The sequence below is a fragment of the Dipodomys merriami genome, unplaced genomic scaffold (genome assembly GCF_024711535.1).
Source record: "Dipodomys merriami isolate MVZ:Mamm:240054 unplaced genomic scaffold, mDipMer1.0.p SCAF_249, whole genome shotgun sequence".
Classification (NCBI taxonomy): domain Eukaryota; kingdom Metazoa; phylum Chordata; class Mammalia; order Rodentia; family Heteromyidae; genus Dipodomys; species Dipodomys merriami.
This window is the reverse complement of record NW_027203926.1, coordinates 1,041,883-1,106,858: the sequence shown is the minus strand read 5'-3', so window position 1 is coordinate 1,106,858 and position 64,976 is coordinate 1,041,883. Positions and strand designations below refer to the sequence as shown.

At 39.4% G+C, this 64,976-nt stretch overlaps 1 protein-coding gene across 1 annotated transcript; it reads left to right on the top strand.

Annotated features, from left to right (window-relative positions):
- Window positions 1-24,752: 24,752 nt before the first annotated feature.
- Window positions 24,753-57,338, top strand: LOC138836113 (cytochrome P450 2C25-like). Its single transcript, XM_070034603.1, has 9 exons — window positions 24,753-24,973; window positions 35,291-35,453; window positions 35,639-35,788; window positions 37,851-38,011; window positions 39,656-39,832; window positions 43,524-43,671; window positions 47,307-47,494; window positions 48,563-48,704; window positions 56,837-57,338. Exons 1-9 carry the CDS (start codon window positions 24,806-24,808, stop codon window positions 57,016-57,018), a joined length of 1,479 nt encoding a protein of 492 aa, XP_069890704.1. The 5' UTR covers window positions 24,753-24,805; the 3' UTR covers window positions 57,019-57,338.
- The last annotated feature ends 7,638 nt before the right edge of the window (window positions 57,339-64,976 follow it).

Sequence of the window (64,976 nt, the reverse complement as noted above, 5' to 3'; positions counted from 1 at the left end):
AAATGAACTGCAATTGTCCTTGAAGAATAATTCTAGAGGTTAGAATGAGGTAGAAATGAAGACATTGGCCTGCCTCCTCTCAAAATTGAGTTTTCTTTTTAAATTAATTTTATTTATTTTTTATTATATGGTACCTAGGAATTGAATCGAGAGCCTCATGCATGCTAGGCAAACACTCTACCACTAAGCTACATTCCCAGCCCAAAGCAGGATTTCCTAATGCTGTCTTTTAAATTCACCACTGATTTTAAATCTTTCACATGATTTTCTTCAATTTGGATTTTCTACAGTTCCAAACATTATAAGGGGATAGACTTTTATGAACTTGCACTTTAATTATCCATGGGGAAATAGTTGACACAGTAATTATTTAGTTTCAAAGAACTTGTTTAAAATTCAATTGAGACAATGTGATTAAATAATAATTAACTACTATTTCGGAATATATTTGAATTGAAGTTCTTTGCAATACTGAGTTCACATGTTACAAAAACCTTTTAAAAATGTTTATCTTGCCCTTTTTTTTTCTGCTTGATGTGGTATTTTTTTTTAATTGTGAAAATACCATACAGAGAGGTTACAATTACATGGGCAAGGTAATGGGTACATTTCTTATCAAGAAGTGTTGCCTCCTCCTTTGTTTCCCCTTCCCATTCCTTCCCACCTTCCATTCCCCCCACACCCACCAAAGTTGTAAAGTTCATTTTTCGACATAACTATTTGTACATCTCATTGTTGCAATGGGTCCAACCGTATCCCTATTTAAACAATTTGCTTTTTCCCTTCCCCTCCACAAATTCTACCAACATCGAATACAGTGAAAACAGGGGTTATACCGTGGGGGAGGGACATACAAAGCAACAAAGAAATCATCTTATCAATATGTTAGAAACAATCTCAAAGAAAAACCATTTGAATCCTTATCTTGGGGTTCATTTTGCCTCACATCAACTTATCTGACTGTTTCTGTTTGTCTCAGACATATACTAGTTATTGCAAATAAGGGAAACCATGGGACCTATGTTTCTTTGGGCCTGGCTTACTTCACTTAATATAATTTTTTCCAAGTCTTTCCATTTCCTAACAAATGGGGCAATGTCATTCTTTCTGATGAAGGCATAGAATTCCATTGTGTATATGTACCACATTTTCTTTATCCATTCATCTACTGAGTGGCATCTGGGTTGGTTCCATATCTTAGCTATGGTAAATAATGCTGCAGTAAACATAGTTGTGCTGGTACTTTTAGTATAGTATGTGATAAATAATAATTAACTACTATTTCAGAATATATTTGAATGGAAGTTCTTTGCAATACTGAGTTCACATGTTACAAAAACGTTTTTAAATATCCTGCCTTAATGTGGGGATTACAGGCATATACCAGTCAGTATACTTGGCTCTCCATGTCCATTAATGGAGTGAATTCAAAATGAAAATGTGGCATATATATACAATGGGATTCTGTTCAGAAATTTGTGAAATCTATCCTTTTCAACATGGACAGGCCTGGAGGACATCATATTAAGTGGGATAAACCAGTGCAGAAAGCCTCATATGTGGTAAATTCATTTATAAGTAGAACCTAAAAAAATGAAACAAAACATCACAATGTGCCAAAGAAATATGTATAAATACTATTCTTCAGTTAGAAAATCTAAAAATAAATTGAGCGTTTTAGGAGAAATGGTGTAGAGTGGTGTTTTGATTTTATTCAGCTGAGATCCTGATCCATTATGTATCAGGTTTTATCTGTGGAACCTGATACAGTGGTATTTCTAGTGTGAGGAGTTTGATGTGGATAGTGATGAAAACTGAAGTGAGGAATGCATATGCCATTTGCTTAAACCTACAAACCAGTAGTTATTTGTCTTGTGTATGTGCCGTGATGATTTATTTTTATGTCGATTGTCAACATGACTGGACCCATTTACTTGGTAGAACATTCCTTCTGGGTATGTCCCTGAAGATGTTTCTGGGAGAAATTATCATTTCAATCAGAAGACTAAGTACAGCAAATCCACTATCACCGTATGAATGGACAACATTGAATCCACTGGGCTCTCAGGTTCTAGGACCCGTATATCTTCTCTTGCTCTTGGACATTGGAGTTCTTGTTTCTCTGGCCTGTTTTGTTTTGTTTAATTCACACAAGGACTAGAGAAATAATTCAGCCATAGTTTGTTTTGTTTGCCTTCCATGTATGAAGCCCTGAGTTTAGATCTTGCACACACACACACACACACACACACACACACACACACACACACACACACACACACCATATACACACTCCTCACAACAAAACTTTCTAGTCTGAATTTACACCATCAGGCCACTCTTTTCCTCTTCTCAGACTTTCAGCCATGGACAGAAACTGACACCATTGATTTCCTGGTTCTCAAGCTTGCAAATGGCATCTTGCATGATTTTCCAGCCTCTACAACTCTTGAACTTGTCCCCATAATAAGCTTTATCTTACACCCACACACACACACACACATACACACACACACACACACGCACACGCACACACACACACACACATATAAATGATATCTTCCCTGTTGATTTTGTGTTGAGAACTCTGAGCAATATCCCTCTCAGAAATTAGGCAAGGGTGCCTAGAAAGTAGATTCTGCCCTAGAATGTGTCTATAATTCTCTATTAGGCATTTTTATAATAACCCAGTGTAAAGAGAACTTTTCAAAAAAAGTTTATTGAAGTTAAGTGATTACATAAATTTCACAATATTGGGGAATAGTGATACTTAGCTAAAGTCACAAACACATTTTAACCTTTACAAGTTGAATTGCCATTATCATGGTCTATAAAGCTTGTGAATTCTACAAACTTTGACAATGTAACTATTTCTTCCAAATCGGATATATATATTTCTTTCCTTTTCCTTAGTGTAAACTGTTCCCTCTTTTCCTCTCATTCCTTTCCTCCCATTGCTGCCCTTGAGTTGCTTAGTTCATTTTCATCAATGTAATCTCATCAATCTCCAGTGCAGCTGATGGGCCCTTTTGATTCTGTATCCCTCTGATTCTGTGCCCTCCTCCTAGCTTCCCTCATATGTACACATGTATATACCATATGTGGGGTCAAGAACTTAGAGTCATCTAAAAACAATACGACAAATTAAGAAGAGTTACTTGAGTCTTGTTTACTTTGTCATATCTTGTTGCATTTTGAATTTAACATCCACATGCCAGGGAGACCAGGTGCCATTTGTCCCTTTGATCTTGGCTTATTTCACTCAACATGATTTGTTCTAGTTCCATCTACGTCCTTGTGAATGCCATTATTTTGTTTTCTTTTCCAATGGCTGTATAATATTCCATTGTATATAGGTACCGAATTTATGGATCCATTCATGTGTAGTGGGGCATCTGGGTTGTTTTCATATCTTGGCTATTTTGAACAGTGCATGTGTCCTTGTATCCTGGTTCCTGTTGCTCAGGATAGATGCCTACGAGTGGTATGGCTGGGTCATATGGAAGGTCTATGTTTAGTTCTCTGAGGATGCTCAAGGCTGTAGAGTTCCTCTTTCTCCACATCCCTGCCAGCATTTGTCATTGTTTTAATTTAGGATATAGGCCATTCTGACTGGAGTAAGGTGGTATCTCTGGATTGTTTTTATTTACATTTCTTTTTTTCTTTTTTAATTTTTTTTATCATAAAAATACTGTACAGAGGGGTTACAGTTACATTTCCTATCGAGCATTGTTACCTCATCCTTTGTTTTTCCCCTATCATCCCTTCCTTCCCCACCTCCCCAACTCCTCCCTCCCCTGCCACCTGCCAAATTGTAAAGTTGGTTTTCAACATAGTGCCTTGTAACTCTCATTGTTACAATGGGTCAACCTGTATCTGTAGTTAAGCATTTTGTTATTTCCCTTCCCCTCCCCAAATTAGAAAAATGTATATACAAGATACAGGGCACCGACATCAAATACAGTGAAAACAGGGGTTATGCTGTGGGGGAAGAACATACAAGAGAAACAAAAAAATCATATAGTACATTTTAAATACATTCAAAACAATAGCAAGGAAGAAAAACCACTGTGTCCCTATCATCAGATTCATTTCCCTTACTATCATCTTATATGGTCGTAAGTACATAGCTTTTGACCTTTTCTGCTTGTCCTAGACTTACACTAGTTATTGCAAATAAGGAAAACCATGGGACCCATGTTTCTTTGGGCCTGGCTTACTTCACTTAATATAATTTTTTCCAAGACTTTCTATTTCCTAACAAATGGGGCGATGTCATTCTTTCTGATGGAGGCATAGAATTCCATTGTATAAGTATACCACATTTTCTTGATCCATTCATCTACTGAGGGGCATCTGGGTTGGTTCCATATGTTAGCTATGGTAAATAATGCTGTGATAAACATAGTTGTGCTGGTAGCTTTTGTATAGCCTTGTTTGTGATCCTTTGGGTAAATGTCCAAAAGTGGGATTGCTGGGTCCTAGGGGAGCTCTATGTGTAGTCTTTTGAGGAACCTTCATACTGCTTTCCAAAGTGGTTGAACAAGTTTACACTCCCACCAACAATGCAGTAGAGTTCCCTTTTGGCCACATCCCCTCCAGCATCTGTTGTTAGTAGATTTCTTGATTATAGCCATTCTAACTGGGGTGAGGTAGAATCTTAATGTTGTTTATGGCTAGAGAAGTTGAGCATTTCTTCATGTGTCTATTGGCCATTCTTCTTTCCTCTTCAGAGAAGTTTCTCTTTAAGTCTTTAGCCCACTTATTTATTGAGCAGTTATTTCTTTAAGGATTTGTTGTTGGGAGATTTAATTTTTTGAGTTCTAAGTATATTTTTTGATATGAGACCCTTGTCCATTGTATGGCTAGTGAAGATCTTCTTCCAATTTGTAAGCTTTCTATTGATCTTGCTAGCTATGTCCTTTGCCATGCAGAAACTCTGCAGTTCCATGCAATCACATTTGTCCAACCTTTATTTGATTTGTTGTGATTCTGGGTCTTTATTAAGAAAACTTCAGCCTCTGCCAAGGAGCCCTAGAGTTTCTCCTATTCCTGTAATGTTTTCAGGGTGTCTACTTCGACTTTCCATTTGGAGTTGATTCTGGTGCAGGGTGATATATAAGGATCTAGCTTTATTTTTCTACAGGAGTTTAACCAATTTTGCCAGCACCATTTACTGAAGAGGCTGTCTTTCTTCCATTCTATTTTTTTTTGCTCCCTTATTGAAGATTAGGTGGCTATAGGTCTATAGGTTCATTTCTGGGTCTTCAGTTCTATTCCATTGGTCCTCAGGTGTGTTGCTGTTCCAGTGCCAAGCTGTTTTGATTATTGTGGCTTTGTAGTAGAGTTTGAAATTTAGTATTGATATTCCTCCAGCACTGTTCTTTCTGTTAAGGATCATTTTTGCTATTCGGGGTCTTTTATAGTTCCATATGAATTTTGGGGTTGCTTCGTCTATTTCCTTGAAGAATGAGGTGTGTCCTATGTGTCCAAGAGCCCTTTCCCAGGACTCTTGTGATTATCGCAGGAGACACAGGCCCAGGCATCAGCATTTATGTTTGTGGAGCTGCAGGTCAGTATGGGATCTTTTTTCAGGTCCCATCTAATAAAATCATAGGTGGTACTGGCATTGTTCTATACACTGGAATCATAGGCATCAGTTTCCAGCCAGAAGTGTATGGTTCTCTAGGTTCATGAGATGGCTGCAAAATAGTACTGGGGTTTGTAGCACTGTGAACTGTTTTTGTGGAACCTTCTTCAGGTGCTAGGGAAAGACCCTATGTGGTATCATAGTTTTGCATGAGCAGCCATTTTCCAGGGTCCTTTGGTCACGTTCCACAGGTGAGGGCAGGGCCCTGAGATCCACACCCCTTGAGGTGTAGGACACGAGAGAGCCCCTTACTAGGTTGTATGTATTGAGCACTTGGGGTTCTGGGGCTTGTGAGTTTGGTATCTGTGGCCTTAGTTGGGTTGATCATAGGTGGATAAGTCTATAAATTTCTATCTAGAAGATTTTTTTTCCCTAAGGCATGAGCAGATGGCAACAAGGTAAGATTGTAACCAAATAACTTGGTAGATTTGCCAAGAATCACTTTCCTCTATTTGTGAAAATCTCCTCTTGGCTTTAATTCATTTATCACCTTTGTACTCTACCATCAATTATCACAAAGACTTGGTTACTTATGAGTCCCAGAAGACTTGAAGATAAGTTCACTCTACTCAGCCCTCTAACCTTCTTCTCCCTCAGTACACACACACTCTGCCAGCCACAGGCTCAGTGCTTGGGCTCCACCATGACTAAGGGCTTCCGACCACTGCACCCTTGACTGCTTGAGCCGCTGAAACTTCACGGTGGGCCCATGACAGGCCTTCTCCCTATCTACTACCAATTCTTCTGTTCATATTTCACCCAAACACTATTGCAAGCTATCCAAAGATTCCTTGATCTATGACTATTTGTTTTCAAGCCTGTAACAAGCTCAGTCTCAGAAGATTGTAATATTATTATTCCTGACAAATTAATAATAATACATACATATATATGTGTATGTATGTATGTGTGTATACATATATATATATATGTATATAGTGTGTGTATGTTACATTAACTCAGCAGGGGTTCTTATATTGTTTATTGTCTGCTGATTCTCTTGCTGGTTTTTCCATAGTTAGAGGAGTCCTTGCATGGAATGTACTCAGGCTTCAGTGCCCATTGTGTGTGCTTTGGGGCTTCTATCTCTACAGTCTATGGATCTATGTTTTCCTCAGTATGGTCTCACTCAGGACTCTTGATGAAATCAAAAGCACTAACACTCTTTCTTTTAGAGGGGCCAGCCTTATGCCTCAAAGTAGTCACTACTTCCCCAAATCCCCACCTTGGGTTTAAGGTTTGTGGAAGAGGCATGTTTAGTATGCAGGTAGAATTGTCAAGCTTGCCAATGCCATCTGTCTTTCTTTGTGATTGCATCTGGATTCTTCTAACTCTCTTGTTGGAACTATGAATGGTGCCCAGAAGTATTTTCTGATTGTTTTTATTGGGTTGTGTTTTTCTTGTGTCTTGTCACTGAATACATGAACGTATCACCCTTGTCTTCAATTCTTGATTTTCTGTCTTTCACTTGATCCTGCCTATTGGTAGGGCTTTCAAGCAAGTATTTTCTCTTATTTGATTTATTGTTCTTTTAACTTTTCAAGCGTTTTTAAAACAAGGTTCACATCTCTTAATTGCGTTACTCTTTGTATCAAAAATTGGCTTCTTTATGTAATGCAGCTGCTTATTTTATTCTCTTTGATCTCATTCATTTATTCATAGCCCCTTTGATTTCACTGACAATAGTTATAATCATTTTTTATTATTGTTGAATAGTTGTACAAAGGAATTTTCATGTAACCTGTCCCTCTTTGTGTATGATGCATTTGATGTTACCCCTTCCATCTGTCTCCCTATTTTTCTTATCTATCCAATTTCCATGATTCTCCTCCAGTTTACTAGTTCCAGTTTCAGTGAATAACATGATTGCATTCACTCAACATTCCTATCTCCACATGACTGTGCCTCCCATTAGATTATTGTACCATGGCTCAGACAAGCCAAGTTTCAGATTTCAAGTATTCACTTCGTTGAACAATTTGTTAAATATTCAAAGGAGTTACACCATGCAAACCATGCTTTTTCAGTTTGATTGTGGATATATGTATATATTCCTGTACATGCTTTAATATATGTTTACATATTAAGTGTAACTTCCATGTATTAGAGAAATCATGCACTCTTTGTCTGAGGCTGATTTAACTCATTCAATATGAATTTTTTCTAGGTCCATCTATTTCTCAGTAAATGATGTAAACTTATCTATGTTTCCCTCAGTATGGTCTCACTCAGGACTCTTGATGAAATCTAAACTACTTTCCCACAGCACTCACTTTCATAGCAGTTTTGTCAAGAATTAGGTGTGATAATATAGTGTGTGTTGTGTTTGTGTGTGTGTGTGTTTGTGTGTGTGTGTGTGTGTGTGTGTGTGTGTGGAGAGAGTCTATAAGAAGAATAGTGAGTGGTATTACCCACCATCATCTTATCTCTTCTTTCTATTATTTTGTGTGTGTGTGTGTGCCAGCCCTGGGGCTTGAAGTTAGGACTTCATGCTATCCCTGAGTATTTGTGCTCAAGGTTAGTGCCCTATCACTGGAAACAAAGCTGTAGTTTCATTTTTTTGTTAGTGGTTAATTAGAGATAAGAGTCTCAATGAAGCTGGGACCCAGTGGCTCACACCTGTAATCCTAGCTACTCAGGAGTCTGAGATCTGATGATTGCCGGTTAAAAGCCAGCCTGGGCAGGAAAGTCAGTGAGACATCTCCAATTAACTTATCTCCCATTAGCCACCAGAAAACTGGAAGTGGTGTTGTGGCGTAAGTAGTAGAGCGCTTACCTTGAGCTGAAGAGCTCAAGGATGGCACCCAGGCCCAGAGTTTAAGCCCTATGACTGACAAAGAAAAAATGTCTCATGGACTTTGCTTCCCAGGTTTTAAACAGTAATTCTCAGATCTCAGCCTCCTAAGTAACTAGAATTACAGGAGTGAGCCACTGATGCCCAGCTCATCTCCTTCTTTTGCATATATATACGCACATATGTATGTATGTATGTATGTATGTACGTATGTATGTATGTATGTATGTATGTATGTATGTATGTATGTATGTATGTATGTATGTATGTATAATACTGAGGTTTGAACTCAGGGCCTTACAGTGGCTAGGAAAGCTAGTGATCCATATACTCAAGCCTCTTTAAATTTAGTTTTGAGAATAGGTCAGGTAAGAACTATCCAAAACAACAAATAGATAATACCTCATCCCCATAAGAATTATTATTCTCAATAAGAAAATAGATACTATTTTGGATTAACTAGAACTCTTGTATATACTGGTGTGAATATGAAGTAATGTTGACCTTCTCCAATATTGTCTGTGAGCTCTGATTTTTTTTAAAAAAGGTCAATGATAGGATCAAACAATCCCAATGCTTCTAAATTTCACAGAATAGTAAAACATGTTGATGGCATAACTGTAACACATAGTAGACCTAAGACAGAGACATCTTGCACAAGCACCAAAAGATAAAACAGTAAACAATAGGCTACATGTTTACAATATACTACTACACAGATATACAAACATAATCTTGTTTGTGAAACATACAGAAGTGGAAACATTGAAATGGTCCAGGCATAAACATAATTATTGGATTATTAGATCATTGGACTCCTTGAAATTGAGTGTAGCATGGCAATGGCTTGAATCACCAGCCTCTGAGTAGCCTCTAAGTACAACCTATATGAAAAGTTGAGGCTTCTCTTCCCTAGATGAAAAAGTTCTGCTGGTACCTGAGTATGTCCCTTTAAGGTCTGGCATAATGTCTTCATGTTTGGGGAAGGTGACCCCCACCCTCAGGTGACAGGCATGTGTGGATCCCTGGAGACAGGGGTAGGCACTTGGCTGATAGGTTAATAAACCTGTCAGTCCAGTTCCTGGGACTGGGAGTGTCCTGTGACCCTGCCCCCTTGCTTGACCATATTTAGGCATGGAACAGCATAGGCCATTGTGCTGTGCCATGTGTCTCCAAGTCTCAAGTCTCAGTGTTCCTGACCTGTCTCCCATCTCCAGTCACCCTGGCTTCCCAATTCAGTGCTCCATTGGAGCTGAATTTGTTGGTATTGTTTTTGTTCTTTCTTTCCTCTCTGGCTTGTTTCCTAACAGTGTTAAGTGTATTTACCACTGCAGGCTTTTGTAACAATTGGCTGCCTGCAAACTGCAATAGCTCTAATAAAGACTCCCAAACTCGACCTTTCAAAATGTGGTTTCTCTGAATTTTCCCCTTACAACGTCAGCTGGGTGCCAGTGGCCCATGCCTATAATGCTAGCTACTCAGGAGGCTGAGATCTGAGGATCATGGCTTGAAGCCAGCACAAACAGGAAAGTCTGTCAGACTCTTAACTGCAATTAACTACCAAGATCCCAGAAGTGGAGCTCTGGCTCAAGTCCTAGAACAGTGCCTATGCCCTGAATTTAAGCCCCTGGATCAGTACAAAAAAATCACAGAGATAAAAATTGAAAATATCTAACACACAGTAGTGGAACTTGGTTATGATAATAGAGTGTTTATTTTCCAAAGAGAGAAAAAATGACTGTGAATGATTTACCACAAAGAAATTATAACAAGTATAAATGCAAGGACACAAATATCTTTTACCTGATATGAACCTCATACAATGCATATGTACTTCAAAAAAATCCCAAAATATACCATAAGTATAATTTTTCAACATATCAGTTGAAATTAACTTAAATATTAAAAATGTGTCATATTTTTATGATCTTGAAGGTTTTCCTGGCATATAGTTAGTGGTCAAACAGCATGCTGTACAAAGCTCATGCATTAGGAGCTGTAAAGAATTCTGTAAAGACGTATTTATAAAACCATATCTATAAAGAATATGTATAATATGTGTATCTGTGTCTGTGTACTTATGTACATCTAGATGCACATATTCACATACACAAATTATTTCAAATTGCCTGACAAAGTTGTTCTCATTGGAAGAGGGGGAAGTGGAGTGAGAAGTTACTTTCACTTAATATTTCAAGATGAAAGGCAAGGAAAAGAATTGCCATCATGTTTTAGATGTACACTTTGCTTATACTCTGCAGTTTCATGGGATAATGACTTCAGGTTCTTGCTATCATCATTTATATTGAATGCAAAACAATATGTGGAAGGTAGAAAAATAATAGAAAAGGAGATGTTTTCTGGGATTTTTGTCTTGTTGGGGACAAAGAAGAATCAAGAGATATGAAGACTAACACTTTGAAATATGGAAGCATAAATTCACACATGGTTCTAGGTTGGCTAAATAATATTTCAAGTTTTCTTACTTGTTCACAGTAACATCAAAACAGAGTCATGAATTCTAACCTTAATGTAATGACTCATTCCCAAAAGGATGAAATTTCTACTTTCATCCTCACGTTTGTTTCCTCAAAGGGTTAGTGTTTTCTAAAGAATTCTCTGTATTGAAACAAATTGAATTAGAACAGGTTTAGGCCTGCTTTTTGGACTTGTTTTTAGAAGAGCATACCTGATATTTTTTTTTTGGGGGGAATGGGGCTTGAACTCAGTCTGGGCACTGTCCCTCAGCTCTTCAGCTCAAGGTGAGTGCCCTACCACTTGAACCACAGCACTACTTCCAGGTTCATTGGACATAAGAGTCTCATGGACTTTCCTGCCCGGGCTGGCTTTGAACGTGATCCTCAGATCTCAGCTTCCTGAGTAGTTAAGATTACAGGCATGAGCTGCCAGTGCCCGGCCTCACCTAATTTTTTTGTTTTGGTTGTGGAGCCTGAACTCTGGGCCTAGATGCTGTCCCTCAGCTCTTCAGCTCAAGGGTAGCACTCTACCACTTGAGCAACAGCACCACTTTCAGCTTTTTTTTTTCTGCTTATGTGGTGCTGAGGAATGGAACCCAGGGCCTCAGGCATGCAAGGCAAGCGCTCTACCACTGAGCCACCTTCCCAGCCCCACCTGATTTTTTGTACTGTTACTCAGGTTATGTACAGAGAGATTACAGTTGCATAAGTCAGGTAGAGTATATTTCTTTTTGGACAATGTCACCCTTCCTGCTCTCTCTCTTTCAGTTTGTTCCCTCCCATCCTCATCCATAATTTGTATAGTTCATTTAAAACATAGAGTCTAGTGAGTACCATTGCTGCATTTGTCCACTGTTTTGATGTTTATTTTTAAAAGTCCTATAAACATGTGCTCTGGGAATTCACCCTTAAAACAAAATATAGCATTTGAATTCATTGGAAAATTGACCCCCACCCTGTTTTCCCAGGTGAATACAGAAACAGGCAAGCCACCAAAACTATGTGCAGACTGCTTAACATAGGCAGGGCAATCACCTAAGCCTGGCTGCAAGCATTCCACTGTGGGCCCAACTGAAAAGCCCCCTGCTCCCCTTCACCAGATGTAATAGCTTTTTCATTAACCTCTGCATCCTTGCTTAAAGATCATAAAATCCAACTTCAGTCCCAATGCTTTGCACAGTTTACAAGCCTGCCCAAGATTGTGCCCTTTGCTGCACTATCTCAATAAACACTCCTTGCCTGTGGAAGATCGAGTCCACCCTGTTTCCTTCCTTTCTCCTCCATTTTTGTAAAATCCATAATCTACATGAGTTGTGTGGAATGTTCAGTGACAAACTGGAGGGGGAGGTGGGACAGGCACAAGAGCTCACACTCTTGAAGAAAACATGAGCAGGTGTAGATGGTTTTGCAATACTAGAGTGATTAGAACTTCAAATAGATTTTGAGGACGCATTGCCCTAATCTTTGCCCGTATTCTCAGAAACAGCTCCACTGATTGCATGCATCATGTGTCTCATTGGAATTGTCACTGCTCTGTTTTTGGAAAGTAGGACTAAGTGATTTCCAACTGAACTCTTAGCTTCATGATTTCTTTATCAGCCTGGTTTTCTGTATGTATTATTTCCAGGCCACAACCATACTGACATCTCTAACATCTGTGCTACGTGATAACAAGGAATTCCCCAACACAGAAATATTTGACCCTGGCCACTTTCTAGACAAGAGTAGCAACTTTAAGAAAAGTGACTGCTTCACGCCTTTCTCAACAGGTATCAGTCTACCATTAATCCATTTGCCTGTGTATTACCCATTCCAAATTCCATCTGACGACCATATTCTCTGGGGGCAGATGCAAACACAGGGCTTAATATTGTAACAATTACATACCAGGAGTAACTACACTCTGGAGGATTTTTGTTTCTGTAATAAAATGGATGTGTGTAGGAGAGGGTCTGGCCCATATGGAGCTATTTTTATTCCTGACTACCATTCTATAAAAATTTAAACTAAAATCTCTAGTTGACCCAAAGGAGAGCCTCACCATCCCAGAGGCCAATGGATTTGCTACCTTTCCACCCACTTACCAGCTCTGCTTCATTCCTGTCTGAGGAGGTGCTACTGTGCCAGCACCTCTTCTGAGACCCTGGCTCCTTCTTTACCTGTGCAGGATGGCTTCCCTCCCCTCAATGTTCATATCACCTCTTGTGTGAAAGATCCAGGAAACCCATTCACCACTCTATAGAGTTAGCAGAGGAGGAGTGGTCACTGCACAAACACACCTGCTATTCCTCGTGTTTTATTGCAGTTGTCTTGACCATGCTAATTTACAGTGCACAGCTACAGCTGGTGTTTTGTATGTTATGACTGAAAAACAACAAAATGATTCACAGATGTTATTTTGGAGCCATTTCTCCTCTGTATGTTTTTGATAACAAGTATTCTTGATTGTTCTGACTGTTCTTAGATTTCCTTTCCTGTGTCAAGGAAGATAAAACAAAACAGAAATGCAAAGAGGCTCCTTTTCCACTCAAAGAAAAGCTAGAGAATTTAAGGGGAGGATGGTTAACGATGGAATAAGCTGAGTGTCACTCAATGTTTCCAGAGGATTTAATTCAAAACAGAGTGATAATTATCAGAAGCACATCCAGCCTGTAGGGAAACAATTGGAATGAGTCACAAGAATGACATTATATGAAGGTGAGAATTCATGCCCCTGTTTTGATGTTACTGTGAACAAGTAAGAAAACTTGAAATACTATTTAGCCAACTTTGAGCCCTGTGTGAATTCATGCTTCATATTTTTGAGTGTGATTCTTCATATCTCTTGAGTCTTCTTTGTCCCCAAGAAGACAAAAATCCCAGAAAAGATCTACTTTTCTATTATTTTTCTACCTTCCACCTATTGTTTCATAGTCACTCTAACTGAGGATGGCAAGAAACCGAAGTCTTCTTTTCCTTTCCTTTCCTCTTAAAATATTAAATCCAAAGTAACTTCTCATTCTACTTCCTCCTGTATTCCAATGGGAACAACTTTGTCAGGCAATTTGTAGTTAACATTAGTGTCTTTTGTGGATTTGTACATCTGGACACACATGAGAATACAGACAGAGATCCACATATTATACATATTCTTAATATGTTCTACAAATACAATTCTTTGAAGCTTATAGTGCATGAGCTTTGTACAACATGCTGTTTGGCCAATATATGCCAGAAAATACTTCAGGATTATAAAATCATGAGATATAATATTTTTTCTCATCCTGGGGACTTGAACTCTGGGCCTAGGTGCTGTCTTTGAGCTTCTTTGGGTCAAGGCAAGCACTCTACTGGTTAAGCAACAGTGCCACTTCCGGTTTTTTTGAGTAGTTTATTGTAGATAAGAGAGACACAGACTTTCCTGCCGGAAATAACTTTGAAGTGTGATCCACAGGTTTCAGCCTTTTGAGTAGCTAGGATTAGAGCTGTGAAGCACCAGCACCTGATGAGATAAGTTATTTAGTAGTTAATTTCAATTTATAGATTAAAAAGTTATCTTAACTTATTGTATTTCGTGGTGTTTTTAAGCAGATATATTATATGAAGTTCATATCAGGTTAAACATATTTCTTGTGGTAAACCATTCACAGTCATTTCTTCTATATTTGGAAAATAGACACTATATGATCATAATCAAGTTCCTCTACTATGATTTTTATACATTTTTATCTATATGGTTTTTTATGTACTGGTCCAGGAACTTGAACTCAGGGTCTGGGTTCTGTCCCTGAGCTTTTTTACCCAAGGCTAGTGCTCTACCAATTGAGGCACAGCTCCACTTCTGGCTGTTTGGTAGTCAATTGGGTTAAGAGTATATGTTTCAAGCACCTGGACTGGCATACACACAAAAAGAAAAAGAAAAAAGGAAAAAAGAGATGATAATGGTTTAAATTGCTCATTATTTTTCATATAAATACACTTTATATACACTCTATATACTCACACCTAATTCATGAGAAAACTGCTATGAAAGTGAATGCTGTGGAAAAGTAGTTTTGATCTAATCAATAGTCATGAATGAGGCCATACTGCAGGCAAAGTAGATCCATAGACTGTAGAAGTAAAAGACCCAAGGCACACACAGTGAGCTCTGAAGCCTGAACACATTCCATGCATGGACTCCTCTAACTCAGAGGAGAAACCAGCAAGAGAATCAGCAGACAATAGACAGTACATACATAGGAACCCTTGCTGAGTTAATGTGATTCACACACACACACACACACACACACACACACACACACACACACACACACACACACACACACACACAATGTATTATTAATCTAAGAGGAAGAATGATATTACATAATTTACAAAAAATGTATGGGCCTGGAAAAGAATTCATATTGAGTGAATTAAATCAGCCTGAGAGAGACAAAGAGTGCATGCTTTCTCTCATATATGGAAGTTACCATGTACACTTAAAATATAAACATGTTAAAGTGCATATAGGAACATATACATATAGACACAATCAAAATGAATGAAGCCTGGTATAACTCCTCTGAACATTTAACAGGCAGTTCAACAAAGTGCATACTAGGAAGCTGAAACATGTCTTGTTTGAGCCGGGGCACAGTCTAATGGGAGGAGCAGTCATGTGGAGAGAGGAATGGTGAGTGAATGCTGGCCTGTCACTCACTGAGAATGGAACCAGGAAACTGGAGGAGAATCATGGGAATTGGATAGAAAGGAGAGAGAGAATGAGGAAAGTGGTAACTGATCAAATGTATCACATACATAAAGGGATGGGTTACATGAAAACTCCTTTGTACAAGTATTAGAAGGTAAAAAATGATTAAAACTATTGTCAATGAAATTGAAGAGGCCAGGAGTAAATGAATGAGATCAAAGAGAATAAAATAAACAGCTGCATAATATAAAGAAGACCATTTATGTTATAAAGAGTGACTCAAGTGGTGCTGTTGCTCAAATGGTAAAGTGCTCATCTTGAGGAAAAGAAGTTCAGAGATAATGCCCAAATCCAGAGTTCAAGCCCCAGGACTAGCCAACAAGAAATAATCAAGCAAGCAAGTAAGTAAGTAAGTAAATAAATAAATAAAGATTGACTCAAGAAATGCAACAATGTAATTGAAAACAGAAAATTAAAGCACAAATGAAAATGATCTGTACAACTTGGGGAGGGGACCAGAGGAAGGGAAGGAGGGAGAAAAATGGGGGAGTGTTCACAAGTTCGACAAGAAGTGTAATCATCACCACCTTACTTATGTAACTGTAACCCCTCTGAACATCACCCTGACAATAACATTATAACTTTAATAAGCACAATAAATTAAATAAAAGAAAATCTTGGTTGAAAGCCCTACCAGGATCAAGTGAAAGAAAGTCAAGAATTAAAGACAAGGGGGATGAATTCACAGATTCAGTGACAAGACAAGAAAAACACCGAGAGATGGACACAATAGAAAAAATTAGAATATAGTTCTTGGCACTGTTAGTAGTTCCAACAAGAGGGTTAGAGAAATCCAAAGCTGCAATTACAAGGTAAGTCAGATAGCATTGGCAAGATTGACAATTCTAGCTGCATACTAAACATGCCTCTTCCACAAACCTTAAACCCAGGATGGGGATTTGGGGAAATAGTGACTACTTTGAAGTGTAAGGCTAACCTCTCTAAAGAAAAGTGTGTTCTTGCTCCTCTGTCTCAAGGGGGTTATAACAAAGGGCAATCTGCTGAGAATGAGTTTGTTGCAGGCTTGAAAACAAATAGTCATAGCTCAGGGAATCTTGGGATAGCTTGTAACAGTGTTTGGGTGAAATATGAACAGAAGAGTTGGTGCTGGACAGGGAGAAGGCCTGACATGGACCCACAGTAAAGTTTCAGCAGCTCAAGCATTGAAGGGTGCAGTGGTTGGAAGCCCTTAGTCATGGTGGAGCCCAAGCACTGAGCCTGTGGCTGGCAGAATGTGTGTACTGAGGGAGAAGGTTAGAGGGCTGGGTAGAGTGAACTTATCTTCAAGTCTTCTGGGACATGTAAATAATCAAGTCTTTGTGATAATTGATGGAAGAGTATAAAAGTGATAAATGAATTAAAGCCATGAGGAGATTTTCACAAATAGAGGAAAGTGATTCTTGGCAAATCTACCAAGTCATTTGGTTAAAATATTACCTTGTTGCCATGTGCCATTCTTTAGGAATTTTTTTAAAATTAAGACAACTTGGTCTTGGGGCTGGGAAGGTGGCTTAGTGGTAGAGCGCTTGCCTTGCATGCCTGAGGCCCTGGGTTTGATTCCTCAGCACCACATAAGAAAAAATCCAGAAGTGGCGCTGTAGCTCAAGTGGTAGAGCGCTAGCCTTGAGCTGAGGAGCTGAGGGACAGTGCCCAGGCCCAGAGTTTAGGTCCTATGACCGGACCACCCCCCCCAAAAAAAAGACTACTTGGTCTCAAAGATCATTCATATCTTTTTTATTTTCATTTTTGTTTATTTTTTATTTATGCACAATGTTACAGGTAATTTTTCCAATATGTCACAATAATACAGTGATAATAATAATGACACCAATAACAACATTTCTTCTTGTAAGGTGCTTACTGAAACTTTCTTATTTGTTCTAAGTATTATTTACTTTAATCTTCACTACTGCTGTGATTTAAGTATTTCCTTATCCCCATTTTATTAGTGAGCCAATTAAGGCTTTTAGAATTTGTTATTTTTCCAAATTTACACAACTAAGTCTAGGTTTCTGGACACAAAATCTGTGGTAGTAATTTTTTTAAACCAGCACCCTTAGTTTACTACATATGTCCTGAAAAATTCTGTGGAACTGTCGTAAAAGAAAACATAGTTCTTCAAGGCAAGGATGCCCACTGTCTCCACTCCTCTTCAATATAGTCCTAGAACCCTTAGCCAGGGCAATAAGGCAAGAAAAAGACATTAAAGGGATCCGCATAGGGAAAGAAGAAGTTAAACTATCCCTTTTTCCCTTTTTGCAGATGACATGATATTATACCTCCACGATCCCAAAAACTCCATCCCCAAACTCTTAGAAATCATAAATCACTTTGGCAAAATAGCAGGATACAAAATAAACCCACAAAAATCAGTTGCCTTCCTATACACTGATAATGTACAGGAAGAGAGGGAAATAAAGGGAGCAACCCCATTCACAATAACCTCCCCCCCCAAAATATTTAGGAATTAACCTAACCAAAGATGTAAAAGAACTATTTAATGAGCACTATAAAAAGTTAAAGAAAGAAATTGCAGAAGACACTAGGAAATGGAAAGACCTCCCATGCTCCTGGTTAGGCCGACTTAATATAGTAAAGATGGTAATACTTCCAAAACTAATATACAAATTCAACACAATTCCTATTAAAATCCCAATGACGTACATCACTGAAATACAGAAAACAGTCCAAAAATTCATATGGAACAACAAAAGACCTAGAATAGCCAAAACAATTCTAGGGGATAAAGACAATATGGGAGGGCTATCGATGCCGAACTTCAAACTCTACTACAGAGCTATAATAACAAAGATAGCATGGTACTGGCACAAAAACAGACCCGAAGACCAATGGAACAGAATAGAAGATCCAGAAATAAATCCACAGGCCTACAGCCAGCTGATATTCGACAAAGGAGCCAAAGACATACAATGGAAGAAACATAGCCTCTTCAACTGCTGGTGCTGGGAAAACTGGGCAGCCACATGCAGAAAACTAAAAGTGGACCCCAGCCTATCACCATGCACCAACATCAACTCAAAATGGATTAAAGACCTTAACATTAAACCTGAATCTCTGAAACTACTGCAGGACAGAGTAGGAGAGACACTTGAACTAATAGGCACAGGAAGGAACTTCCTGAACAGAGTCCCAGGGTCACAAGTTGGAGAGAGACTCGACAAATGGGACTACCTTAAAATAAAAAGCTTCTGCACAGATAAAGCTATCGCAACCAAGCGAGAAAGACAACCAACTAATTGGGAAAAAATATTTACCAGCAATATATCAGACAAGGGGTTAACATCCTGTATATACAGGGAACTCAAGAAACTAATCCCTCCCAAACCTAACAAACCAATTACTAAATGGGCAAGGGAACTAAAGAGGGACTTCTCAAATGAAGAAAAAAAATGGCAAAGAAACACATGAGGAAATGTTCATCATCCCTGGTGGTGAAGCAAATGCAAATAAAGACAACCCTGAGATACCACCTTACCCCAGTCAGAATGTCCCACATCCACAAATCAGCCAACGACAAATGCTGGAGGGGATGTGGAGAACGAGGAACCCTATTACACTGCTGGTGGGAATGTACACTTATACAACCACTTTGGAAAGCAGTCTGGAGGGTCCTTAGAAAGCTAAGGATTGACCTCCCTTATGACCCAGTCATACCACTTCTAGGCATCTACCCTGAACAACAGGAACCAATATACAAGGACACGTGCACCTCCATGTTTATTGCAGCACTGTTCGCAATAGCTAGGATATGGAAACAACCTAGATGCCCCACCACAGATGAATGGATCCAAAAATTGTGGTATCTATACATACACAATGGAATATTATGCAGCCATTAGAAATGGCACAATAATGGCATTTGCAGGGAAATGGATGGAGCTAGAAGGAATCATGTTGAGCAAGGTAAGCCAAGAATGAATAGACAAACAGTACATGGTCTCCCTGATAAGTGGATGCTAAATCCAAAATGTTAGGTGATATGACAAAACTAACAGGACTTAAGAAACAAAGAACTCCCACTCATCTGGTTGAACCACTACCAAATATCCCCATGCTGCTGATCACATATATGGTATATAACATGTGAGCACCGTTACAGACTGTGATAGACAATTTGCTCCAGGAAAGTTAGAATGAACTCGTGACTTTAAATGAGCATCATTATTCCACAATACTGTGAATTTCCGGAAATTATGTAATCACTTAATCACAATCAAAAAAAAAAAAAAAGAACCTCGGGGAAGGGAGGGAGGGAGGGGATGGCAGGGGGAAAACAATGGAGGGGGTAACAATGTTCAAGAGGAAGTGTACTCATTACCTCACTCATGTAACTGTAACCCTCTGTATAGTATCTTTACAATAAAAAATTAAAAAAAAAAGAAAACATAGTTCTTGCAGTTATTCTTTACAGAGTTTCATCTCAGACAACATACTAATGTAACAAATTGTTAAAATTCAGCTTTTCAATAATACACATTTCTTGCAACTTTTCTTTTTAATGGGTTACTCTTCTGTTTACATGTGTGTTAGCAATTCTGAGCTACTTTATTAACATTTCTGTCTCAAATTTTATATCCCTACAAATCTCTGAAGCTATTGATGCATGGTTGTGTAAAGAATGTATGCTATAACCCAAATAAGTATCTGCTGAGACACAAATGCCACTGGCCACTGACTGGTTCCAAATTTGAAGAATGTACAGTAAGAGAGTAAAAGAATCTCTGTAAGGATCATGATGACTAATTTCAATGTCATAACACATTTCAAATTTGTGATATGTTTGTGCACTCTCAAAACACTCAGGTTTCCTATAGTCTACTTAAGGGACTTTGGGGAAACACAGTCCCTTGACTTTATATTTTGAGATAATTTTAGATTTATAGAATAATAACAGAAATATTTCAAAGAGCTACTTGTCATTTATCAGCATCTGTTAAGGCTGAAAACCCACAGAACTTTAGTAAAATTACCAAGAGATGTAATGCTTTAAATTAAACTGCTCTAGTTCATTGTCTTTATTAATATTAACCAGCATTTTTTTTTTTTTTACTAATACTGGATTTCCATTACAAAATCTAATCTAGTCTGCTTAGTTATCCTGTCTACTTAGTTTACCTAGTCTGCAACAATCCGGTGTCTTTCTTTGTCTTTCATTAACTATAGCCTTGAGGCTTTCAAATATTAAGTATACAAGTGCAAGCCTGGAACAAAGTCTTCCAAGAAAATGGCTTTCATGAACAGGCTAGGGTAGTAATACTAATATCAGATTAAACATGTTTCAAATCAGAAAAAACAAAGAAGGGCATTTCATATTAATAAAGCCAATTCTTGATTATGTTTCTGTCTGAAGTGGTTCCCTGGTCATGATTATTTTCTTTGGGCTATATTCCTCCATTTAGTTTTTTTTTGTAGTGCTGGATTTTTGTTCATTAATTCCTTTATTTTTCTTTATTATTAAAAATTTTAGTTTCTCCATTGAATGTGAACGCTAGTTTCGCTGGATATACCAGTCTGGGTTGGCAGTTATTGGTTTTCAGAGCTTGGATGGTACTTTTCCGGGGTCTCCTTGTGTTGAGGGTTTGTATGGAGAGGTCCACAGTGATACTAATTTTCTTTCCATTGTTGTATAGCTACTTCTTTGATTTTACAGCATTTAAAAATCAGCTCTGCAATTCAGGTCTACAATGTGTCTAGAAGTGTTTCTTCTAGGATGCTCGGTGTTTTGTATGCCTCTGTTATGTAGGTGAGGTTTTCTCTTTTGAGATTGGGGAAATTTTCTGTAATAATCTTATTGAATAAGTGTTGTATCCTTCTATTCTGGTATTCCTTTCCTTCATTGATCCCAATTATATGAAGATTAGATTTCTTGGCATTGTTCGCCCGTTCTTGAACTGTATTTTTTTTATTTTAATGAGTTTTTTTTATTGTGAAAATACTGTACAGAGGGTTTACAGTTACATGAGCAAGGTCACGAGTACAATTCTTATCAAGCATTGTTGCCTCCTCCTTTGTTTTTCCCCTACCAACCCTTCCCTCCCACCTCCACAACCACACTCCCATCCCTGCTCCAGCAACTTGGTTTTATCTTTAGCTCCTGATAGTCTATTTTCCATCTCATCCAGTCTGTTACCTGTGGCTTCCATGGTTGGGGCAGCGTTCTTCGCGTTTTTCTGCCTTTGTGCAAGTTTCGAGGGCTTTGGTTTTCTTTTCCTTTTTTCAGTTTCTGTATTTCTGTGGGTTCGCCTTTTTGTTTTTGCCAATCTCTTGGGGGAACTGTGTGTGGGAACCCGAATACTCTATTTCCTTGGAGACAGCTGTGGTATTTCCCTACTGGTTGGTGGCCATCCTGGATCCTCTCCCTCTCGTTCAGCTCATTGTTAAGAGGAAAAGTTCATGTGGGATCCTCATTTCAGCAGAAAGAAGACCAAATGAAGAAGGGACATTTATTTCTCAAGGCGTAAGATGACGCTAGTTTGCCATCAAAACCACTGAGCTAGTTTTCTGCAGTCAGGTGGTGTGAATCTTTGTTTCATTGAGAGCTATGTGGGTGGGACAGCATGTTTTACATAATGTTTTACAGGCCCCGGGTTCACTCAGATTCTAAAGGTTATAAATTCAGACTTTTCTGCCCTCTGTATTAATTATTAATTAATCCCATGTTTATTTGAATGTCACTGATTAAGAACAAAAATCAAGTAGTTAGCCATAGTACACAGTTTCCAAATTATTTGTAAACCCAATTGAACTGAATGTCTTCCTCAGGGAGAATAGTAGAAGATGTAGGAAATGTGTGTTTTAGCCTCAGCTCTACCAATTGCTGTTTGTGTTTTTCACCAATGTCCTTAGTATCTAAGACTCAAGTATCTTTCTTTCTTTTTTTTGGGTCCAGTCGTGGGCCTGAACTCTGGGCCTGGGCGCTGTCCCTCAGTTCTTCAGCTCAAGGCTAGCGCTCTACCACTTGAGCCACAGCACCACTTCCGACTTTTTTTCTTTTTGCTTATGTGGTTCTGGGGAATCGAACTCAGGGCCTCATGCATGCAAGGCAAGCCCTCTACCACTGAGCCATCTTCCCAGCCCTAAGACTCAAGTTTCTCAGCCCTAAAACGGGACAATTTAATGGCAGGCAAATAAAAATCAGAGAATGGAAATGGTTTTGATAGCCACATATGATCTTAGAATCCCCATATACCAGGCTTCTAAAATGGCAGGTAATTGGATTTTAACAAGTCTTAATTTTCCATACAAAGGAAGGTAAGAGGCCAAGTACTATGGCTCAGGCCTATAATCCCATCATAGAAGGTAATTGCTACTTAGGAGGCAAAAATTCAGAGGACTGCAATTTGAGGCCAACTTGAGCAAATAGCAAAACCCTGCCTCAACTAACAGGCCAGGCATGGGGGTCTGTGCTTGTAGTTTTAGCTTTGGTGGAAGGATAGACAGGAAGATTAAAATCCCAGATAGCTTTAGTAAACATAAATGTCAGACTCTATTTTTAAAATAACTAAAGCAAGGATGGAGGTGTGTCTCAAAGGTTATAGCACCTTGCACTAGTAAGTTCAAGGCTTTGAGTTCAAACCCCAGTACCACCAAAATTAAAATTTAAACTATCTGCCATTGTTAACTTAGAAAAAAAATATAATGTCCTTACAAATATACCTTAACTTAAGCATTACTTTCCTAACAACATGTGTTATCTTAGTAGTATTTGAGACTTCCAGGTTTGCATTCTGTGGTGGTTTTTTACTTGAGTTTAAACTTCTTTATGACCCATGATGACTTGATAATGCTCTCGATACTGTCCCTTCTTTACTGTGTATTTTTTTTATTGGCATCAATGCGTTATACAAGAGGCTTTCATATTGATATATGCATTTATGCAAACATTGTATCTAGTCTTATTTTCAGTTCCTTAAAATAAGAGATCAAAAGCCAGACACTGGTGGCTCATGCCTGTAGTCCTAGCTACTCACGAGGCTGAGATCTGAAGCCAGCCCAGGCAGGAACGTCCATGAGACTCTTATCTCCAATTAACCACCAGAAAACCAGAAGTGGCATTGTGGCTCAAGTAATAGACTGCTTGCCTTGAGCTGAAGAGCTCAGGGACAGTGCCCAGGCCCAGAGTTCAAGCCCCACAACTGACAGAAAAAAAAAGATTAAGATCAGTATAACAGCTTTTCTTATTGTGAATGTAAAATAGAGAAGCCATCATTCTTCATGCCTCATGACTAAGTCACATGAAGACTTTCCCCTTGGTTTTACTGAGCAAGTTTCAATGCTGCAGTGTTGGGAAGAGAATTCCAGGACTGTTCTTCAGGAAAGTATCGGGATTACAATGGCCACCAGACAATCTCCCTGATAGCCTAACTCTTCTACCTATGAGCCACTCAGCATTGAGATTTCCCGCTTACTCCTGATTCTCCCTTACCTCATTATAATTGTAACTTTCCATTTATTTTTTCCTGTTATACAGTGTTCAAGGACCTGAAACCTTTGGTCAGTACTCAATATATAGTTTGCTTTTCAGAATGTTTGATTACATTTAGTTAGAAATAAAAATCAATGAGTTTACTACCTTGTTGAGGAGTCCCATTAGTGACAACACATCTCGAAGTGTTGTATAGAGCAAAAAACAAATTTAAATGTACATTTCATAGAACATACAGAATATCCTCAAATCCATAACTTCCCAACTTGTTACTGATCTGAGAATCAAGAAATGTCTTCGTTATCTGACTTACATAATTGTAATCCCTCTGTACATCTACCTTTATAGTAACCCTTTTTTTTTGAGTAATGGTCTTATATATTAAGTCATAGATTTTAGTACTTCTTAATCATGGCTGTACATTGAACGCATGTAGGTTTGTATTTTACATTAGCAATATTTGATTGCCAAAAATTGCAACTAAAATACATTCTCCGATGTGCCCTTTGGGAAGAGGGACACGTGTACAGCTCATTCTACTTTTATCTCTATCATTGGGACAAAGTCTAATCAGAAGAGATGGGAAGGTAACACCTACCTAATTCATGACTAAAACATCAAAGAAGCACACACTAGAGTCTCAGGGAGCATTATAAAAGGTCAGCACTGCAAGCTCACACTACTCTCAGAAGAAAAGGCCTCAATGGGTCCAGTAGTTGTCCTGGTGCTGGGTCTCTCCTTTCTGCTTCTCTTTTCAATATGGAGACAGAACTCTTGGAGAAGGAAGCTCCCTCCAGGCCCCACTCCTTTCCCAATTATTGGAAATATACTGCAGATTGATACTAAAGACATCACTAAATCTTTAACCAGTGTAAGTACTCTTCATGTTTGCCCAGTGGTCTCTGACAAGAGATAAATTAAACCATATTATAAATCTACTGTTTAAGGTATAATAGCATGATTGAGTCTTATAAAGCAAAATTCTTGTATAAAGTGTTATATGCCTGTGACTGTTCCAGTTTGTTTTTCAATCATGGAATGAAGTAATGTATTATGTGAGTGGGTTATTTTCCATTATAGTCTCAGTCACAAAATTGTAAATGTTATGGATCTTAGTTTAACAGCTATGTTTATGTTTTTTTCCCTGAAGATTCATGGTAAGGAAAGTGTTGTGATTAAATGTTCAATTAAAAAACTCAGAGCATATTACACATGGGTTTTTATTCAGAATCATCATGGAAGTTAACTTATCTGAGAGGTTGTGGAAATATCTGTGAAGATGAGATAACATAAAGACATGAGATCATTTAGGGCAATACTGATGGTGTCAGAATCCACCTGGATTTTTTCATAAAATATTTGTCTGGGGCAAAGAATGCTGCTGGGGAAGAAATTGTATTGGAAGGTATTTCGTGTACTGGGGAAGCCTCTGTGGAGTCCACCCTCTGTTTCTAATGCCAATTGATTCCAAACCATACTGGCCTATAGAAGCACCTGTGCTGATTTAAAACTGCCAGTTTCTCATTTGTCCCATGAAGTGAGATCTCAACAGTAAGAGCTTCACAGGTTATCTGAAAGTAGTTATCTGGCTATTGATTTGGTGTGCAAATGAGAATTGAACATATCTCAAGCAAGGAATGTTCAATAGGCAGAAGTTCAACTATGAGTCTTCTATTCATTACCTATGCGGCTCTAGAAATGAATTTAGAATTTACAGACGTCTGTTTCTTTCTTTGTGAAACATGACAAGCCTGCTGTGCGTTTTCATGTGAGGATGATTTACAATGGTGTATTGACCCATCCAGCAGGTTCAGTTATTCGTTAGGCTCCAGGAGGCACCTCCTAAAAACCAATGGGGGGTGAGAGAGAAACGAGACCAAGCGCATAAAGAAAGACAGTCAGTCTGAGTCGCATCAAGGTCTGCTTTATTGAGCTCGGGGTAGGGTTTTTATACCCACAGGGGCAGTGGGAAGGGGAAGAATGAAAAAATTTTGCAGAAGCAAGGGTGAGAAGTCCCGGGGTCAGGGATGGGTCATGCTTTTCCTTTGGCCGTTGTGCTAGTCTTTCTAAGAAATATTTATGGTTAGCCAGGCGCCATTTGCTTAGGGCTGGAGATAAGAGAAATGTTTATGGTTAGTCAAATGTTGTCTGCTTAGGGCTGGAGGAATATTTATGGTTAGCCAAATGTAGTTTGGTTAGGGCTGGAGGAATCTTATCTTTCCATACACTTTCTTGGCTCCCAACAAATCCCCCTTTCTTATTTAGAAAATTGACCATCAATTGTTGGCTGCTCTTTTTAAGGGGGTGACAGAGGCTCTGTTCCTCTAAGGGCCCAGGGTTTTTCTCCGCTCCTGAGCAAGCGTCCTCACTTGGGGAGGGGAGTTTTGCAGGCCTTCGCATGTTTTTTGAGTAGACAGCTCGTGGGTATGCATGCCAACCGTCATGCACCAGAGCTTGCCACTCAGGGGTCTTGGGTTTTGGGATCTCACGGATCCATCCCCCTGCAGTCTTACCTGCACCCTTGATTAGAGCATTTTTTCTTCCTCCCATAGGTGCATCCTCCCCCAAGTGGAGGGGCCTATAGGAGGAGGGGCGAACCTATCCCTTATGGCAATAGGTCTTGCCCGTTGAATGGTCAGAAGTTATGAATAAGAAGAAAGATTTTCTAAATAAGAAAAAGAAAAGGGGGGCTGTTTCCCACTGGAACAAGCTCACGGCAAAGCACCAATTAAAAGCCTGGGGTAAATCCTTGATCTCAATGCCTTAGTCCGTCACATCGAGGTGATGGTGATGAACCTGTATGGGCTTAGAAGACCAGAGATTAATCTGTTATTTAATAAATTTAAACAGGAGGGTCCATGTCTGGAGTTCTAGCTGCATCTGTAAGAGAAAAGGCATCATCCTCGGGGGGAAGGTTTCCCCTGGGTTGTGGTAAGCCATTCACCTGTTTTATCAACAAATTTTCCAAAGGTAGGTTATGAGAAAACATCCTGTCTTAGGCTACTGGCTACATGCCTTGTTGAGCCAGCCTGTACGGCCTCTGTATGTAGTGCTATCCAGGGTAAGCTCCATAATACTCCCATCATTGGATGTTTTCTAGCTTTTTGGGAATCATTAAGGAAGAAGTGTATGGAATTGCAGTCTTTCTCTAGGGGTGACTGTGGTGTGCCCCGTGGGGTCCTCCTGAGCCTCTAAGCGATGATAATGCACCAAGACCGAATTTTTTGAAAGGGCAGAATCTATTTGATTTTTTATAAAGCACGTAAGGCACTGAAAAGCCCAAGGGCCAAAGGAAATAAGCAAAAGTAATCCAACAAGGGGACCCAGGATGGGAAGAACATAGGGTAAAAGTCCCCCCCAAGCAGCCCAAATAGGGCGCTCAAAAAACTCATGTTGCCGTCTTTCAATCTCCTCCTGATGTTTTTTAACTCGATCTCTTACAATGCCAGACTTATTGGCATAAAAACAACACTTTTCCTGTAAAGTTAAGCAAATGCCACCTCTGTCAGCAGTTAAAAGATCTAAACCTCTGCGATTTTGTAAAGCCACCTCAGCTAATGAATCTAACTGATCCTGAAGATCTTTAACAGATTGATAAACTTTAGTAATATCATCAGCTAATTGTTGTGAAAGCTTGGAGTATGAGGAGACAGCAGTGGCTAATCCTGCAGTCCCAGTGCCTAAAGCACCAGCCACTCCAAGTCCTATCAGTAGGGGAATAAATTGTACCACCCTTTTATGTCGGGGAACAAAATAATCAAAGGCAGGAATGGGTACTGGCTCATCTCCGGAAATCAAGTCAATGTCTGGGAGCAAAATACCTGGAATACAGAGCCCTGTCCAATTTTGGGGAAGTACAGTGTAGGCCATTTTATTGCCACAAACAAAAACCTGGCTCTGTTGTGAGCATAGGGAGGCAGAAACATTAATAACATTGTTGCACAGGGAAAAGGAGGATATCCCAACATCAATGTCATACTACCTGGGGAAGTTTATAACACTCTTTGCAATAAAACAATTAGCGCGGATCATCAAACTGAGGTAGTCACTCTGGGAGGTAAAGGTTAGGAAATCTACAGTGTTACAGGCTTGTGATTGATTAACACTTGGCCTAGTCTGCTGGGCTCATCAAATGGCCCTTATCTTGAGCCCCCTAAATCGGGAATTTTTACACAGGAATGCAGAGGAACATACTCTGTGTTCCTTATCTTGGGTCCCATTTGGCCATTTGGGGAATTTACTTGTTAGCCCTTTATTTACAACTACAGAGCTTGTCCCACGGCCGACATCTAGACTCCAAAACTTTTTATATATCTCCAGGGAGGGGAAGGGTCAGTGCTAGCGCAAACAAGTTTACAGAAGCAAAACCAGCAGCTAGCAATTCTAAAATGTAACTGCCCATATCAAGCATTGAAATAGAAACAGCAATAAGAGACCTCCCAGCTAAGAAAAGTCCAGGACCAGATGGTTTTACAGCGGAATTTTACAAGGCCTTCAAAGCAGAGCTCACACCAATACTCCTCCAACTCTTCAATGAAATTGAAAGAGAAAGCTCACTACCGAACACATTCTATGAAGCCATCATAACCCTCATCCCAAAACCAGGCAAGGACTCATCAAAGAAAGAGAACTATAGACCCATTTCTTTGATGAACATTGATGAAAAACTTCTCAACAAAATTTTGGCCAATCGACTTCAACAATTCATCCAAAAAATCATACACCATGATCAAACAGGATTCATTTCAGGGATGCAAAGCTGGTTCAATATACGCAAATCAATTAATATTATTCATCACATCAACAGGAGCAAGAATAAGAACCACATGGTTATCTCAATAGATGCAGAAAAAGCATTTGACAAGATCCAACACCCCTTTATGATGAAGGTTCTGGAAAAATTAGGAATCCATGGAACATTCCTCAATACAATAAAGGCTGTATATGACAAACCTACAGCCAGCATTATACTCAATGGTGAAAAACTAAAGCCATTTCCTCTTAACTCAGGAACGAGACAAGGATGCCCACTCTCTCCACTTCTCTTCAATCTAGTATTAGAATGCCTAGCTACAGCAATAAGACAAGATGCAGACATAAAGGGGATCCAAATAGGGAAAGAAGAAATAAAACTCTCCCTCTTTGCAGATGACATGATCTTGTATTTAAAGTATCCCATGGACTCCACTCCCAAATTACTCAAGCTGATTCAAAACTTTGGCAAAGTAGCAGGTTATAAAATTAACCCCCAAAAATCAATGGCTTTTCTATATGCCAACAATGAGAAAAGTGTGGCTGAAATTAGGAAAGCAACTCCATTTGTAATAGCCCCACAAAAAATAAAATACCTAGGAATTAACTTAACCAAAGAAGTGAAGGACCTCTATGATGAAAACTTTAAAATCTTGAAAAAGGAAATCAACACAGAACTTAAAAAATGGCAAAACCTCCCATGCTCCTGGATTGGACATTGGGCATTTACCCAAATGTTTACAAACAAGACCACACTAAAGCTACCAGCACAACTATGTTTATTGCAGCATTATTTACCATAGCTAAGATATGGAACCAACCCAGATGCCCCTCAGTAGATGAATGGATCAAGAAAATGTGGTATATATACACAATGGAATTCTATGCCTCCATCAGAAAGAATGACATTGCCCCATTTGTTAGGAAATGGAAAAACTTGGAAAAAATTATATTAAGTGAAGTAAGCCAAGCCCAAAGAAACATAGGTCCTATGGTTTCCCTTATTTGTAATATCTAGTATATGTATGAGTCAAGCGGAAAAGGTCAGATAATGTGATGTCAGGAAAATGAACCCTTAGATGTGTATTTTAATGTTTCTTTTCTTTCATGCATGTGTTTCTAACGCATTTATAAGATTATCTCTTTGTTGCTTTGTATATCCCTCCCCCACAGTATAACCCCTGCTTTCACTATATTTGATGTCAGTATAACTTGTGGAGGAGATGGGGAAAAACCAGTTGTTTAAGGATACAGGTGGACCTGTTGCAACAATGAGAAGTACAAGTTGTCATGTCCAAAACTAGCTTTACAACGTCAGTGCGGGGGGGGGGGGGGAGGGGGAAGGGGGGGAAGGAGAAGGATTGGGATGGGGGAGGGGGGAGGCTGGGAAGGGATGTGAAGGGTAAACAAAGGAGGAGGCTGCAATGCTTGGTAAGAAATGTATGCATTATCCTGCCCACATAATTGTAACTCCTCTGTACAGTATGTTCACAAATAAAATTAAAAAAAAAAAGGCTAAGAGTATTACCTTCATTGATAAAACACTTAGGTTATTACCATACCAGAGTCAAACTAGGCTGTGACCCTAGAGTGGATTTTTAGTCACTATGCACTGAAGTGACTAAGGCAAGCAAGCCAGTGATATTCTTGTCCCCAGTACCCACTGTAGGAAGAGAGGGTTTCTGGATATCACCCAAAAGAATGTCCCACAAGATCTTAGATCTTAAAAACCTGCTGGTTTTTAAGATCTTTAAACAATAGCCCAGGACAATTTACCAAAATTACAACCTTTTTTTTTTTTTTTTACTAACCAGATATTTTTGTAAAATAAACACAGAAGGCTCAGAAGGCTTAGTACAGATGCAGTCTCCACACCTTGCACACTGACAACTGTTAACACTATTTTTTATGCCTTTTTTTTTCTATTTTGCCTCATTTTTCCAAAATTTCTGACTCTGGACCCTTGATCTTAAAAATGGGGGTAGAAGGGCAAAGGTCCATCTTCCGTAACTTCTTCAAGCTGACTTTAGGGGCGTTGATCTTACCTAGGCAGGAACCTATAACTTTAGCCTATTTTACAAAGAGACTATCAGGGTTAGATGTCATTAAGAACAATATTTTAACTTTTGACAACTGCACAGATCTTTTCTCCGGCTACAGCAGTGTAGCTTGTTTAGCACTCTGGTTTGCAAAAACATCTTCCTAGATGGCTTAGGAATGTGATCTCTAATGATCCCAAATAATGTCTAAGTTACCTTTGCAGGCCTTGAGACAGATATCAATAGAAACGCTCTCTCAGGTTTACAAACTTTTTCCTGAGCAGATGAATTTCCTGTAACTAGTGTCAGCTCAATTAGAGCTGCCAATTAGAGCTTTTGGCACATAAAGGGGTTGAGATTTAAACTATTCCCCACATTTTATAACATTATCTTTTTACTATTACAGAGGACTGGCAAGTTTCTGTCCCTTACAAGGTAGATGGTCATGGACATTTGGCATGCTTACAAACTCTTTTTATGACCTCCCGGCTCTGACCAGTTTTGAAGGGCCACAAAATGACTCTAGGATCTGACATTTCTGCCATCCAAGCAGTGGCCTGCCTCTGGATGCTCCTCCATTGCTTTTGTCCCAGGAGTGTCTTCTCCACATTGGGATAAATGCCTCATTGGTATTTTCCTTAGCTGGTTGCTGGACTTGAACTCGGGGCCTGAGCACTGTCCCTCAGCTCTACAGCTTAAGGCTAGCACTCTGCCACTTTGAGTCCCAGACTCGGGGCTTGAATGCTGTCCCCTAACTCTTCAGTCCAGGGCTAGTACTCTGCCACTGTGAGTCTCGAGCTTGGGGCTTGAGTACTGTCCCCTGACTCTTTAGTCCAGGGCTAGTACTCTGCTGGCTGAATAGAGGTGACAGTCTCACAGGAACCTTTTTGTGCCCGGGCTGGCTTTGAACCAGTTTCAGATCAATGAGTCTTATAGAAGGCCTCTTTACTCCAATTAAAAGCAACAAGGTGGTCAACATAGAAGTAGCTTTTAAGCATGCTCTTACCTGAAACTTATTAAGAGTCAAAGTTACATCTGACAAACTTGTAAGAATCCTCTGTGCTTTGCTCTGGACTTGCTGGAAACTTAAAAAACCTATAAGAGCAAACTAGAATAGCAATTATTTTGGTAATCCTAATTTTTCCTTTGTGCACATTGAGGCCAATGTTAAGAACACCTTTACAGTTAAACTTTATATCCAAAAATCCATTTCTAATAATTTTTTTAAAACCTCTTATTAATCACCTTTAATATTTTATACTTTAGTTTTCATTTGCATTTTGAAAAGATCCCTTGAAATCTTGAGGCCAAGTGTCACTCATTGCCTCTTGGTTGCTTGTTTTAAAACAGACACACATTAAGATTTTTAAACTCAAATGACAATTTTTCCCTAATGCAAGAATTATAGTCACCTTCACTATATCACGAAGCTAGACTTAACACCTTTATAACTTTTAAAAGCATCTTAATTGTGGAACATAATTGAAAGTAAGCCACATTATATAAATAACTTTTTAGCCCTCTTTTAAGGCCTTCCTAATTTTAATGTTAACACATCCAAGGGGAGGTTTTAGCAATACTAATCAGATCATCACATCACTCATTTTAACCATCATGTTTTCAGTGTCTATCTGCAGAGAAAAGAGAGAACAAAGATGGGCCACTCAGCCCCTTCTATGGAATGGCCACACACCCAATCTGACTCTTTAAGGTTAGATGAACTGTGTTTGCGTCAGCTTGCCCTCTTTCTCCATGTGTGGACTCCTCCCAGGGCCTGTCCCACCCTGCATGACCAGCTGAACTGCACTTCGGCTTGTTCACCCTTCACCCCTAAAGGTCTTCTGTTGGCTTCTAAGTTTTTCTCCGTCTCTTCTCTTGGTTTTCGAATGGAATACACAGTTTTAGACAGACAGAACAGGTAACATCTTTGACAGTGTTAAACTAACCTTTACATTTAAATTTTTAATATTTATCCCAAATTTTAGCCAAGGGAACTAGATCCCAAACAGCCAATGCATTTTTGTTAAGCCAGATAACTTGATTACAGTATAAACAGTCTTATGCATTTTAAAACATTAGTCTTTAAATACCAGATTTTCTAATTTGCAAGTTAAAGTATTCTTACAAAGCCATTTAAAACAATGTGAAGATTTTTTTTTTTTGGTCAATGTCCAAACCTCATAACTTTTTGAATTTTAAATTTAAACTCACCCAACTGTTACAGCATGCTGACAATTTTTATCTTTGAACACGTTCACAGACACACACAAAACACTCACACAGATCTTAAAGCACGCAAAAATCAAAATCAGTTGTACGTACACCTTTTAAAGTTTTTAAACAAAAATTTAAGACAGTATTTCTTTTAACTAGGTACCTTTGTTGGACGTTATTTTCCCAGAGCTTGCTTATCTAGCAAGGCAATTCACTAATTAGTCTTTTGAATCTTTGTGCTGTTCTCATTCAGCAAGCTGAATCCAGAGTCTGCTGAGTGAGCCTGCCACACTCACCCAAATCTTCCCTACCTCAGAAAACATAAAACGAACACACACACTAAACAAGACAAACAAGTGGCCACAAAGACAAAATCAGGTCTCAGTGAATGGGGCGACATCTCACCACCATTCACTTACTAGGGGACTCAACACCCCTACTCACCTCAGGAGGATTTTTTTTTTCTTTTTTCTATTTAGATTCCTGCAAGCATTGACCCAGGGGCCTTCCAAGGTGGAGGAGAATTCCCAGTCATCTTGGGGCAAGGGAAAAGAAAAATCCCTAGCGGCCGTCCCCTCAGACTGACAGGTTCTCCCCCACGCTCAGACCCCCTGAACCAAGGCCCAAGGCTGAGATCTAACTGGGGCCACTCTCAGGTGCTCAGTGGCAATTTCATAATTGACAAACAAGCAAGTTCCTAAAACCTGACAATCTGGGCTCGAGCTGTAACTTTTTTCCAGTGATCTAAAGTCAGACTTAAGGGGGTTGTTAGTTGCCGCCCCTTCCCTTTAAGGACAACAAGACAGACAACAGAGACAATTAACACTAAACAGAAACAGAGGAAACCAGACAGGCGCTGCCCGGCAGTAGAAGGACTGCAAACAGAAAAGGTAACTTCAGATGGGAGTGGCCATCTGAACATGTTTTTTGTTTATGATAGCCTGAGCCTCTGCCTTATCTATAAATTCAGCCTTCCAGGTTAAATATTGACCTCTGGTCAGGACCAATTGTACAATCTTATTCCATTCATGAGGCAGCAGGTGTCCTCTGTTAAAATCAATAAGTGGTCACCATCTCTTCCCTTTTCTACCTCTTTTAAAATGTCCCTGATAATCCCATAAAAACCAAAAAAGGCCTCGGGAATTTTTTCTCCTTTAGCCGCTAAATCATTAATTTTTTCCCTACTTTACTCCAGGTAAGGGGATGAATATCCGGGCCACTCAAAATTAGCCAAGGACATTTTTCCCCGACAAAACAAAAAAAATTTTACAAGATCCTTTCTTTTACTCTTATTCCTCTCTCCCTAATAGCTTCCTTTATTTCCTTTATAAATAAAGCCTCTTTAGACAGCTCTTTGCCCATGGTTCCTTGAACGGCAAACTTACCTCAAGACTTCCCACGGTGCACGAGTGATGCGATGTGGGCGTCTCTACCCTAAATGATTGGGGATCCCCGTCTCCAGCGCTGTCCGGTAGGCCACCGTGCCTCGAGCCCCACGTTGGGCGCCACTTGGCCCGTCCATAGTTTCAGTTATTCGTTAGGCTCCAGGAGGCACCTCCTAAAAACCAATGGGGGGTGAGAGAGAAACGAGACCAAGCGCATAAAGACAGTCAGTCTGAGTCGCGTCAAGGTCTGCTTTATTGAGCTCGGGGTAGGGTTTTTATACCCACAGGGGCGGTGGGAAGGGGAAGAATGAAAAAATTTTGCAGAAGCAAGGGTGAGAAGTCCCGGGGTCAGGGATGGGTCATGCTTTTCCTTTGGCCTTTGTGCTAGTCTTTCTAAGAAATATTTATGGTTAGCCAGGCGCCATTTGCTTAGGGCTGGAGATAAGAGAAATGTTTATGGTTAGTCAAATGTTGTCTGCTTAGGGCTGGAGGGATATTTATGGTTAGCCAAATGTAGTTTGGTTAGGGCTGGAGGAATCTTATCTTTCCATACACTTTCTTGGCTCCCAACAGTGTATCAACTGCCTGGTCCACTGCATGGCACAGTGTAGGCCATCTCTAAATGACAGCTATAACAGACCCCCTTTATAACGTATGAACTTTGGAAATATTTGAAGTTGTGTTTGCTAAAATAAAGAAGCATAAAAAATACAATAATGGTATCAGTTTTGTACAGGCTCAACCTAAGGAGCCAACAGTGACTTCTTTCATTAGTATTTTTTTCTTCTGATTTTCCAGTTCTCAAAAGTCTATGGCCCCGTGTTCACTCTGTATTTGGGCATGCAGCCCACTGTGGTGTTGTATGGATATGAAGCAGTGAAGGAAGCTCTGATTGACCATGGGGAGGAGTTCTCTGGAAGAGGCAGATTTCCAGTGGCTGAGAAATATGGTAAAGGCCTTGGTAAGTGTACTTATGCATGTGTGTGTATATTTGTGTGCTGGGCAGAGGAGGTGGTGGTAAGGAGGATGGAAAAAGAGGCCAGATGGGTTCTTTACTCAGCGTTTGACCTTTCCTGTGGCTGTCATGTTTTGGCTTCCTTTTCTTGCTTGATTTCTCCATCCATGTTTCTGCTTCCTCTCATTTAGGAATTGCTTTCAGCAATGGACACACATGGAGAGAGATGAGGCGCTTCTCACTCATGACCTTGCGGAATTTTGGGATGGGGAAGAGGAGCATTGAAGAGCGTGTTCAAGAGGAAGCCCGCTGCCTCGTGGAGGAGTTGAGGAAAACCAAGGGTGGGAGCTGCTTTATATCACTTCTTTAGACACGGTTGTCAAAGGCTCCATTAAGTCCCTTCTGTCTCAGATAAGGATTCTTTTGTTTTCAAATCAGAAATTGTGAATGTGAATTTTCTTTTTTTAAATTATGCTGATACTGTGGCCTTGAACTCTGAGTTTTAAACTCTTGCTTAGCTCATGTCTGGTGCTCTACCATTTGAGCTACACCTCCAGTTCAAACTTGTTGCTGGTAAGTTACTATAAGTGTCATAGGTTTGCACATATTTGGCCATCCAGGGCTGGTTCCCAGATTTAAGCCTTCTGAGTGAGGTAGGGTTTTAGTCATGAACCACACCAGTCTCTGACTAAATAGATGCATGAGTTTCATTTCTGAGGAGTTAAGGAACAATGCATGCCTCTTAACATAATTCAGGGTACGTAGTGAAGTCTTTTCAAGTCAGTGTATGCTACATGAACAGGGTGGCAATGACCCTATCAACCCTCAGAGACCCCCATATAAATGCAGCTATATGATATGCTCATTTTCATTGACATTTCAATGATTCCTCAGGTACCCATGCCTGCAATTTTGGATAGGCATGATGTGGTGTAAGATATGATTCTCTTTGCTTTATTATCTCTGATTAGAAGTCACATAAAAATTATTTTTCTGCAAACATAGAACAATTGTTAAGAGCAACATTAGTTATTTCTTCTTACTTAGGACTTTAGAGTTTTTATTTTCACATGTTGAGTAACTATGTGCTCTATCATGAATCTGTAAAATACACAGATTGATTAAATGATTCAATTAGCTATATTTCAACTATTATAATTCTTTATCCAGCCTTCTTTTACTATATTCTAGCTCAATTTTCAGTTTTGCCTATCACTTTTCTCCATGTTTATTAGATTTTTTGTTGAAAATCTACGGTAATTACTCCCATAACCAAATCTACTAACCTGTAATCACAATGATAGGATTGTCCACATGGATTCTAATGACCTGGCTTTTTGACTTCATTCTTCCAAATAAAGTGGAAGACTGAAAATCAGATTTAACCTATGAATGACTCACACATGCAGTCATAAAAAAATCTCAATAACTTACCAAGTAACCATTTCTTTCAAAGTTAAAACAATTTTCTGAGAGCTTAGACTCATTTCAATCTTTAAGTAACCCCCATACATGAAACCAACTCAATGAATATTCTCCATTTCAAATGTCCACACCCATTCACAATGCTGTTAATTCATGATCACTTATGTCTATGATTTAAACTCAGTAACACCATACATATTCATTATTTTCCCAGTGGCAATTTCACTGTATACAGAGTGCAAAAATAATTCTTTCATTTATCTGTCAAATGCTAGAACCACAGAGATAGATGAATTTAAAATATATCAAACATATTATTCATCCCAGAATTCCAAAAGGTCAGCCTTGTCTGTAAGTTAAATTTGGTGTTTAATTAGGAATACTGTCTTTATTTCCTAAGGAAGAAATTTGCTTTTAAATATTGAAATAAATAGGAGCCTCCCATTTATTAATTTTATGTTTTGTGTGCCGTACCTGGCTTTTATATTTAATAAAAAGTTTAAATTTAGTTATTCTTAAAATCCTCATACAACATGAATGCATTCTGTTTTTTTTTTACCTTGGTTCCTTCTAGTATTTGAACTTTAGTACAGTCTATCTTTTTAGTTCCTCTCCATTGGTGATTCAAAAAAACTACAGGTACCTGATATTCTCTCCCTTTCTTTCTCAGTGTTGTGTAGTCTATAGGCTTGGGAAACAGATGTATTACTTCTCTGAAATGTTGATTATTAGCTGCATGAATGTCTTTTTTTTTTCTAAAATAGTGTACATCTGGGATTGAATGACTATAGGTAAATGCAATTATTTTGCTCTTTGGTTTATACTGAAAGTTCAAGTAAAGTGATATGCTGGTTTAATTCAAATGGGATATTTGCATGTTAAAGAAATTTATAAGTAAAATAGTAATAAAATGGTAAAGATGACAAAGGCTGAGTACAGTATTTCATATGCATATTTCATTTGTTTCTGACTCTTCAGGCTCACCCTGTGACCCCACCTTCATCCTGGGCTGTGCTCCCTGCAATGTCATCTGCTCCATTGTTTTCCAGAATCGTTTTGATTATAAAGACCAGAACTTACTGAACATGATGGAGAAATTCAATGAGAATGTCAAGATTATGAGCTCACCATGGATGCAGGTAAAGCCAAGATCTTTTCTTCCTAAGAAAACACTTGTGGTTTTTTTTTCAACAGACCCAAATTAAATAAGGGTGAGCACTAAGGTGAACACCTGGACCCAACAGTGCTATCTAAAGAATGGTAGCGTGCCATTCAGGAAGTTACTGCCTATGGCAACGTGTTCTAGCATTTTCCCTATTCTATTTTGGTAGTAGCTTCAAAGTTTCTGGTTTTATATTAAGATCCTTGATCAACTTTGAATTCATATCACCACAGGGCAAGAGAAAAAGTTGTAGTTCATTTTTCTGCAGTTCCAAAATAGAACAATGAAGCTTGTTGGAAGTGGTTTGGGAAGCAGGGAAGGGAAGGATGAGGGAGAGTAGCAGAGGCGGTGAGTCTCATCTAGATATATTGCATAGCTGGGCCCTGTTGGCTCATGCCTAAAATGCTAGTTACCCGGGAGACTGAGACCTGGAAGATCAAGGATTGGAGCCATCCAGGGCAGAGAACTCTGCCAGATCTCATCTCTCAGTGCATCAGCAGAAAACAGGGCAGGAAATGTAGCTCCAGTAGCAGAGCACCAGCCATAAGGAAGAAAACCAACCAAGAGCCTGAGGCCCTCAGTTCAAACCTTGGTACTGACACCCAAAGGAAAGATGTATTTCATTTATATATAGACATGTCAGAATGAAAGCCTTTGATAACTAACTAATGATAATAGAAATGGAAAAAAAAGAATATCCAGTAAACATTTGAAAGAGATATCTAAGTTTATATTTTATATCCATTAAAAATAGTCCAAATATAGGATTGACTCAAGCTAATGAACTCAAGCAATTAATTTGATATTTCCCATTAAATCCCAAAGGGATATTCCTTTAAATTGCTTTGTTCAGTTCCAGATAGATGCCTAGTGGATCAGTGGATATCCAGGTCCTTAGTGAAGGTTTACATTTCCCAGAGGTTTGTTTTCCAATCTGACATCTTATACTATTCATGCTATTACTGGAAAGAAGTATTTTTCCTCAGAGAGGAAGCATATTAGAAACAATGGAAGCTGCTAGGAATCACTGAGTAGGGTCAGAGTGTTTGCTGATTCCACTGTGATCCTAGAGGATGAAGTAGTCTGGGGAGAAATGAGAAAATTAATTTATAAAAAATCCTCACAATGTCTTCCCTTGTACGATTCAACATGACCTAAACTCTGCAAAAATTAATAATTATGTGATCATGGAGAAGTCAGAAAATCTGGCATGAGACAGTTTTAGGGCATCCAGTCATGGGAATTGAACTCTGGGCTTGGGTGCTGCCCTTGCGCTCTTCAGCTCAAGGTGAGCGCTCTACTGCTTGAGCCACAGCGCCACTTCCAGTTTTCTAGTGGTTTATTGGAGATAAGCATCTCACAGAATTTCCTGCCGGGGCTGGCTTTGAACTGAGATCCTCAGATCTCAGCCTCCTGAGTAGCTAGGATTACAGGTGTGAGCCACGGGCACCTGGCTTTTAGGGCATCCTTGAATCCCTCTCATTTTATATGCTCCTTCAAAATTTCCCTTTAAAATGGGAGCCATATATCATTTCTATTTACACCCACGTTTTCTATAATATGTATAGTACGTTCATGCAAATATACTTTTATTTAATAAATTATTATTTTTAACTTTTAGATCTACAACCTTTATCCTGATATCCTTGATTATGTACCAGGGAGCCATAAAAGAATACTAAAAAATGTTAATGATGTAAATAGCTTTATTTTGAAGAAAATAAAAGATCATGAGGAATCACTGGATGTTAACAATCCAAGAGACTTGATTGATTATTTCCTGATTAAAATGAAACAGGTAAAATGTTAAAATTCTGCAGTTATTTGAAATCTTGAACATTTTGTGTCACATTGAATAGTGGGTGTTACTAAAGATGTTTAAACAGTCAGACCAACAGTGCTTGAAAAAATAAGCTATCAGTTATGTAAATGAATCTACACTAAACATCCTGGGAAACAAAATTAATTTGTTAAATAATTAGAATGCATTTACTCTTTTATTGTATAAAAATTGTCTGAATAAGGAGAATGAAAATGAAACAGAAACAGTTAAACAGAAACAATTGCCATGCAAAGTATTGTATCATTATATAAAGACGGGTGTCATTATTATATAATGTATAGAATAGAATGCCAAATTAGTGTGGACTTCCTATATGTTCTGTAAGATAGAATTGGCCTTGAAGAAATAATTCTGGAATGATGCTTAATTGGTCATGGTTCATCATCCTTAAAAGTTTTTTTTGTAATATTTAAAAATATATATGCATCACAGTATTATATTACTATACTTTTCATTAACAAATTAATTGTACAATGACCTCATTTGTGATATTTTATAGATGAGATTAATGTATTTTAGTCAATTTATGTCTTCTATTATGAACTATATAGATTTTAGTGTGTTTTATTTTTTTTCACATAAACATATAATGAAATATACTATATAGGTAACATATATATAAAATGCACATAGATAATGCCTAGGTGTTGGATATATGCATAATACTGCAATCAACTAAGTATAGTTGATTCCTTCTTAGTTATCATGGGGTTACTATAACAAATTTATGACAGCCTTCTGTGAAATTATAGCAAATTCGCTTCTAACTGAACATTTAATCTTTCCCCGGCCTCCAATTGCATTCTTGTTAGGTTCTTTTTGTCACAAATGACATCTTTAATACATTGGGTATCTATAGCATTCATCTAGGATTATTGCCTTAGGTATCTCCTTTAAAATGTGTATAAATTAAAAAAGAGTTTGAATACAAAAATATAGTATAATTAGCATTCATATTTATCTGTAGGGGCATAGATATAACAAGGATGCATACATACTTCTTGATATGGCATGTATTTGTTTTAGTTTCAGCTTTAGTTTCTACTTGAAAACTGACTCCCTTTAGCAATTTTTTTTTTTTTTGTCAGTCATGGGGCTTGAACTGTGGGCCTGGGCATGGTCCCTCAGCTCTTCAGCTCATGGCTAGCACTCTACCACTTGAGCCACAGCACCAACTTTCGGTTTTCTGGTGGTTTATTGAAGAGTCTCATGGACTTTCCTGCCCAGACTGGCTTTGAACCTCTATCCTCAGATCTCAGCCTCCTGAGTAGCTAGGATTACAAGTGTGAGCAACTGCTGCCCAGCCCCTTGGCACTTCTTATATAGTAGATCTATTCATGAGAGACTCTTCTCTTTTATTTATCTTTTTTTTTGGTCAGTTGTGGGGCTTGAACTCTGGGGCCTGAGTGCTGTCCTTCAGCCCTTCAGCTCAAGGCTAGTGCTCTCCTACTTGAGCCACAGGGCCACCTCCAGTTTTTTAGAGGTTTATTGGAGATAAGGGGCTCACGGAGTTACTGCATGGGCTGGCTTTAAACGGTGATCCTCAGATCTCAGCCTCCTGAGTAGTTAGTATTACAGGTGTGAGCAATAGCACCTGGCTACTTTTATTTATCTTAAGAGTATTAATTTCTCCTGCATGATGGTAGGATATGATATAAAATTGGTGTTTTAGTCCATGACATGGAATGATTAGGTTTTCATTCATTTAGATTTTCATTCAGTTTTCAATACTTATACAGCCCAGATTATAATAGGGTATGTGCTTTGAAACTATAAAATCTCCCAATTCATTTTGACAGATGAAAGTTTTAATATTGGTGGTTGAGCACAATATTTAGAGTAATTTTAACTTAAGATTTAAGAGTAATTGTAACTTGGTGATCATAGAAAAGTCCATACAATAGATATTACCAAAGTTTGTTTAACTTGACCAATTTAAAAAGCACCTGAAGTTGATATTGTCAAATGAGATGAATCTTCTCCTAGCAAGAACAAATGTTGAGAAATTCACTTTTTAAAAATTATTTCATTACATAATATTAGCTAGACTACAAGTCATCTGGAGATTATAAAAGCATGATGGATTTAATGTTGGCCCAGGGATCAGTGAGAAAATGATGTATTTTGACCATTTAATGATTTCCTCATTCAATATTTAAAACTTCAACCTTGGGCTGGGAAGTTGGATCAGTGGTAGAATGCTTGCCTCCCATGCATGAGGCCCTGGGTTCGATTCCTCAGCACCGCATAAGCAAAAAAGCCAGAAATGGCTAGATGCCTTGAGCTGAAGAGTTGAGGGAGTGCGCCTAGGCCCAGACTGACACAAAACCCACCCTCCAAAAAACCCAAAAAACAAAAAAACAAAAAACTGCAGCCTTGTTGGCAACCTAGTTTCCCACCATCTTCTCAGTCCTTGGCACTGCTTTATGCATCCTCTCTCCTTTGTTCGAAGACAAGTTAATGTGAACACCTTTTGTCTTCATGATTAGTGTCTCTTCAGCTCATGCATTCCTAGTCCTTCCTTCTCAAGTTCCCTAGACCCCCGACTTCGTGCTTCCCATCTGATAGCCCATCTAGTTTTTTATTTTTTTGCCCATCCTGGAGCTTGAACTCAGGGCCTGGGCACTGTTCCTGCACCTCTCTGTGCTGAAGGCTAGCACTCTACCACGTTAGCTATAGCACAACTTCTGGCCTTTTCTGTTTATGAGGTACTGAGGAATCAAACCCAGGGCTTCATGCATGCTAGGCAAGCACTCTACCACTATGCCACATTCCCAGCCTCCATCTAGGTGTTGTTTGTTTGTTTGTTTGTTTGTCATGGGGGCTGAACTCTGGTCCTGAGCACTGTCCCTCAGCTCTTCAGCTCAAGGCTAGTGCCCTACCACTTGAGACACAGCACCATTTCTGGCTTTTTTCTGCTTATGCGGTGCTGAGGAATGGAACCCAGGGCCTCATGCATGCGAGACAAGCACTCTATCACTGAGCCAACTCCCCACCCCTTTCCAATCTAGTTTTGATGAACTAATTCTTACTTCTTTTGACCTTTAGGCTTTGCTCCTTTTAGCATTTTTCACACTCAATATTGAGCATATGTAAATTTTTGATACAAGAAGTTAAATTGCAACTGGGAGCTAATAACTGTAAAGCTAGCTATTCAATTGGTTGGGATCTGAGGATCAAGGTTTGAAGCCAGCCTGGGCACAAAAGTCCCAGGGACTCTTATCTCCAATTTAAACAGTAAATAGTTCGAAGTGGATCGCCCTAGGCTTGAGCCAAAAAGTTCAAAGACAACACCCATTGCCCAAGTTCAAACCTCTGGCCCACTACCACCACCACCAAAACAGTTTAATTGCAGATTCTTGCTTCAGGTTTACACCTATGTCCCTGATTTTCCTAGTTCTATTAGTCAATCTTCTGATACTTTAAAATTAGAGAAAATTCACTTATTAGTGACTTAAACTTTACTGTATCGTTTAGAGTAACGACAGCACAGTAGGCCTGAAGCCTTAGCCTCAGCTAGTCACCACCCCATGTCATTGTGCTTTTCTCTTAGTCCTTTATTCTACAACTTCATACCACTGTGAGATACTGTAACTTCAATGTCATCACATGTGCTGGTAAATAATATAATTGTATTAAATCTTAGGACCAGGAAAATCACAAGGAGCCATCAGAATTTACTACTGAAGGCTTGACAATGGCTGCATTGGATTTATTTGGTGCTGGGACAGAAACGATAAGCACAACACTGAGATACTCCCTGCTGCTCCTGCTGAAGCACCCCCATGTCACAGGTAGGTGAATTCCAGGAAAATATAGGAAAGACACTGCTAGCGATTTGCATTGCCAGTTGTCTCACAGCCCAACATCCTGTGCCATCAGCTGACATCAGAGAGAAGTGATGAGGACAGGCTATAGGAATAGGAACAAGACTGTGCTCTGGTGTCCAGATTTTATAGTAAGTAATTATTGGAAAACAGGTTAAGCATAAATTGACATAAGTTACATATTGATTTTACACCAAAAATTCCAGTTTTTATAATAGGCAAGTTTTTTACTATACCTTTCCTTATTCTAACAATTCTAATGTTAGCATAGACCAAAGAGACCTCTTGTCACTAATACATAAGTACAAGTCCTAGAAATTAATGAGGGTGTCTGGGACATGTTCTAAAGACAGACTCATTAGAAAGGTATTATTGCGGCAGAAGCCATACCTGAAGGATTTTTACAATTTCAGAAGTCTAACTTTGTGAAATTTATGTTTTATAAAGTAAGGATTTTAAAAGACACCCATAATTTTTCTATTACAATGTTATTTTATATTTAAAGAGTTCTAGTTGAAGAAATACTGTGGAAAGATTTAGGAAATAATGATAAAATAATTTTAAATGAGAATTAGTCCTATGATTAAACAAATGAGAGGAGAATACTAGACAGATAAGAAGTCATATCCTTACAAATATCCTTACCCTCAGGGTAGATGTAATTGTAAAATAACTGAGCCAGATACATGATACTTTCACCTAAATGTGATAACAGGAAAAGTTCTAAGGGAAGAAAAACCAAGCTATGTCTATAAAATTCCCTTAAAGTTTCCTATTTAGAAATAACAAGTGTTGAAGAAGATAAAAAACGCATTTAGCAAACAGACTCTCTATACTCACCACAGCTCCATTCATCAGGTGAAAAGAAAGACTCTCTCTCCACAGAAATTTGAACCTGGGAAACTCTGTACTCAGAAATTTTGAGTAAAGACAGTGAAGTGTAAAAATGAGAGGTCTGGTAAAGCCCTCTTGTTGTTTGTGATGCACACTTTTTATCTAATACTTGTTTCCTGAAATTCATCAGAAAAGTATATCCCCAGAGTGAAGAACTGTAAGAACCTCCATTTACCAATTTGATAGAAGATTCTCTCCAAATGTGAAGCAGAACAAAGGGAATAAAAGCACCCACTCTGCATAAGGTTGTAACATTTCAAAACACCAGGATTAGAAAGGTCATCACAACTTCCAGAAAGACACAATTAAGTCTTATGTAAAGAGAAGGTGGAGATTGCATAAGAATTCTTTCTTTCTTTTTTTTTTTTTGGGGGGGGGTCCAGTCGTGAGGCCTGAACTCTGGGCCTGGGCATTGTCCCTCAGCTCTTCAGCTCAAGGCTATTGCTCTACCATTTGAGCCACAGCGCCACTTCCAGCTTTGTTTTTTTCAATCAAACCCAGGGCCTCAGGCATGCAAGGCAAGCGCTCTACCACTGAGCTACCTTCCCAGCCCCTACATAAGAATTGTTAAGAGTAACTACTACCTATGTATTGATAAGAAAAGGTGGAAGAGTTAGACTTCCATATCACCTTTAACCTCATATCCCATTTTCTTTGTTTTCCCATAAAATATAATATAATGTATTTCATTCAGCTATCTAAAACCAAGATAAAGAAAATTATGGACTCCAGAAACTAGGACAGAAAGGTCATGGAGTACTCTCAGACTGTCACTGAGGCTGCTAGAAACTCAACTTAGGAAATAACCACATCAGAACAAACCAGAAACCAATGATGCAAGGAAGGGAGACGCTGTGAATGAAGAAGACATGGACAAGTGTCTTACATTTCTTACTTACTGAGCATATATTGCGAGACATTATAAACACCTATTTGTATATTTGCAAATAATTCTAACTCAAGAAATAGAAAATCATGAACTGATATAAAAGACAAGGGAAGTAGAATAAATAGAAAGTAATCCTAGTTTTCACTCAGGGAATGATATTAATTAACATTAGCAATGTCAATGAAGTGAGGAGAAATGTGCATATGTATCTCCACGTATCTATTGTAGATGTGGCTAAATATTTGAGATAGAGATGTAAATGCAAATTTTGGTCTCACATATTAGGAAATCCATAAATATTCTCTAAAAGTGATTAAAAAAATCAACCAGGCACCTGCACCAGTGGCCCATGCCTGTAATCCTACCTACTCATGAGGCTAAGATCTAAGGATCATAGTTTGAAGCCCATCTAGACAGGAAGGCCTGTGAAACTCTTATCTGCAATGAACTACTCAGAAAAAGCCAGGAGTGTTTCTGTGGCTCAGGAACAGCACAGCACCCAGGCCCTGAGTTCAAGCCCCAAGTCTGGCAAAAAAAATGGGGGAAAAAAAGAAAAAAGAATGAACCATTATTTGGAAATATGAAGATAAGTTTCCAAGGCAGATACTAGAATGTCCAATATGGGGATCATTAGAAAGTGGTCATTTAATAGTAGTATTATTGCAAATTACACACATGCATGCACAAACAGACACACTATTTGTATAATGTTTAAATCAAAACATTGGTTTTTACCTTAAAATCAAACATTGGTTTGATTTTAACATAAAGTGTTTCTTTTTTAAAGGACTGTCATTTCTTCTTCTGCATTTTTATTAGTGTAAATTAATTGTACAAAAACAGTGCTGATTGGTAAGAAATGTACGCATTATCCTGCCCATGTAATTGTAACTCCTCTGTACAGTATGTTCACAAATAAAATAAAATAAAAATAAAAAAAAACAGTGCTGATACTTCCATATATATAGGTATATATACACACACACACAACATAACCCTCTTTTGTATCATTCAGCAGTGTATAAAAGAATTTTAATTCAACACATCAGTTCATGAGTTACAATGCATCTTCAACAATTTCACTCCTTACAATGTATTTTAATCAGAATTTTCACTTACTTGTGCTCTGTTTACTTTTTGAATTATATTTATTTCTTTCCATATCAATTATAGAAGGTAAATTCTTTCTTTAAAGACATGATTTCTTCTATATATTAATATAGATTGAAAATCACTTTATGGTGAATCACTGCTTTTACAGCAAAAACATTTCTGAATTAGAACAAAATCGAAATATTTTATTAACATCTTAAACATCATACTGTTGTCATTCTTAGAGCCATTTATATTATTGTCTAGCCCATGGATTACCATTCATATTTGTAGAGATTTGGGAAATCTGGAGATATAAGTGAAGATAATAATGTTCTCAAAAATATACTTTTATTGTTAATATTTTATTCCCCTTATTTTGTAATGTTTTATGATAACAGTAGGAAAAGTATATAGTACCTATAACAATAAAGGTATTTTACTTTAATATTTAAGGTACATTACATGTACATGAATAGTTTTTTGTTTTTTGTGTATTTTTTAACAAGAAGCTAAATTCTTACGAATATGTTAATGCATTTAAGGCTACTTAATAGGACAGTGAGGTGTGTATATATTGAAGTCTAAGCATTCCATGGGACATTTATTTTTTTTTAACTTGAATCGTGTTCAGATACATAAACCATGAGTTTTATGAAGCACTGACTTACTCTGATCAATGTGCCACTTTTCTCCTGTTTCACCATTTCTTATTATGTCTCACCAGCTAAAGTGAAGGAAGAGATTGACCATGTGATTGGCAGGCACCGCAGCCCCAGCATGCAGGACAGGAGCCAAATGCCCTACACAGATGCTGTGCTGCATGAGATCCAGAGATACAGTGATCTCCTACCAATGAGCCTGCCCCATGCAGTGACCTGTGATGTTAAATTCAGAGGGTATGTCATCCCCAAGGTGAGCTTGTTTCTTCTATCCCTGAGCTTCCAGAGACCCTGAGTTTCTGAGTTGCTTTTTTTTCCTTTTTTTTTGGGTCAGATCGTGAACTCTGGGCCTGGGCACTGTCCCTCAGCTCTTCAGCTCAAGGCTAGCACTCTACCACTTGAGCCACAGCACCACTTCTGACTTTTTTCCCTCTGCTTATGTGGTGCTGAGGAATCGAACCCAGGGACTCATGCATGTGAAGCAAGCACACTACCACTGAGCCACCTTCCCAGCCCTCCACTGAGTTTTTAATTTGATTTATATAGCTTTTAATTTCCAAAATAGTAGTTTCTTTTTTTTTTTTTTTTAAGATTTCTGTATCTTTATTGAAGGCATTGTTTGCCTTACTTCATTCAGATATTTATTTGTATTGTCTTTAAATTCACTCATGTTTTTATATATGTCCTTTTTCATTTTATTGATCATTCTTGTAGTCTTGTTTTGAGTTCTTTGGGCTTTCTTCTTCTTCAGTACCCTTTATGTCTATTTCTATAGAATTGTTAAACTTCGGAGATATTTGCCTTTTTAAAATATTTTCCGTGTTCATATTTATTAGTTCTGAAGCCAGTTCATTGGTTGGAAGTCTTCATTACCTGTAGACAAGAAGATTGAACTAAGTGATTTTCATTTTATCTTAACTATTTGTTTTGATTTTTGTTGGTCATGGGGCTTGAACTCAGAACCTGGGCACTGTCACTGACTTTTTGCTCTAGAGTAGTGCTCTATCACTTTGAGCCACAGCTCCACTTCTGGTTTTCTGGTGGTTATTTGGAGATAAGATCCTCACAAATTTTCTTGTGTGGGCTGGCTTTGAACTGCAGTCCTCAGATCTCAGCCCCCTGAGTAGCTAGGTTTACAGGTGTGAGCCTCTGGCACCTGGCTTTATATACATATATAAATATATATATATATGTATAGATCTATATAGATCTAGGTATATATGTAAAGATCTATATGTAAGTATATATAGATATAGCTCTCTCTACATATATTATATATATTATATAATTAGCTTAGCTCATCTGTGTGTATTATTCCCAGGGCACAACTGTATTGCCATCATTGACGTCTGTACTATATGACCACAAGGAATTCCATAACCCAGAGATGTTTGACCCTGGCCACTTTCTGGATGAAAGTGGAAACTTTAAGAAAAGTGACTACTTCATGCCTTTCTCAACAGGTAATAAAATTTTATTCCCATAATTCAAAATAACTTTGGGGGCGGGAGGGGGATGTCAGTTGGAACCTATATAAATCCTCCTTTGGGACTGATACATTTGCCCTAAGCTTGTGATTAGGAGCAGCACTCTCAATGCCCATGTACTTTCTTGTTCATGATGCATCCTCACTGTTTGACCAGATCAGTGAGGCTTCAGTTTCTCTGTGCATTTCTTCCACATTCAGCAAGGTAAAGCAAGCAATTCTGGCATTCTTTCTTTACATATTTCATAATGATCTCTTCCTAAACAGTAAAACTCATTTAGAATGGCCTCACTCACAATGAGAAAGATGATCTCATCACAAGTCCCTCCCCCATCTTTCTGGCATTTATCACTCTCAGGCTCCTCTACAGAATGAAATGTCTCCCAAAAGACACGGAAGAACACCAAAGAACGGTGAGGGAAGATCATCACAGATTACAAGACATCAGAATTTGTAGCGTGGAGTATTAACAAATTGATCACTTTCTTGTACCCCAATATTAAACAGAAAATGGACTAAGCAACATTGTAAGACATTTTGGTACTTCAAAGGGGACAGAGAGTAGACAGAAGACAGAGCAGAGCATTTTTAAGAAAGTTATGAACCACAAGAGCAGACCATTTACCCTCAGCCCAAAGTGTCAGAAAGTGTCAAATGACCTTTTGCACATATCAGGGACCTGTGTCAGATATCCCACAATGATCACAGACCACTGTGCTCTTCTTTTGATCCAAGATATGTATCTTGGATATTGTATCTCGACACCTGCAGTATGTGTGCTGTGTGTCTGGCCAGGGAGCAGCCTTCCTGTTCTGATGCTGTGACTTTTTGTCTTTTTTTTTTTGTTCATTTTTGTTGTTATTGTTGTTGGTTGTGAGGTTTGAACTGAGGGCCTGGCTGCTATCCCTGACCTTTTGTGCTCAAGGCTAGAGGTTTGAGCCACAGCTTCATTTCTGGTTTTCTGGTGGTCAATTGAAGATGAGAGTCTCATCCACTTTCTTAGCCCATGCTAGCTTCAAATCACCAACCTTAACTTTCATCCTCCTGAGTAGCTAGGATTGTAGGCATGAGCCATTGTTGTCCAGCTAATGCTGGGACCTTTGATATCTGCTTTATATCAGTCACATAGATACCATGGGGAAAGCAGCAATCTCTCTTCAAATAATCACTTGATTACACAAAGGGAAACATTAAATAATGAGAAAATTATGCTTTCAGATGATTTTGTGCTTCAGTGAAACTCTGGATATGGTATTTGGGAAACTGACTGAAAACAAGTATTTTTTAAAATATAGTATTTCACTTTAACTTCATTTATTTTTTGTTTGTGTAGTGCCAAGCATTGAATGCAGGGCCTCATGCATACTAAACAAGCGCTCTACCACTGTGCCACATTGCCAGGCGAGGGCAAGATTTTATGGCTTGAAGGAAACAAAATGTGGTCTGGGTCTTGGTGTCTGTAAGGAAAAGTATCATAGACTAAAGGAATTACAGGATATAATATATTTAAACTTGTTTACCTTAAGTGGATAAAATGGAGAGTAGAGCTGTCAATATTAAAATGTAAAAAGTGTTCATTGAACATTTTTCTAGGCACAGGTTACATGAGCAATAGGAATGGGTTTTCTTAGAAAAGCACAGATATCTCTAGAAAATACAAAGTTTATCAAAATTTTATAAATAGAATAATAAAACCCCATGAAAATTGTAATAAATTAAAATCTAGTATTATTTTAATTCCTCACCAACACTTCATAAAAGAATTATTAGCATCCTCATTTAATATATGAAGAAACTAAGGCTCAGATAGTTTAAATAACTCATCCACATGGGTAGTAAGTGACAGAATCAAGATTTGACTTTTGAGTTTGTTGGTTCTTCGTCCGTCCCACAAAAGACAGACGGGGTCCGAGGAAAGGTAAGTGCAGTGCTTGCCAGTTCCCTAGCCTCCCTCAGCCCAGGAGACAATCAGACACAGCAGGGAGCCAAATCCAGCAGGCAGAAAAACTTGTTTATTAACAGAGAGCAGCCCCTTTTTTAAAGACAAAGAGGATGGGTGCTATGGTAAGGGAGGAAGAGGAACCAATCACTGTCAAGGTCACACCCTGTCATTCACCTGAGCCTTCATGGGCTGGTTAGGTACTGATCAGAAGATCAATTGGGGCCTGCCCACTCTACCCTCTCCCAGAGCCATCTTGGCTGGCCATGTGCTCTTCAGTAAATTAGGCTCTGCCCACTCAACCCCCTCCCAGCGCCATCTTTGCTGCCCATGTGCTCCACAGATTCCCCCCCCCCCCTTTTTTTTTGTTTTAATGACAGACCCACCTAGCACAGTAATAAACATCAGTCCCACCACAGTTAGAAATGTCCGAAGCAGTTCAATTAATTCCTGGGCACCTGGTGTCTTAAGTAAGCCAGTTCCTTGTACGTGCCTTTAAGCTAGCACAGTGGTCAAGATGACCTTTGAGCTTTACTGTCAGCTCCCAATTGCTTCCAACATCATCTCCCCCGTCTTTGCTTAAGGAAGCGAACCCGCCTGTCTTAGGTTGGGTGGATCGCCTTGTCTGCCTTACCCGTCATCGGGAATTTCTTCAGAGCGAAGCTGAAGGCCCTGTCTTAGGTTGGTCAGACTGACACCCCCTCTTACCCGTCTCTGGCTGCGATTCCTCTGGGGGGGGGAATTCATTCATCTGGAGCGTGATAACTGGCTGGCTAAGCTCATAAGAGTTTTGTAGTGCACGTATAACGCAAGGAAGGCATAGAAAAACCATCAGCAAAAGCATTCCCAGGCCAGGAAATGTCACTACTAGTCCTTTAACCTTAGTGAAGGATGGGATAGCAGTCTTTGCCACTTCAGAGTCCAGAGGTGGGGATTGTTCTAATCTAGCTATTTGCCTGTGGGGTTGGACAAAATCTAAGCTGGAAGCATAACAAAAGGTGGTTGTTTAACAATAAGTATGGATTCAATGCCGCTATACAAGCAATTAGTAAAAGAACAATTAAAGCAGGTAACATTAAAATAATTAACTCCTAAAAAAATATTAAACAGTCCATAGGGTGGTGATCAAAAATGAAGGTCAGGCAACCAGGTGGAAGGGACAGCTTCTCTTGTGGTGCTCCTGACGATTTCTGCATTGCCAGCGTTGATCACTGCCCAGGTCACTCGCTGAGGTTGATGTAGATTCCATAGGGCTGTTCACAGGATCGGGAGAGTCAGGACAGCCAACATCTGGAGTATCGCCATCTGCAATTGTTAGAGAACACAAGAGAGCTTCTCAAGGGCTGGTTGCCCTTGGGGATGGTTAATAATTGTCTTTCTGGCTTTTGTCTTTAGCTTATTCTTGGGCATCCTCCTGTATAGAGGAAATGGGTAAAAACTTAAGGTTCCTGGCAGGGATCCAAATGGGAGCGGACTCCCCTATGGGGAAAACGCATCCAAATCCCCTGCCCATAGTAACTAGGGGGTCAGGTCCTCTTCATTGTTGTGTCAGGGGGTCCTTCCACCTGACTTTCACTTGGGGCTTAGGGTTTAGTTGTCCCCAGTGCTTCTGAAATCTGGATTCAGTTGCCCCTTTTGAAAAATTTAAAATCAAAGCTATCTGTAACTGTATATGGGGGCTAACTCCCCCTTTTTTGTTTTATAGGCTATCAGAATACAAATTAAAGGGTTTTTGAATGTCCTGAAGGGCCATAATTATGGCCAGCATTTCCTTATATTGTAATTGTACGGACAGAAACCCATGGCAACAGCCAGTTGATTTCCCCTAAAAGACTCTGAAGTTGGGTTAAGGTCAGAGAGGCTGGAATATCCAGCAAAGGCTTAAGGGGGCTGGCCTGAGTCAAGCTAAGGTGGGTCCCGAGCACCTTAAAAGGAGCTACCTTTTGAATTTTTCAGAACCTGGGCCAGAAGGCCCTCCAGGCAGCTTGGGTCTCGGTGCCCCAGAATTATATCAAACCTCCGATCAGGCTGGGAAAAATTAAGTGAAGGTATAGAGAAAGCAAACTTCTCGCAGTCATCTGGATGCAGAGGGATAGAGAAAAAACAATCTTTAATATCAATCACAACCAAGGTATATTCTGAAGGTATAGCAGGAGTCCAGGGCATGCCTCTTAGGGGCGTTCCTACTAGCTCCATCCTTTCATTTACCTTCCGTAGATCTTGGAGCATCCGCCAAGTCCCGGAGGCTTTTTGAATAACAAATACGGGTGTGTTCCAAGGACTTAAAGAAGGGCGGATATGCCCGAGGCTTATCTGTTCCTCCACCAGAAGGTGGAGGGCTTCAAGTTTAGGTTTGGTCAATGGCCACTGCTCCACCCAGATTGGGCTTCCTGGCTTCCACCTAATGGGAGGTACTTGGGGGGCAGTGGCCTTTAGGATTGGGGGTGCACCCGAGAGGGTCCCCTATGTTCTTCTCTGTAATTATGAACGTTAAAAAAATGTGATGTTAGGAAAACAAACCCTTAAATATGTATTTTAATGTTTTCATTTCTTTCATGCATGTATTTCTAATGCATTTATAAGATTATTTCTTTGTTGCTTTGTATGTCCCTCCCCCACAGTGTAACCCCCGCTTTCACTTTATTTGATGTCAGTATAACATGTGGAGGAGATGGGGACAAACAAGTCATTTAAGGATTCAGGTGGACCTGTTGCAACAAGGAGAATTACAAAATGTCATGTCAAAGCAAGCTTTACAATGTCAGTGTGGGGGGGGGGAGGGGGTATGATTGGGTTGGGGGGGAGGGGGGAGGCTGGGAAGGGAGGTGAAGGGTAAACAAAGGAGGAGGCTGCAATGCTTGGTAAGAAATGTATGCATTATCCTGTCAATTTAATTTTAACCCCTCTGTACAGTATGTTCTCAAATAAAATAAAATTAAATTAAAAAAAAAAAGCCATCCCAGGCCAAAAAAAAAAAAATCCCCTTCCTTAACTCCCTCTAGATCCTGTTTAAGCCTTTGTGCTTCTTCCCCATCCAGGATATCATCATATGATGCTCGATGGTCTGTAGTGACCACGGCATCCATTTGTCTTAGCATATCTTGCCCTAGTAAATTGGCAGTGAGGTTCTTCGCCACTAAAGGGCGTATCTTTCCCTGTTCTCCATCTGGGCTAGTCCATGTCATAAGGGCAACCGTTTCTTTGGTCTGGGAGTTGCCCCCTACCCCCAATATCGGGGGCCCAGGTGCAAGCTTCCAGTCCAAGGGCACTTCCTCCTCCCTGAGTATGGTTCGGTCTGCCCCAGTGTCAATTAAGCAGTGAAACCTCTTTCCACCTATGAGAATACTCATTTTAGGGCGGAGTCTGCCCACCAGGGGGATGGTCCAATGGACCTGGGCTGCCCTGCCATGAGGCTGCCTGGGCCTCACAGCAGAGGGGGTTCCTCCTTCAGTTAAAGAGGCTAGAGGATGCCCCTCCCCAAGTTTAAAGACTTCCCCTCTAAATCAAACTTGTATCCCTCCATGCCCCTGAGGCAGGATGTAGGGGGTGGTTTGCCCTCAGGCCGGTTGGCGGGGGATTGTTGTAAACAGTCCCTCTTAAAGCGCCCCTCCTGCCCGCATTTAAAACAAGTCCCTCTCCCCCCTGGGGTTCCTTGGCCCTGGGCTGCCGGCGTCTGAGCCTGTAAAGCTAAAGCTAGTGATTGGGACTGGTGCTGTTGCATTCCCACAGCCTGTGAGGCCACCACCCATCTGCTCAGGGAACTCTCTCTCAATCCCGCGCAGGCTATGCGGTGGTCTGCATTCATCCCTTCCCAGACCAGCAGCTTAGTAATAGGTATCATTGGTTGAGCCTGCCGGTTCCTCTCTGCCCGCACTCTGCATTCCTCCTTAAAGAAAGCACACCATTTAATAAACCGAGAACTAGTAAGAACGGCTCTGGCCACATCCATCCAGTCCTTAGGGGCACACGGGTGATAGGCAATGTCTTGTAATAGGGTCTGGGCCCAGGGAGAGTTTGGGCCATCCTCCGCCACTGCCTTGCGGAGCTCTTTAAGATCCTTAGCTTCCCATGGATACCATTCCAAGGGCCTGTTAGCCCCTGATGCCACATTGACCGGATACGCTTGGGGAAGCGAATCCTGTGGCCGAGAGTCTGGGCTCTTGGGTGGCCCTTCCTTTCCAGGGCTCTTGGGTGGCCCTTCCTTTCCAGAGGAGGTCTCCGAGGAGGTTACTTCCCCGGCCCTCGGCCCCTCCATAGAAGGCTGGTAGGGGTCTGGGTCTTGCAAGTCCCTCTCGCAGGTCTCGTAGGGCACCGTACCTCCCCTCCAATCAGGAGAATAGGGAGAGAGCCTAGGACCGTCAGTATCAGCTGGGTCAGAGGGGGTAATATCAGCTGGGTCAGAGGGGGTAATTTTTACCCTCGTTTTGACTTCTACTGTGCATGTCTCAGTGCGTTCTCGATCTGATTTGACCCTTTCCTTTTCCTTCTCACTTCCCAAGTCCTCCTGTACCCCTTCTAGGCCTGATGTTGCCTCTTCCTCCTCCTTCTGTGATATAGCATTACCCATATTTAGGGTTTCACTTACCCCGAGAGACCGCTTAGCCTCGGCCGGTATCTTTTCCTTTCGTGCCCCCGTTGGGCGCCAGATGTTGGGTCTTCGTCTGTCCCACAAAAGACAGACGGGGTCCGAGGAAAGGTAAGTGTGGCGCTCGCCCGTTCCCTAGCCTCCCTCAGCCCAGGAGACAATCAGACACAACGGGGAGCCAAATTCAGCAGGCAGAAAAACTCATTTATTAACAGAGAGCAGCCCCTTTTTTAAAGACAAAGAGGGTGGGTGGTATGGTAAGGGAGGAAGAGGAACCAATCACTGTCAAGGTCACACCCTATCATTCACCTGAGCCTTCATGGGCTGGTTAGGTACTGATCAGAAGATCAATTGGGGCCTGCCCACTCTACCCTCTCCCAGAGCCATCTTGGCTGGCCATGTGCTCTTCAGTAAATTAGGCTCTGCCCACTCAACCCCCTCCCAGCGCCATCTTTGCTGCCCATGTGCTCCACAGAGTTGACATTGAAAGCAGTGTTTCCATGGGATGAATTCCACTTAGAGTCAAGGGAAGGTCTAGTCCTCCACCCCTATATGTATATCACGCCACAGACCCAAAGATTTGAGGAAATCCCAAAGTACATGGTCACAGGCCTTCCTGATAAGTAAGGTTAATAGTAAGAGAGAAGAAATAGGAGTAGGCCTTCAGGTTGAGGATAAACAATTCCTCATCTCAACTGCCGGGAAAAAATAAGATTGGAAGCTTAATTGTCTTCCCGAATTATGATTCCTTCCTTTTGCAGGGAACATAGTACAGGATTGTCTTCCAGAATTATGATTCCTTCCTTTTGCAGGGAACATAGTACAGGATCTGACATACTAATTCAGCAACCTCCAACTCAGTATAGAGAGAAAGAGAAAAAGGGCAAAGAGAGGAGGAAATTTTTTTTTTTTTTGGGTCCGATCGTGGGGCCTGAACTCTGGGCCTGGGCGCTGTCCCTCAGCTCTTCAGCTCAAGGCTAGTGCTCTATCACTTGAGCCACAGTGCCACTTCCGGCTTTTTTCGTTTTGCTTATGTGGTGCTGAGGAATCGAACTCGGGGCCTAAGGCATGCAAGGCAAGCACTCTACCACTGAGCCACCTTCCCAGCCCCAGGAGGAAAAAATTTTAAAAAGAGCATTTGTCACATAGAAATATTTAGTAAAAGGTTTACATAAAGATGGTAATCTATTTTTCTTTTAAATATAATTTGGTTTGCCTTTGGATTTTTTTTTTAAAGACAGGATCTTAAAAATGTAGCTCAAATTGGTTACCAACTCAAGATTCTTCTGGCTTAGCCCCCCGTAGTGGAATTACAGATGTGTGTTGCCGTTCTTAGATTATAAACAAAAATAACAACAAAAACAAAACTTTTAAAGATGTATGTTAAGATTACGTGTTAGGTAGACAAATAGTTTCTCTGCCTTCCCTGTGTACTTCCATGAATCTATCTGCTATGCAATTGGTAATTCTTTGAACAAACTTTGACACTTTATTTTGCCAGTTACAAATGCAGTGCTTCATACTCTCACACTTCCATACATGAAGTCATTTCCTGCTTTGACTTTTTTTTTTTTTTTAATTTCAGGCAAAAGGGTTTGTGTTGGAGAAGGCCTGGCCCGCATGGAGCTGTTTTTATTCCTAACCACCATTTTACAGAACTTCAACCTGAAATCTCTCGTGGATCCACAGGACCTTGATACCACTCCAGTTCTGAATGGGTTTGCCTCTTTGCCACCATCATACCAACTGAGCTTCATTCCAGTGTAAAGAAGAGCTCTGCTGTCTGGCTCCAGTTGTGCAGCAATCTGCAGTTCCCTCCTCTGAGCCACCACTCACCTTCTTCCCCTGCCAGGGATGCTTTCCTGTCCTCCCTTCTCACATCTCCCCTCTCCCTCCCAATCAAGGAAGATCCATTCTCCATTTGGGAGGGTTTCCTGTGTCACTGTACTATCATATCTATAGTCCCCTTTGTTTAGAATATCCTAAACATAGTCTTATTTACCACCCCACCTGTTAATACTTACCTAATGCTGATTTACTAATATGCTAGGATGGCAAAACCATAAAATGATGACCATGTGACAACACAGACTCATTTCTCTGTATATTATCCATAATATTATTTTTCATGCCTTTGGTCATTGTTGGACTTTGCTACTTTGTTCAAAATTCAGTGACACAATGAAACAAATGAGTCCCATGTTGTCCCCATTACAGCAAGCACTGGCAATGGGAAGGGAAGATGGTAGGAAAACTCCTTGGCTATGTCACCTGTCATATCTGGAGATGTGGATTTAACAAACAAAAGCAATGTCCAGAAGCAGCTCCTCCTGGAGGAAAATGTTGTGAGACAGACATAGACAGAATAAACATTAAAGGCTAGTGTTCACATCTTTATTTTGGTGTTAGTGTGAACAAAAAATAAAATCAAAATACTCTTGTCAATTGATCTTTGCACTTGAAAGGAGATATGATTTTGTTTTCATGTTGATAATCATCTGCTTTATAATTTTTATTTATGCACATCAATTGTACATTTTAAGATGTTTCATATCTGCATACAATTTACTTTGACCATACCATTTTCCCTTCACTTTTGGCAGTACTAAGTTTTAAATTCAGGGCTTTGTTCTTCCTAGAAAAGAACTCTACTGATTGGACTATCTCCTGCATCTGTTTTTCTACTTTGTACACATTGTTTTACACTGAACATAAATGTGATAACAGTTATAATAAGGGCACTAAATAATTTCTCCCATTTCATTTTTGAAACCTTCACAATTGTGCATCTAATGCACAATTTCCCCTTCCTTCTACCTTGTCATGTATCACATGAGAAGTAACATCATTTATCCACTCTGCTGGTCTCATTTCCCAGAGGAAGCCCCTTGGCACAGCAATTTTTAAGCTAATATATTTTGGCCTAGATAAATACACCATCTGTACATATATCAATGAATTGTTACATATACAAGGTATATTTATACAGGATATAAACATATATTATATATGGTTTTCCATGAAATTGGGTTCACTATAAAATATATTGAACAGGTACTGGTAGCTCATGCCTGTAATCCTAGCTACTCAGGAGACTGAGATCAGAGGATTGGGGTTCCAAGCCAGCCCAGGCAGGAAAGTCCATGAGAATCTTATCTCCAATTAATCACCAAAATGCCAGAAGTAGTGTTGCGGCCCAACTGATAAATCACTATCCTTGAGCAAAAAGCTCAGGGACAGTGCCGAGGCCCTGCATTGATCCCCAGGACCTGCCACTCAGGCCTGAAAAGGTATTTAGTACAATTGGCTGTTTTCCTGTTGAAACATATGTCAGTGAAACCCTGAAGTCATGGAAAAATTGGACATGATTGTTTTATATTTGAATTAATACATAAAATATAAAATTATATTTATGGAGCCCCATGTTTTTATTTTTGGTGGAACTGGAGTTTGAACTCAGGATTCCACACTTGGTTGGCCTGCTTTCTTTGGTGGTGTTCTACCACTTAAAACATGCCTGTATCCTGATTCTCTAGTAATTTTGGAGATGGAGTTTCATGTACATTTCTGCCAGGGCTGGCTTCAAATTGTAATCCTCCAGATCTCAGCCTTCTGAGTAGTTAGTTAATAATGCAGGCAACAGCCATGGGCCCGAGCTCCATGTTAGGTTTTTAATAATTGCATACACTGTACAGGATTTAAATCAGGTAGCTAGATATATCTCTTGGAACATATAGTATATCATATATCATTTATCTATTGTAAAACCCTTCTTCACATCATGACCTATAGAGGAGAGTGGGAATACTCATAGGGAATAAAGTAAATAATCTATAAATGAGTCATCAACTTTAGTTTATCCAAAATAAAACAATGGTCTATCAATGTTGAGATAAATTCTAATAGTTTAGAGTTCTGAACTTTGTGAATCGTAAACATTTTTTGATGCATAAACTCAAAAAGTATATAAAGAGTTCATTTACTAAATAGCGTTTGCAAGTTCTCAAGACAAAAAACACCAGATGTTCCTAATCCTCATTTTAATCAATGGATACTGCAATTAAGAAAGTCTTGTTTGTTTTGAAAGTCAGTGATTAGCATGAACACTGAAAAACAGTACAAACGTGGAGAACATTTAATTTGTGTTTTTGTTTTTTGTTTTTGTTTTTTTGTTTCGGTCATGGCGCCTGGACTCTATGCTTGGGCGCTATCCCTCAGCTCTTCAGCTCAAGGCGAGCACTCTACCTCTTGAGCTACAGTGCCACTACTGGTTTTCTGAGTACTTTATTGGAGATAAGTGTCTCACAGACTTTCCTGCCTGGGCTGGCTTTGAACTGTGATAGTCAGATCTCAGCCTCCTGAGTAGCTAGGATTACAGGCATGATCCATTGGTGCCCAGCTTTAATTTGTTTTAACTGAATGTTTTACTATGGACAGCTTATGAGACTAGGGGTTTATGGGTTCTGACCTCACCTCTACCCTGTGCAGTGTTATACCCTTGTCCAAAAATTGAAACTGATGCCTGGATTATAACATGGGAATGATTTTTATTTAGTCAACGAGAGATTGAAAGTAATATTCAAATGTCTATATGTATCATTTGTGTGTGTGTGTGTGTGTGTGTGTGTGTGTGTGTGTGAGGGTGCTGATAGGCTTTGAACTCAGGACCTGGGAAGTGACCCTGAAATTTTTGCTCAAGGCTGGCACTCTACCACTTGAGGCAGAGCTTCACTTCTGGCTTTTTTGGTCATTCATTATAGGACAAGACTCTCTTAGACTTCCTCATGACAGGAGGCAGCTCTCAGCCTGGTGAGGAACAAGGATGTAGGAGGAGGTGGAGGATAAGCTTTCAAACTATCAGGGCTAACTAAGGGTCCAAACCAGGCCCAGGGTCACATGCGTTTCCCCATCCTTATCCCATAGGAACAATCACACACACTAAAGAAGGATCCCCACCACAAATATGTACCAACTCTTAAGAAAATAGAATGAGACAAGATCAAGACATAAACAGAAAAACCGAAGCCTGCTATTTAGGCATGATGCAGAGATCTACCACCTCAGCAGTACCCAGAACTCTCTAAAGTATGAGAGCCAGATGGGCAGGTCCTGAATTTAAGCTTTAGTACTGTGAAACATGAAGGAAAAAATGACATGGTCATAGTATGTTGTACACATGTAGGAAGCACCTCAAATTGTACAATTAATGTACACCAAAGAAAATAATATGGCAGATGATTAACAATATAACATAAACTCATATCTGGCTTTCAGTTGGAAACCTCAATTGACAAGAATATTTCCAATTTTTATTTTGTGTTCACACTAGCACCAAAGTAAAGACACAAACCCTAGCCTTTAATGTTTATTGCTGTCTATGTCTGTGTCACAGAGTATTTTCCTCCAGGAGGAGCTGCTTCTGGACATTGCTTTTGTTCACTAAATCCACATCTCCAGATATGACAGGTGACATAGCCAAGAAGTTTTCCTGCCATCTTCCCCTTTGCATTCCCAGTGCTTGCCGGAATGTGGACAACATGAGACTTTATTGTGTTTCATTGCTTCACTGAATTTTAAACAAAGTAGGACAGTCCAAGAATGACCCCAGGCATGAAAAATAATACTTATTATGGATAATAAACAGAGAAGTGAGGGACAAAGGCTGAGCAAATGCAACAGTGGAATTCAAGAGACACTATGTTGAAAATGAACTGTACAACTTTTGGGTGGGGATGGAAGGGAAAAACTGGGAAGGGAAAAAAAGCCAGGGAAGGAGTGACAGTGTTCAAGAAGAAATGTACTCTACCTGACTTATGCAACTGTAACCTCTCTGCACATCACCCTTCTAATAAATATTTTAAAAAGAAGAATCATTACAGAGAAATTATCTTAATAGAAACATAAATGTAATCATGTCAAAACTCATAACATTAGGGAAGTTTATCCTATATTTTTATTCATGTATATTATTATTATTATTATTTTTTTTTGTTGGTCATGGGGCTTGAACTCTGAGCCTGGGAGCTGTCCCTCAGCTCTTCAGCTCAACGCGAGCACTCTACCACTTGAGCTACAGCGCCACTTCCGGTTTTCTAGTGGTTTATTGGAGATAGGAGTCTCACAGCCCGGGCTGGCTTTGAACCGCGATTCTCAGATCTCAGCCTCCTGAGTAGCTAGGATTACAGGCGTGAGCCACCGGCGCCCGGCTATTTATGTATATTTTAAAAAAATCTTCCAAAATCTACTTAAGATATGAAACTTGACAGTGTAATATCAAGCTTGAACATTTTTTGCCAATCACAAATGAAACAAAGATAGCCACTAACAGCAATTTTGTTTTACACCATCCTGGCTGCCAGTGCAAAAATTCAGCAAAACACAATTATGGACACAAGAATTGGAAAAGCCCGCATAAAAATATTAACTCAGATATTGTGGTAATGCATCTGAAAGCTCCAAATATATCTACAAATAAATCATTAGCAATGAGTAATAAATTTCCTGAGCTTACATATTATAAGGTCACCAGACGGTTAAATAATTATCTTTCTAAACATCATGTAGAAAGTATTGCAAAGGCACCATAAAAATATGAAGAATCAAAAGGAGCAGTGGTTTCTCACATCTGTAAGTCTAGCTGCTTAGGAGGCTGAGATCTGAGGATTGTGGTTACAAGACAGCCAGGTAGAAAAGTCCATGAGCCCCTTATCTGCAGTTAACTACCAGAAAACTGGATCTGGTACTTTGGCTCAAAGTGGTAGAGTGCTAGCTAGCCTCGAGCAAAAAGAGGTCGGGGACATTGCCCCGGCCCAAAGCGCAAGCCCAAGGCCCTCCTCCCGCTACACCCCCAAAAAGAATAAGAACAATCAAAATACTCAGTATTTTGAAAAAGTGTATGAAAATGTTGGTACGCCACTGTATTGAAAACAAAATACTACTTGAAAACCAAAGTAAAGCATAGGTAAACTGGGAGCATAACCTATTCATGAATTGAAGGAGTCCCAACAACAGTTTCCCCAAATTTATCTAGAATTTTACTGTCATAATAAACATCCCAGTTAAGCGTTTTGGGAACTTGTAATAATAAACTTGTGAGATTCATTTGGAAATACAAATTCTAAGCACAGGTGAAAGGAAGAACACCCCAAAACAAAAGAGTTTAAGGGGCAGAACAAAAATTGGAAAATTCACAGTGCCAGATGCCAGGGACATTATTGCATGGATATATAGCCATCAGCTTCCCATAACACAGACTCTCCTGAGCAGCCAACTGAGTGGAGACTTTCCCAGCTCTCTCATGTGGTGTGCAGGAGGGAATCCCACAGTGACCTCAGGAACTCAGGCTCCCTATGGAGCCTCAGCTGAGAAGAAACAAGCCCACCTGGGGAATGATGTAGTCACTGCATGGGGCAGGCTCATGGGTACAAGATCAATGTATCTCTGGATCTCATGCAGCACAGCATCTGTGTAGGGCATTTGGCTCCTGTCCTGCATGCAGGGGCTGCGAAAAGAAATGTAAACATCACCTGATGTAGAAAAAATAATTTGTATTGTGAAAGCTCATAGAATTCACAAACTGTATTGACCATTATAATGACAATATGTTTGTGATATTTTTTTTTGGTGGGGGGGGGGGTCAGGTCGTGGGGCTTGAACTCTGGCCTGGGTGCTGTCCCTCATCTCTTCAGCTTAAGGCTAGCGCTCTACCATTTGAGCCACAGTGCCACTTCCAGCTTTTCCCCCCCTGCTTATGTGGTGCTGAGGAATCGAACCCAGGGCCTCAGGCATACAAGGCAAGTGCTCTACCACTGACCCAACTCCCAGCCCCTGTTGATTTTAACTATCAGTATTCTACAATACTGTGAAATATGTGAAATTTATGTAATCACCTAATCTCAATTTTTAAAAAAGTGAGAGAAGGAACGGGTCAGGAGCGATGGGTGACAATGTTGTCAGCCACCTTGTATTCATCTACTGTTTTGTAGAATTGGAACTTCTTTGTACAACTAATTAAAGATAATAATAAAAAATTAAAAAAGAAATATAAATATTAGGCACTGTCTAAATATTTTTTTAGTTAGGAAAGATAATTTCAATATAGAAGGAATGTCTCTCTACTCAGAAAAGTACTGAAGTACTGAGGAAGAAAGAAATAGAAAGTTGTGGAGAGAGAGATAAAGAGAGAGAGAAGTAAAAGAGAAAAAGATATAGGAAGGAAATCACATGGATTATGGGAATTCCAAGTATTTCTGAATGGTTCCATAGACCATATTTTCCTATAATTATAGAATATGAGGCCACAGAGCCATGTGATTTCTCATTCATCAATTAAAATTTAGTCAATTTCATTTGATTACATTATTTTTCTTTTGAGTAGTAATATTTCTGGAGCATAAGTGTTATTTAGGTTTGCAGAAAGGCCTTGAACAGCCTGTGGTGAGAGAACAGACTTTCATTCAATAAAATCTTGCTGACAGCTGAGAGCAGAAAAGTGAATTATGTACCCTTACGATAATACAATTTCTGGGATGCAATTGGTCTTACTTTCTATGGTGGTAATCAATCAGTGATTGGCATGTCTACTTAGAAGTCTTGGTATGTACAACATGATAGCTTTCTATAACAGCAGTATAGCCTAAAATATTTTTTAGCAAGAGTAAAAGAGAAACATAATATTTTTATCGATAATTCAATTTACCTTGCTGCCAGTGTTCCTTGAATGGTTTTATTGGGTGTAGAATATCACCTCTGGATGTATGAATATACTGCTCTATTGGTTTTATGGTGTCTCCCAAGACCTCAGTATTTCTGCTGTAATTATTTGATATTTTTCAAATTGGTAAAGGTAGATTATTGTTAGTGTGTATTTTTTTATTATATTTAGAACACCATGTATTTCAAGCAGACAGATTTACGTTTTGATGAAAACATTTTTTTCTGCTCCTTTTCCCAACAGAGGTAATTCATAATGGGATAGAATAAACAGAAGAGAAATGACATCTGTTAAGAAAACATGGTAAGTGCTTACAAAGTCAATATAAAATAACATATGTTGTCAGATATTGAAAATATCTAGAAAAATCAGTGCTCATTTCTTTCTCCTTTTTTTATTTTTTATTTTTTTGGTCAGTCCTGGGGCTTGAACTCTGGGCTTGGGTGCTATCCCTCAGCTCTTCAGCTCAAGGTGAGCACAGTACTGCTTGAGCCACACCGCCACTTCCGGTTTTCTAGGGGTTTATTGGAGATAAGAGTCTCAGGGACTTTCCTGCCCCTGCTGGCTTTTAATTATGATCCTTAGCTCTCAGCCTCCTGAGTAGCTAGGATTACAGGTGTGAGCCACCAGGTCCTTCTCAGTGCTCTTCTTTCTATAGTATGATGTGTGTTTAGTCTCTGAACAATTTTTTTTCACATAGAACTGTCTTCAAAATGTTAAAATTCAAAATGGATAATGAACCTGGATGTTTGTTTTTTAGCATTTCAATTAGGATCTGTTAATCTTGAACTTGTGTTAGTTACTTTATATTCAGGAGGAGAGAGTAGAATTACTGGAAATATTAAACCACTCTTTCTATTCTTCAAAAAAAACAAGAAATAATGGCTGAAAAGTTTCCAATTCAAGGAAAGTCATGAATGATATTCATGTAGGAAATTCAATGAAAGTAAAGACAAAGACAAAGAGAGTCATACTACAGCATATTTTAATGAATCTGCCTAAAATGAAAGAC

What these genes read in the sequence shown, in the direction of transcription:
- LOC138836113 (XM_070034603.1), top strand. Translation starts at nt 24,806, where the DNA reads ATGGGTCCAGTAGTTGTCCTGGTGCTGGGTCTCTCCTTTCTGCTTCTC. An exon ending in GAAATATGGTAAAGGCCTTG is followed by an intron (nt 35,454 to 35,638) that starts GTAAGTGTACTT and finishes CCTCTCATTTAG; the next exon opens with GAATTGCTTTCAGCAATGGA. An exon ending in GAGGGTATGTCATCCCCAAG is followed by an intron (nt 47,495 to 48,562) that starts GTGAGCTTGTTT and finishes TATTATTCCCAG; the next exon opens with GGCACAACTGTATTGCCATC.